The 72089-nt window shown below is 35.7% G+C and overlaps 2 protein-coding genes and 1 long non-coding RNA gene across 8 annotated transcripts in view; 1 reads left to right on the forward strand and 2 right to left on the reverse strand.

The window, feature by feature from the left end:
- Positions 1–19521: 19521 nt before the first annotated feature.
- On the forward strand, positions 19522–49792 carry LOC149805998 (B-cell scaffold protein with ankyrin repeats-like). Of its 2 annotated transcripts, XM_089950819.1 has the most exons (11): positions 19522–20163; positions 22240–22406; positions 24945–25438; positions 25855–25990; positions 27358–27630; positions 28032–28213; positions 29438–29456; positions 31654–31688; positions 32051–32105; positions 42713–42747; positions 43976–49792. In XM_089950819.1, exons 3-11 carry the CDS (start codon positions 24965–24967, stop codon positions 44099–44101), a joined length of 1335 nt encoding a protein of 444 aa, XP_089806945.1. In that variant the 5' UTR covers positions 19522–20163; positions 22240–22406; positions 24945–24964; the 3' UTR covers positions 44102–49792. The 2 variants fall into 2 exon arrangements, with proteins under 2 accessions (XP_089806945.1, XP_089806946.1); XM_089950820.1 differs by lacking the exon at positions 22240–22406.
- LOC149805999 (uncharacterized) lies at positions 32570–40295 on the reverse strand. Its single transcript, XR_016419836.1, has 3 exons — positions 39922–40295; positions 36685–36896; positions 32570–33659 (listed from the first exon to the last, which is right to left on the reverse strand). It is a non-coding gene; the product is annotated as an uncharacterized LOC149805999 (long non-coding RNA).
- Positions 49793–66350: 16558 nt separating the features above from the next.
- The window catches only part of LOC149806000 (phosphoinositide 3-kinase adapter protein 1-like), a 19379-nt gene continuing 13640 nt past the window's right edge, over positions 66351–72089 (reverse strand). For 4 of the 5 annotated variants that reach the window (XM_089950824.1, XM_089950822.1, XM_089950821.1 and 1 more), the window contains 5 exons: positions 71670–71754; positions 71424–71467; positions 70782–70808; positions 69862–69894; positions 66351–69127 (listed from right to left, as the gene is read on the reverse strand). In XM_089950824.1, coding sequence (XP_089806950.1) covers positions 68999–69127; positions 69862–69894; positions 70782–70808; positions 71424–71467; positions 71670–71754 — 318 coding nt within the window. In that variant the 3' untranslated portion in view covers positions 66351–68998. The remainder of the gene's footprint in view (positions 69128–69861; positions 69895–70781; positions 70809–71423; positions 71468–71669; positions 71755–72089) is intronic. The other variant, XM_089950823.1, reaches the window with a different exon arrangement.

Raw genomic sequence — 72089 nt, forward strand, 5'->3', positions numbered from 1 at the left:
TCGGCTATGGCCTCCATAGCCAGCTCATCCAACAGGCGCCTGGCGTATTCCAGATGCATCTGGACTTCAAGAAGTTTTGCAATTCTGGTACTCATTGTTTTGTTGTAAACGAATCAGCAGGGTAGCCACACCGACGGGTGTTTCCGTATTTATATTAAAAGCACGGACGTGAAGGAAAACATCCCCTAAGACCCAAATCTTAAATTACCTATATCATCACCAAAAAATGCACGGACCTAAAAGAAACACTCACTCACTTTTTTGTACTGACCATCACTATTTTAAATTTTGTACAAGCCACTTAAAGAAAATGCTTATGCACACACTTTCTAACCAAGATAAAGAATTCATGTGCTTATAGACGCACTTCTAATTTTTTTCTAACATATCATAGGCAATGGATTGTTATTTCTCTTCTAGAGTATGGGGTGGCCCTGAAAAGGACTGTTTTTTGTGTGAACTAGGAGCTATGGCAATCTTTTAGGTTCTAAGATTGCGGCCTCCTCTGACGACAGGCTTTTCACAGGATAAGATCTGCGTCTTCGGAAAGAGAAGGAGAACTCTTTGGTGTCGACACGACAGCTAATTTCCTCCCTGAAGAGCTCTGCGATCAGGTCTTCAGTGACTTGTAACATTCTACCATTCTATATCTGTTCAGGCTTCGGTATCAGACTTTGTCTGACACGATGCAAATTCACGTAGTCTTCGTTCAACTTGGATAATCTTGAGCACATCTTCGTAGGAGGATGAGTCAACAATGGATGGTCAGACTGGAGACTACCCCGTTTTTTATGGTAAAAGCGCGAACACGAAGGAAAACATCCCTACACGGTTTTCGAGTCGGAACGCTAAATTAGTGTCATGTCAGGGACAGAGAGAAGTCAAAGAGCATGAATCATGATACCCATAGGAAAACAAATGACAAAGGCATTTTTTTCAAAACACAACATTTTTATTCAAATAACTCATCACTAACAATTCACCATTTTTTTTCTTCAACAATAAGCATTCAATATAACATTAAACATTTTTTCAAATAACTATCTATTTTTGACATAGCTGACAACGTTGTGAATGAAATTGTGATTTCCACTCTTGGAAGTCATTGAGCCATTGATGTACACTTCGTTTCCTAGCTAAAGACAAAAGATAAGCATAATGGTCACAAAAATACCGATCTACTTTCTCATCGTTTCTAGAAGAATGACGATCAAAATAAGTCACTAAATGTTCGAAAGAATATCCCAGGCTGCGATGATGCAGAAAATGCACACAATATTGTCCACACACCAAGGAATCTGTGCCTTGTAATTTAACAGTATTGAATCGTGTGGTCTGAGCATTTCTTCTCATAAAGTCAGTGATATCGTCTTCCAAAAGTGGCAATCCATACGAATCGAAATATTCCACACATCCTTCTTGAGGAAAGTAGACGGCTACCAAGTGGGTTCCTGGGAGATGACTGTCGTCCGTGTTGATCACATAAGTTTGATGGTCTTGAGGTTTGCGATGAGGGAGTTCATCTTTAGCACAGACGACAGGATTCCAAGAAGCCGTATACGAACTGTGGTTCAAAAGGTAATAAAGTTCCCAGGTATCCATGTTTTGTGTTTTTTTTTTTTCACAGGTGATAATAAGTGATCAATTCGATCCTGACTTTCTCCTGGAAAATGTCTGACAAGTAAATGGGTATTAGCTCCGACTTTGTACCCTGGTCCAAGAGAGTTTCAATGCGACGGATCTCCAGAGGCGTAAATGGAGGACAAGAATATTTACGCAAGTCTTTATATTACTGATCAAACACGAATTCTTCCGAGATGAGACTCCAAGCTTTTTCCAGATACTCGTCCAATTTTTCTTCTTGACTCAGCATCAGACATTTATCGTGTTGATTTTGATGGGATGATCGTTTTGACATCCATAGCAATATTTCTTGATCAATTCCTTAATTTTATCTCCCAGGAATGTGGTAAAACAGGAGACTGAATGTGCTTCTTGTTCTGGCCATCGTGACTTCATCATTATGACTTCTTCGTCTTTGTCTTGGGATTCTTCTTTCATGGTCTCCACACATTCCATGTCCAAAGTTTCTCCACTAGGTAAAGAGGGATAACAGTCTTCCATGGCTTCTAATAGTCTAGAATGACTTCTCTCAAACTGTTGATTTATATCGTGTTACACTGGTCAACAGTGAAATCATTACTGACTTGAAAAGGCCCTAATCTGTAGTATTTTGGTGTGCCGAACACGAATATAACCGTGAAAAATTTGTATTGGCTCTCGTTTTGAAGATATTCATATACCTCATTTTCTATGTTTCACTGTGTAAATTTCTCCAGTAGGACTGCAGCAACATCCGGAATAATGATGTAACATTGCATAATACCATCATGCTCACATCATCCACAGTTGATTGCATCATTTTCTGATGCAATGCAATACTAATGCCATGCGGCTGCTGAAGTAAGTTGACGTCAGCAGTGTACTATACATGTGTAGGCCTATTATACTAATGCCAGGCGGCTGCTGAAGCTGACGTAAGCAGTGTACTATATAAAGCCCAATCAGATAGGTTCAGCATTTAAAATATTTTAGACGTTGTGCGAGACAGTTCAAGCTACTGTTACATAAAACTTATTATTTTATCCATTTACGTACAATAAAGAACAGTAATGCCTCGAAAGTGTGTTAATACCGCGGACAATTTTTCCTATATTTGTGGGGAAGTGACATTTGCCAACCAGAAGAAAAGTATCAATTCTCAAGTGAAGAAGGCATATCATCTTTACTTCGGATGCAAGGTTGGTGACCAAGACAAGCCTTGGGCTCCGCATATATGCTGTGCTACATGTACAACACAGCTTTCACAGTGGTTGAATTGCAAAAGGTCATCAATGCCGTTTGCAGTCCCAATGGTGTGGAGAGAGCCAAGCAACCACCTAAATGACTGTTACTTCTGCTTGGTTCCTCCTCTTTCCGGCGGAATAACGAAGCGAAAGAAGTCGAGAATAGTCTACCCAAACATTCCGTCTGCATTGAGACCAGTTCCACATGATGAGGGACTTCCTATTCCAGAACCTCCAGCAGAATATTCTCTTGATTCATCTGACGAAGACAAAGGTGAGTCGACCTGTTCTTCTCCTGGTCCATCAGCATGCAGTGATCCAGATTTTCACTGTGGTGCATCATCAACCCCACACAGAATAACACAGGAAGAACTAAATGACCTGATTCGTGATTTGGACTTATCAAAGAACAAGGCAGAATTGCTAGGATCAAGACTCCAACAATGGAATCTTCTAGAAGAAGATGTCACAATTACTGCATATCGAAAGCGCCACCAGCAATTGGAGCCTTTCTTCAGAAAGGAAAGTAATCTGATATTCTGTTCCGATATTGAGGGCCTCATGAATGCTTTAAAAATCACTCATGACCCACAAGAATGGAGACTATTTGTGGACTCTTCGAAACTGAGTCTCAAGGCTGTGCTTTTGCACAATGGAAACATTCTTCCATCTATTCCAGTAGCGTATGCTGTCCACATGAAAGAGACATACGATAACTTAAGGCAGCTACTGAATTCCATTGAGTATAACAAGTACAGCTGGCACCTCTGTGGTGATTTGAAGGTAGTTGCCCTTTTAATGGGACTGCAGCAAGGATATACAAAATACATGTGTTTCTTATGCGAGTGGGATAGCCGAGCAAGGGAAATGCACTACATGAGGAAGGAATGGACTCACAGGCAGAATGTAGCCATTGGAGAGAAGAATATCCAACACCCAGCTCTGGTTGAGGCTCAGAAAATCTTGCTACCACCCCTTCACATCAAACTAGGTTTGATGAAGAACTTCGTGAAAGCCATTGACCGGACTTTGCCAGCATTCCGATACCTGCATGAAAAATTCCCTCGACTCAGCGAAGCAAAGATTAAAGAGGGAGTTTTTGTGGGTCCTCAGATTCGAGAGCTTTTCAAAGATGACCGGTTCAACAACTTGCTGGAAGGTGACGCGAAACAAGCATGGAATGCTTTTCGCCTAGTTTCTACAAACTTCCTCGGAAATGTTAGGGCAGAAAACTATAAGGAACTAGTAGAAGACATGTTGATGAAGTATAAGAAACTTGGCTGCAATATGTCTCTAAAGATTCACTTCCTTCATTCCCATTTGGATTTCTTTCCTAGCAACTGTGGTATTGTTAGTGATGAACACGGCGAACGTTTTCATCAAGATATCGCAACAATGGAACAAAGATACCAGGGAAAATGGTCCACTACAATGCTGGCTGACTACTGCTGGACACTCCTCAGAGATGCTCCCGAAGAGCTGTACAAGAGACAGGCGAAGAAATCTAAGATGTAGTCAATGACTTGATTTTTTATAGGTAGGCTATTACAGCTGACCTTTTACTATTGGAATGCATTTCGTTATGTAAACATTAATTTCTTGCAGATTACAAAAAAACTAGAGCCAATTTTGCAATTTGACTGTCATATTCGTGTTCAGCACATAAAAATTGATAAGAATTGACTAATTTTATTTCAGTAACATGACTTTTGTAAAAATTTGTTGTCCAGTGTTATCGAATTCAGCATACAGGATGACGTTCATCGTGTGACCTGGGTCTAGTGGCCTTGAAAACTGAAGTTCCACATGAATCTGGCCGGATATTATAGGGTGGAAATGTCCCTCGTCGCTGCCTTGGTCTAAAGTGAAATCAATAGCCCACAAATCATAACCTCCTGAATAATCCTCGTACGTAATACCGTGACTGGTGATGGTTCTTAAGTGTCCCGTGGCTTCGTACAGGGACAAGTACGACCTCAAGTAATTCTTTTCGTCACCAAACTTAGGTGAAAGCTGAATTCTTGACGATGCCAATAATCAAACGTTTGGGTAGCTGTCCTTGGAACAGATGATCTTCAATCATGGATCGCTGTCCAGCGGGAATGGTGAAGGTTTTCACATCCATGCGGCGTATCGGATACTTGGCAGTCGTTCTGCTTAACGTGTGACTGATGTCGTTTCCCACTTTAGATAACACTTCCACACGACTCACGTAGAGTCTGGCTGTTTCGATTTTGTTTTTGTAAGTGGAATTTGCTGCAGTCATCAAAATGGAAAGCGGCACTACTACGATTTAGTCTTAGACGGATATCCACTCCGTTCAGCAAATCCTTTTATTGTAACCACATGTCCAAATGCAAGTTCTAAACTACGGCTTCTAGCAATTTTCTTTCATCGTTCTACAAATCCGGTTGGATTTTGATCATCTCCAGCAGTTGTAATGCCGTTGAACTTTGTCGCTTTGTCAGGTTTCCATACTACGCAAGCATCCAGATCAGGGTCCTTAGCGTCTATTCCGTACGTCAACAGATTTTCCAGGTACGCTCGATAAGGGTAAGCATCCGTGCTGCTACTGACCAGTTTGTTATTCAAGTACAAATCCACTTCACTGAACAATGAATGCATGAAATTATTGACGGGAGCTACTACATCATCATTGTCTAAGTCAGTGTTGGGCGGTTCGATCATTTTCACTTTCAAGTACAAGTAACTGCTATTCAGATCGATGTAATCTTCGAGTTGTCCTTTGATTTCAAACTCGATGGGTGCTGAATCCGTCAAAGAAGAGACGGGGTTAAATTCGACCCATTGGAATTCTTGCATCGTCATCATGGTGGGTGGCATGGCAAACAGATCCAGTTCCCACTTGGAACAGACGCAAGGCTCTCGGTGCATCATATTTCTGTTTCTCAATAATTTATATAATCAAAAACGTCTAAGTCTTGAACAGTTCTTCTTTTCTTTGTCTTTCTAGCTTTAGAAGTGTGAAGTCTTGTGAAAGGGTGTTTTCTTCGTCGTCTTTTTCTGCCTTGTCCTTGCTGCGGCTTCAGGGAAGCGGGAATGCCTGACTCGGTAGCGTTCAGGGCATTTATAGGTGTTTGCGGCAAGACATTTTTGCCTGCTCTCAAGAAGGCTTCTTTAGGGTTTTGTTTGTCGATGATGACATTTTGGAGAAATTCTTTACCGTGTGTCAGTGCGGCATCTTTCAAGGTGTGCAATCCGTGTGTCACCATCGGTTTCAACACCGGAGCCACCGAACGAAAGGCTGATTTTAGCATATCTCCTAAACCGTGTCCTCACTGTCGAGCGACACCTCGGTATACTGGATACATTACTTACGAATCGTTAGAGAACCGTTTTCGAAAATGGAGTTTCACCGTGATTTTCCCTTTGGTGAATGGAATATTTTGTCCCAGATCTCCTTTTATAGCAATGCTGACAGTGTCCAAATAAGACTTGCTGACGGGCAAATAGTGAGGATGTGCAAGTGTTTCCACCTTCCTCGTCAGCGTTCGTGGCAGAATCCACTTTGAAAGGAATGACACGCAGTAACGGCACGGAGGTGTGTCCCACCACGTTATACTCCACCATATCGGAGTACACAAAGATCAAATTCAGTCCTTGGTTCAGTTTTACTGGGGCACGAAAAAAACTTGGCAAAAGAATCGTTGTCGGAATCGACTGCTATTTCGCCATTTTGCTCTACGCTCTTTCTCATCTCCATGTCCCCGCCCAACATGGCAAACAATTCAGGTCAAAATAAAATAGACAACACTTTGTTCCCCTCAAGAAATTTCATCAGGAGGCGACGAGTTACTCAAGGGTGATACTTTTTTTTTTTGACACACTCCAAAGCTTTAAGAAACACGACATTAAACCTGGATGCAGTGGTGCTCACCAAATGTTTTCCGCTAAAATAATAGCCTGGAGGAATGAACAAGTGATAGGTGGTCGATTTTTGATTTTTTGTGCTAGGTGTTTCTTTATCATATTTTACATAGGTATCCAAGTACTGTTAAATTTGCTCGTCATGAACTACCACCGTAAAAAAAAAATTTGATTGGTAAGGACATTGAGGACATGGGTCGGGTGAATGATTTCCACCAAAGCCACTTCCCAATGGGCTTCGTGATATAATTGGATGGCCTGAGGTAATTTGGCCCTGTAACAGCACAAAGTGTTGTTGGGAAACACATCCTTGGAACTGTCACTGGGTAAGGTTAAGTAAAATTGGCTATGGTGGCTCATAATTCCAGAGTTCTGTGGCTGGCCGAGGGGTTACTGGAAGTCAGAGGAGTGTCTCCGCCCAAAATGGGGTTGTTGTTGTTGTTGGAGTGGTGATTGGCACTGGCACTGGACACAAGGTTCCCATTGTTCCCGATCGAGGAGAATTTCAGGGAGGGATTGGGAAGAACGAAACCAATGCAACTGCTCAATAAAATGGTCCACAATTGTTTGTCTTCTTGTTGCAAACTCAGATTGGCAATGGCTGCATCGATGACACAATACACCAGAAAGATTTGGCAGAAAAAGACGATTTGCGTTTTAGGCACACGTTCTCCACACCACACCCACAAGGGTTGTTTCTGTAAACCTTGCAGATAAGAACTGGGTGAAGGAGTGGTCGCTGCAGTGGTAGCGGTAACTGAGTCTGTGTGAAAGGGCATGATGGTCACTTCTTTATATAGTCGATGACTTAAGAAGCGTCGATCCAAGAATCAAAACTGGGTGGATATCCTTTCCAACGTACTTTGAATTCTTTGACACGTCGTTTGCCCACTTTACGGGTTCTGCGTTTGAAAATGCTTTCGATGTCGTACACGTCGTCTTCATTTTTGGTGACACGTTGTAACTCAGGCAAATAAAACGTTCCTTTTAACACTTCTCCGTTCACGTCTTCCAATTTATAGACGGTAGGATGACGGCCATGCACTCGTCCAGTGACACGAAACAATTCGGTGGTCCAGTTAGGTAAGTAACCTTTGTCGAAAGTGCATTTGGTTTTACCAATGGGCACCCAATCTCCTACGGTCAACACTTCACCTTTCTTGGGGACAGTCACCGTCGGGAACGTACCAAACAGGCGATCAGAAACCAGCACTTCGTTGTCGGGAGTCACCTCTTGCGGGGCACGTCCAATGCTTCGATGGTAAAATTGGTTGTACACTTGCACCAGATGCGGTAAAATGTCGATGTACTTGAGAGTGTGGTGATGCGTAAAATATTTCCACATGCGTTCTTTCAAGGTACGCTGAAAACGTTCCACGATGCTGGCTTTGGTTTCGGGATTCTCGGTGGTAAAAAATGTATGTCACGTTTCTTTAATTCTTTTTGGAAAGCTTGTTTCAGAAGTTCAGTACCTTTGTCCGTTTGCCATCGAAGAGGGTGACGACCGCTTTGTTTCAACACCCGTTGCAGGGCTCGCACTAACTCGTTGCTCGATTTGGAAGTCAATGACACGAGCCAGGCAAATTTGGAAAAGACGTCGATGACACAAAACAAATATTTGTAGCCACGATTGCAGGTGGCCAAATGAGAGACATCGGCTAAAGCGGCTTGCCTTTCATAATCGATGCCTTCCACTTGGGTGCGACGTCGGGAAAACTTGCGTCGAATGGGTTTGTGTAAAGTGTAGGTAGCTTGTTCTTGTAGCCATCGTTGCACCTGAGGTAAACGGAGACTTTTCTGTCGAGTTTTGGCAGCACGATACAATTTTTGAACTCCGTAACCTGCAGGGATGGGATGGATCGTAGTAAATGCTAGTTAACACCTTCTCCATTTTTGTTTGTTAATGAGTGACACACTCTTCGCTGATGCTACTTAGAATGGGCCGAAAGGGTGGCTTGGAAATGGATTTACGTGTCCGGTGGACCACGGGAGTAGAAGTCGAAGCTAGTGGTGCTGATGGTAATGTAATGGCTTTGGTCTTCTTTTAGTTTTTCACTTCTAGTTTCCCTTCTTTCTTTTTCACTTCTGTCGAAGGAGGAGTGGACATCATCATTTTAACCCAAGCTTTCATTTTTTCTCGTTGGGGTGTGGGGGACGGGGTCAACAAGGATGCTTTAATCTTGCTAGAAATGGGAGCTGCTGACGCTGTTTGAAAAACTTCTCGTATCTCTTCTTCCTCAGGCCTTCGTGGGGTAGCGTCTCTCGTGACCCCTGGGGATGGTAGTAGTGGTGTTGGTGGTGGTGTGGGGGGATGAACTTTTCATCAAGGTATTAAAATGTTTCAGAGTGGGTAGAGCTGTTTCGTCTCAAGCTTTCTGGTGAAGGAGTTGCAGTCGTTGCACGAGTTGACTGTACTTTTGCGATTTTTCTGTTTCGGACTAATCGTGGCGATCCATCAACGACTGCAATTCGTGTTGTAACTGGGACGTCTCGGTCAAATTGGGATTGGGAGGCAAATGCGGGGTTCGTTGTTCTTGCCAACGATGATATTCGATCCATCGTTTGTAAGGCACTAAAGCTAGTTTTCGTTCTTCCATTCGATGTCAAGGGTCACATCTGAGTTCTTGGGGCTTCAGAAAGCCTTTTTATCTTGCTCCCACGAGTCCTCCCAACATGGTTCGCAAGACTCCTTTCAGTAATGGGCCTAACAAGAGTGGCAAAATTCCTCCATGTTGGACCAACATCTTCTTTTGACGAATGAGGATTTTCTTTTGAACCATTCGGCGAAGAACGTGACGATATTTGCCTAAGCATTGTTTCTGGTGTTTGCACAAAGGGATCGTGCCTTTCAAAACGTTCAGACAACATTCGCACACGGTATCGATGACATCTTTGGAGGCCGTTTGAATGAGTTTGTTTCGCATAGGTGGAGAAGCTTTGGACAGGAAAGATAACATGTCCCATGTTTGACTAAACGAGAAGGCAGTCCTTTCCTTTTCTTTCCTTTGGGTTTAGAAGAGGGATGTTTTCTAGTGGGTGACATCTTTGCTTGTTGGTTCCGGGACATTCACCAAAAATACACTAACGTCGATGTCTAAGCACACGCCCTTTTATCTTTTTTTTGACTATCGCTTTGTCATAAACGTGACAACGTGTTTTCCAAAATCGCCAAGGAATCATCCCCTTTGGTGACTCTTCTTTTTCTTTGGACGAATGTATCTTTTCTTAGGGTAACGTCGATGTTTGTCTAAGCGCTTTGTCAGATGACGAGACTGTCTTTGTCTCTTTCCTTTTTGGACAGGAGAATGACGATAGTGACAGTGTGCACTTCTTTGAGGTGACATCTTTTGGGAGTTCACTGATACCCCTACTTTGTCGCAGGCCTTTTTTATACTGGAACGCGTCGCCACTGATTGTCTTTACGTCGTATCAACTTGAGAACAGGCATTACACGTCGTGCAGGGGTTCACAACGGACTAAATCGAGCCAGTAAATTCTGTAACATGCCCGATCTCTCGTGGAATTTGATTTTGTGAGCAGTTACTTTGTGAGCAGCTGTCACTGCAGTTAAAGAGGAGGAGGGTGTCACCACTGAAAGAGAAATTCTTGGAGACACAGGCTTCCATGGTGTCATCAACGGAGAAGTGGATGAAACTGAGGCTACCGGAGACGCGGTCACCGTCGTTACAGGTCGTGGTTTGCGAATGTAAGGTTGCGTCCTGGCTGAAGTGACTCTCTTGCGACTAGTTTTCTGTGGGCTTTTCTTTTTCTGAGGACTTCTCTGTTTCTTTTTCTGGGGACTTTTCTTTTCCGGGGTTGTGACCTGGTCTTGACACCGTGCTCTTTTTCTTCTTAGGGTTTCGTTTGGCTTTTTTTCTTCGGGTGAACTTTGGGAGCATTAGGATCCCATCCTAAGAGGGAGCGAATGATGACACCTCCTAAAGTACCTCTCCCTCCAGGTTTCAAAATGATTTGCTTTTTGGTTTGAGTGTCAATGCGGGGATCGGCCAGTTCGGTCAAAGCTACTTTGTTTCTATCAAAAAAGCGTTTGGTTTGACGAGGAATCTGAATGATGCCTTGCAGTAATTGACGTGCTGTCACCGTAAACCATCGTAAGACTTCTTTGAGACTGGTTTCTAAGACACGAGCACGTATTTGTGGATTTTTTTCCCGACTAATACCATACAAGGCACGAAGCAAATCTCCTAAATTTCAGAATATTTTACCAGCCTCTGGCATGATAGCGTGCTGTAGCCTTGCAATGATTCCACCGCATCAAAAGCCTCTCAGGTAGCCTTTGGATACTAGATACATGCATGCAAAGCCTGCATGAAAATTTCTTATCGTCGTACTTTCTATACCTGTATATTATTCGTTACAAGTGTTTGGTATAGCGACTCTGGAGTGTATAACAATAAAAAAAACAATTTTAGACTGCCTGCATATGTACATTGATTATCGAATAGACTACAGGTCATTATTCCACACAAAATCATTAACAGCAATGCCAGGATTAAGTCGCTCAAACTTACTGATTTCAGTAATTTACAGGGTAAATCCAATGTTTCTAGGCTTAAGATCTCCGCTAGTGGGATAAAAAGGCAGACAGCGCGAGTTCAAATCAATCGATTGTCATCATTTATTTACACAAATAATTCTTGCCGCGGAACACATGCTTGTGTTGGAATGTAACTCGAACCTCGATGAATAAGATTTCACGGAAAAACATGTAGCTGAAGTTTCTTGAAACTATGAATCAACATGCTTCTATTTTAAGCGCATAATTAAGTAGCATACCCAAATACAGAGACAGAATAATTTCCATCTCAACAATTGATGCGCATGTGCGCTGTAACTTCCATTTGATTCCTGGACGCATATGTGAAAGAAGTTTTACAGGATCTATACTGGCTCATTTCGACATAATAATTACCCAATTATCTTCTAAATCCTTACGACGTTTATGTAACTCAAATTCACATACTTTTGTAATTATCATTATTTACGGCAGACTTAGTAGCAATAGTACGAGTGATATGGCGACACCATACGTGTGTATCTCCAATTACCCGTGTATAAATAGTGATATAATATTACGCTAAGATTTCACGAAGTTGCTTTACAGTTAACTGTTGCTCCTCTGAATAAAGTCCTACAAGTACTTAGCTTTCTTATGACGCGTAGTATTTGTATCCCACGCTCTCGTGCAAGTCTGCCTTAGACGAATCACGGTTAGCATGCTTATGTATAAGGAAACCAACCGAGAAATTTTTAATTATTATTTTTAAACTACAATCACTTCAATCTTGGCTATTGTTTCATTGACTTCTATGTATATGTCCTCGACGACGTTGACGTCTTCAGCTGTTTCAACAATCATAGGTTCGGCGAATATTTGCCTGCGAGCGATAATACACGCAACTTTAATCCGATAACGTTTTTTTAAGACACTGTCAAGACCAACGAATAATTCCGGTAGATGTGAATTACAGAAATTATAATAGCTTACCTTTTCCATGTCATACACCTTTGCAATGCTCATGTCCTAACCCATCTATTTTTCTATATATGCGAGAACTTTATCGTACAGCGCCATGTCGTCACTTATGATAATCTGCAATACCATACGACGGTCTTGTAAATATATCGCAGAGCAGTCAGAATAATCAATAACACACATATTAGCAAACTCATGTAACATGTACTTTAAGTCGATGTTGGTCCAGCTGAGCCGAAATCATTCATCACTAAGCACTGATCCAACTCTCATTCTGCCGTTTACAGCGTTAAATCTAATCATGTAAACGTTTGGGATTTTTTGTATTTCTCATCTATGGTGTTTTCTTTTATTGACCTGGAAAGGGGTTTATACAATGTCTCTCACTGGGATGCCGTTATATTAGTACTGAAAGCATCGTCCTTTTGTGGTCTTTGATATCGTCACTAGTGACCTAACTATCTTCCTTCCTAAGTGCCAATGCTTTTTAGGTTTTCATGTACAATGTCATATAATGACGTTTCATGCTATGCTATTTGTTATTTTCCGCTCCAAGGTTTAGGTCGTTGCTGTTCCAAGATAATGCATAAATCGACTAATTTGTCAAGATGTTCAGGTACATATTTAAAAAAATCACACATCTAGCATCTATGACAAATCTGTATCACATACGTATACAAAATATCGATTTGATCTTTTCTGTAACTTTAGAAGCACTCCATTGTATTCGTAATATGATGCCAGCATTATATACCCTCATAAATCCATTCTAAAGAAAACACGTATCAGTCTGTGAACTTTTTTCCATTATATATACCAAAGTATTTGTTTAATATGAAAGGAAAATATCAGCTCGAGTTGTGCTTGTGAATATTTATACTTGAGATTATAGGCATGTGTGTATTGTAGGCTGTTATAGACACAGTTTTTGCTTTCAACTTATTTCCGTAGAGTCAATTACAGCCGTTTGAATGCAACCCCAAATGAGAGCCAAGCATGCTAAATGACAGATTAGAAGGCAAAGAGGTTCTCCAAATGAAAGCCCGTCTGAAAGAATTATGCGTGCCGTTGCATTTGTAATAGATACCGACCTTACATCGTAAGACGGACTTCCATGTTAATATGCAACCAACTCTATCTAAGACGTAATCTCAATTATTAAAAGAAAATGTTGTTTCTCATTAAGATGGCAACATTCTGATCGTCTGTATAAAACGGTAACTGACCAGGCCAATAAATAAAAGAACTCATACTTGAAGTTTAGTGACTGTTAGGAAAGTCCGAACTTGTCGTGGTCTTTGACAGTCGTCGTACTTTTGATACATATACGGGAAATTTTGGAGTCGTGTACTGAGCAGTACGATGGATGCAGTTTTGCTGGTTACTAATCTAGGTTGAAATTTTCTACCCCATATGACATTCCTCTTGCAGGGGCGCTTGTGAGCAACTTTCACGAATGGGTGTGCGGGCGTAATGTGCGGACATATCCATGAGGGTGGAAGGTTGTAACCTAGATCAGTACAAAAAAAAAACAATAGAAAACAAACCTCTATTATTAGATATATAAAGGATTCCGAAACTCATCAATCCAAAATCAAGCATCACTACAAACATTTTACTTTTAATGTAATACGCAGTCGTACGGTAACATGTATTTGAAGATCTAAAATAAATTCTATTCAGTGGAAGGTTCAGTACAGCATATGTACGATATGACACTAGTAATGTGCATTTGTTTAGTTTATATTACTTATCTATATTATTTTAGTTACTACCTAATAATTGTAAATATTTAGAGATATCTGAATTCTTCCTACTGCTGTTGTCACTAACATTAACTAATTGTGTTAACACCACATGATGTCCAAATACATTTCATAGTGTCTTGTCTGTGTCCTGCTTGAATTCATTTCTCAAAGAAACAAGAAACATTTCACTCCTAACTTGTGTCTTTCTAAAAACAATTAAAAACTCTAGTGATCTGAGCGATTTTTCCGAGAAGAGTCTTTTTCCTCGTTAGGTTTCGACCTATTCCATGATTCCCGGAGAGAGTCTATTTCTTCATAAGGGCGTACTTTTTTGCATAATATTTCTTTTCTGGTAGAAAACCTGTAAGATGCTGACATACTTCTGTATATGCAGTCTGGCTCATTTTCATGAGCCGTACCATCTTCAGATATCTGTTTGGGAATAAAGCACTGTCAAAATGAAAATCCTACACATTTTCCTCGCACATATTAAATCAACAGCTATACATATATATATATGTTTCGAAACAATTTGAAGGTAATCATAATATGATAGGTTGTGTATATCTGCATTATACATTAGTATCATTATGTTCATGACAGGTTCCCTATTAATATAATTTACATGACAGGCTAGCCGTTAGTTTTGTATTTGCTACCAGGCAGATTCCCCATTAGTTTTATTTCTACCAGATAGATTCCACATTAGTATTATTTGTACCAGACAGATACCCCATTAGTATATTATCTACAAAACAGATTCCCCATCAGTATGTTCTCTACCAAATAGATTCCACATTAGTATTATTTCTACCAGACAGATACCCCATTAGTATTATTATCAATATTATTATCTACAAAATAGATTCCCCATTAGTATTATTATCTTCCTGATAGTTGCCCTGTTATTATTATTATTATTATTATCTACCTGTAAGTTCCATACTGGTAAAATATAAATGACAGGTTCCCCATTAGTATTATTATCTACCTGACAGATTTAATATTAGTATTATCATGTACCCTCCAAGTTCCCCATTAGTATTATTATGTATCTGATGTCTATCTCAGTAATTTTATTTTAAAACAATTGTGTAAAGTAACCAAAAAGGAGCACATATATGCTACATTAGTATCTGACTTAGTTTCCGGTACATAAAGCGCACACAACTTCTAAATGTATTGGCAAGACTTGTATATTGTGTAGGCATGTCAGGGTCAATGCTGTGATTTGACATCATGGGTGGAACTAACAGTGTACATCATGATCCAATAGCGTATTGTGCAATAGTAAGTAAGTCTACGCTGTTCAAACTTGGATGCGTGTTATAGAGTAGAAATGAAAACACCTGTAGTAGTATGCGTAAACTTATAATGAACATATATCACAATTAGGAAAAACAAAATTGATTCCAATTTTTCTATTTTTAATGAGTAGGAACGAGGTTTCTTTGTGCTATATATTCAAGAAGAATTGAAACATTTAGGACATAATTGGTTCAAATATTAGCAAAACAAAACTATGCGTTCTAATATTTTTTTATATATTTATAAATCAACAATTATAAACAAATAATGGACAATTCTAAGCAGCCTTTGTTCGTTGGTAATGGTTGAAAAATATGACAAACTAAAGTTTGAAATCTAAACTTGTATAAGCTATTGAACTAAATTAGCATAATTAGATGTGAAGTATTCTATTATAACTGATGGATTGCATGAAGTTTATATTCCCGTACCTACCTCATCACTGATTCCACTGTCTTGAGCTGTCTGTCCTGTAAGAAACTAAACACCTCCCCCCAAAAAAAATAACCGCAGGTCACAAATCAACAAAACAGCAGCAATAGCAAATAATTTAATTATAAATTGTGAACAATATCACATCCTAGTACTATGTTGAGTCATTAATATTGTATTTGCATCATGCGCAAGTTACGAGTTCTGGTATACATTTTGTTTCCATCCCCAACGTACACGTCCTAATAAATACTGGTATATATTTTCTTTTGATCCCCAAAATGAACGTCCTAATAAATACTGGTGTGCAGATTGTTTTGATCCCCAAAGTGTACGTGCTAATAAATACTAGTGTACATATTGTTTTGATCCCCGAAGTTTGCGTCCTAATAAATTCCGGTAAGCTTACCATAATACAGCCTTCTTCCTTGTGGAATTTCACTGAATCTTTTCTTGGCATATGCCGATAAAAAAATCATTTCAAACCATACATATATAGCTAGTTTTAAGTTCTTTTGTTCGTTTGAAAACGTGCTATGAAATACTTTTCGTTTATCATTTATTTTTAATATATAGTTTGGGACATATTTCATTGCAAAATAACATATTGTGACTATCACTTTTTCACAAAATCAGAAGAAGAAAAAGCAGAAAACAACAAAATAAAAATAAGAAAGAAGGTCCTGTACACGAAAGAATGGGAATATATTGAAAACAAAATATATATTTGATATAAATAGGCAATACATACATACATACATGCATACATACATACATATATGTATATATTGTCCCAACGCAAAAGCCCTACCAAATTCTGAAATTAATAAATGGATGAGTCAGAGAAAAGGTGAAAAGCCATGGTTTAAAATCTATTTTATGCTATAACGTCACTTTTAGGACATTATTGCAGCATCATGGCGAGGAAAAGTATCATGGCGAGGAAATAGAACCCGACGTTCTACAAACTGAGTTCCCAAGGCTCCGATTTAAAATCTACATTTTTTGGGATTCTCCATTTTTGGAGAAGAAACAACTGATAAACTTATGAAAAAATAATGTCTATTTTAAGAAGAAATAATGTAAATATCCATGTTTTTTGTTTATATACATAATGAAATATTTCAAATAGAGAGGAAATGTTAAACTAACAAGCGGAGCAAGTTCGTCCTCTGACCTTTAATGAAAACCTCCAAATTATCACTCCGACGACCTTTTCAGGAAGGTGAAACACTACGTATTTTGTTTAGAATATTATATGTCCTTGTCACTTCTTGAAACAAAATTCAGAAATTTATAAACACTTATTGCTGTAATGGAAATATTGATCAGAGCTTTATAAAAATTAATGCTGTAATGGAAACAAAGATCAGTGGTTTATTAAAATAAATGAATGTGTAATTGTTCATCTGCTGACGATTTCCTTCATACATTGCATTCTTGTTATCATATGTACATTGCCTTGTACTGATATTCTATAAACTCAGGTTGTCTTCATCTGTACATTGCCTTATACTGATATACTATTATCTCGCCTTGGTATCATTTATGACTTGCCTTATATTGATATCATATTATCTCAGATTGGTATCATATGTGCCATGCCTTATATTGATATCATATTATCTCAGATTGGTATCATATGTGCCATGCCTTATACTGATATACTATTATCTCAGCTTGTTATCATATGTGCCTTGCCTTATACTGATATACTATTATCTCAGCTTGTTATCATATGTGCCATGCCTTATACTGATATTTTATTAACTCAGCTTGTCAAAATACATAACTATATAGCTTAAACATGATCTAAAAATCCGACAAAATTAAGATAGTACCCCCAACAGTAAAACTGTAGTTCACTGCGTTCAAGCGTTGTGTCTCTATTTTCACATTATCCCATGTCTGTATAACATTGACGTTTGCTTCCTCATCAACTGGGTCGTTAAAGATGAGCATCAATTGCTGATGTGACTTGACAATAGAAGTAAATTCAGTTATAAACTCCCATCAATAATAGGTAAATGATAAATCAACTGTACGGCAAATGATTTGATAAAGACAAACAGAGTTATAAACTCCCATCAATAATAGGTAAACCATAAATCAACTGTACGGCAAATGATTTGATAAAGACGGAGTTATAAACTCCCATCAATAATAGGTAAACCATAAATCAACTGTACGGCAAGTGATTTGATAAAGACAGAGTGCATGTCTCTGCAGGTTTGTATTTCTCGCAATGTCACTGTTTGAAATTATATAGATGTCAGAAAGCACACATCCAGACAAACTTGGTAAATATCGCTTACAGTTTCGTTTATTTCTGTATTACTTGGACAATTCAGGTTATCATGCCAAATACAAATTCATCTACATACATGTGACTCGCCGTCGACTGTACTTCAGAAATGTTTTGCTTTTAATACAAAATGTTTGATGAAAAACTAATTAAAACAAAACCGAAAGCACCAAAACATTAAAACCACACAAAAATATACAATAATTTTTCTAAATGTTAAATCAGCCAACCTTCACCCGTCGCGTGGCCAGACTCAAACGCTTTGAAGAGGGGGAGTCAGGAATGTTTGACCTTCTAGCGTGACTACTAGCGCCATTATATCTTTACAGAGGTTAATAAATTGGCTACGTGACCGGTATTCAAGAATTGTCCATCTTTTAAAATTCCTAGTTCGGGGTTCCAAGATCTGAGTCATTTCATGATGGCTCTTATCTATAAAATACAGCAGGGCAATGGAGAAGTCTGGATTTGGGAAAAGTTCTTCGAGATCGAAAGTATATCGCAGCGGATACATTCATATGACTCGGATGTGAGTAAAAGAATGGACACACCAAAACTGGAAACATTTTCTGAGTTGACATTCTCCAAACGGTTCAGCTCAAGTTGTAGATTAAATCTTTTCGTAAAGAAGTCTTCGATGTCAAAGGCGAAACTCTCTTAGTTAAACATGTGGTGGCACCCCTGGGCACAACGAGAAATGTAACAGTACAAATGTCCATACGTTAAACCTTTAGGCGGTACTCTGGTGCAACAATGACACCGTGGGCATAAGGGAAACTTAATTTAGAAACGACATTCTGATGGATAGGAATATATAGCACTGGAATTACAAATGGGGGAATTTAACATGGGAATGGCACTTTCTTGGGGAACGAATAGAAATTAATATTACGCCGTAAGTTCAAAATGTTGTGACGATTTGTCGGCAATGGGAATTTTCCATTAGGCCACTGTATTATGGATTTATAACGACTGGATGAAACGTAATTTAAAAAAATGTTCAAATGTTAACACGTGGAGAACACCCGGCAAACAATAGAAATTTAAAATGTGGCCTTAATAATGCGGGTTTATGGCGACGAGTGTACAATATAATTTAACGACAATATTCATAGGTTTGTCATATGCGGGCGGCTATAGGGAAGTAATGCAATTTACCATTTGACCTCGTTATCCCCTTATAAACAAAGTACAAGCTCCATCTTTATATAGACTACCCTAACATTCCCTTTTATCCTAAACTACCATTCATAATGCCCTTATACCCCAAAATGGGTAGAAATATACACAATAGACCCTCACGCACACTTTTACAAACTATCTTCTTGGATTACGAGCTCAGGTTCTTTACGTATGCAATAGATGGATTTAGTGTTTGACACAGTAATTTGAGAAGTGACACAAAGCTGTAATTTATGTCTTCCTTGTAGTAAAGTTACAAGCCAACACGTGTAAAGAAAAACACACAAAGGATGTCACAATTCGTTGCACATGTATCTTTTTTTATTTAAAAAGTGTCTAGTGTAATAATAACTTAACTACGTTTCTCATTGACTGGTGTCGTTCACAAATACAAGAAGTAATCTTCATCTTTGACTTTATTCTATGTACAATTCTTACAGTTTATCTTTTTAATATTTTAATTTGTTGCAGGTGATTAAATGACAGCGGGTTAAATCACGCCGGCGAAAGTTCTTAGAAATTAAAATAGACAGATCGTACGTTGGCGAATGTGAAGGAAAATGTAACCACCAGAAGTCATTCACATTTACTAATCTTAAAAAGTTCAGAAATATAACTTTTAGCCAATGTATGTTGCAAAGTCCAGTTGAAATTTAGCAACGAATTGTGACAGCCTTTGTGTGTTTTTGTTTACACGTGTTGCCTTGTGACTTTACTACAAGGAAGATATAAATTACAGCTTTGTGTCACTTCTCAAATTACTGTGTCAAACCTTAAATCTAACTATTGGATAAAAAAAAGAACATGAGCTCGTAATCCAGGAAGATACTTTGTATGATGCATTCAGACGAATATCATCAGCCTACTAAGGCAGACATTGAGTTGGAGTATACTAATTATGCCGTTCAGCAGCCGAGGGGCATCCTAGTAGCGAAAGCAAAACACGAAATCACGCAGGTAAATCTTATCATCCAATTTCATAATTCTTACATAGAATTCGATAGTTTAATATAGACAGATTCATTAGGCATATAAACCACAATAAACGAAAATTAAAGATCTAAAAACCAAAGGCTTACATTGCGGTATTGATAATCGTCAAATGCTCGTAAACAATGAATATTTAATATCTAAAGATCGATGTCGGTGATACGAAACACACAACATTTTATAAATATTTGTCAAAGACCTTATTTCACCATATCACGTAGCAACGTTTCTTTGCTATTTATAAATGTTTTGTTTTTTCATTCATCATAGGTCAATCTAAATTTTATTTGACATATATTTTGTTAAGAAAGAAAATCAACTTCTTTAAACTGAACTTTTACTGTAACTGAATTGTAATTGAAACATAACTAATTGAATTTTTTCCCCGAATATTGACTGTAATTGAAAATTAATGAATTATAATTGTAACTGAATTGTAATGGAATGTTTGATGTGGTTATAACTGTAATTGAATTGTAATTGAACTACTGTTATGGTTGTAACTTGTAAATGTAATTTAATTTTAATTGCAAACTAGATTGATAAAGTTTAATGATTTTAAAATTATAACCTTATTTTGTACAAGCTTTATCATCTAGAAGGTTATGGTAATGGCCGTGATGATAATGACGATGACTGTTGTTGTGGCAATGTTTGTAGTAGTTATCTTCATGATCATAATAATAGTCATCACTCTCATCAGGTCTACATTTTGCCTCAACAACGAGTGTATTGCTCATGTTAATGAACAGCAGTTTTACAGCCCTCTGTTTATCAAAGGCTGGGAAACACGAACGTGACCTTGCAAATAATTTTGTATACCTTATTCCGAATAAAATTCCATTTATCTTAGATTGACAAGGCTTTAGTGTTAGATTTATACCTAAGAGGAGGAAAGTAGGTTATACTCAAGATATCAGTTTGCTCACAAATCAGACGTGCACCAGATGAAATTGCTCCCAATAAAGTAGAGTAGGGTGACAGTTGGAATGTAATATTAGACCGCCAGGTTTTGGACTTATGGGGACAAAGGGAAATATAATTTTAAAAAGGGTCATAGTTTTACCTGATGAGTGGTTATAGGGACAATGGGAAATTAATATTAGGCATGTGGGACCTTATGTGTGTGTGTGTGTGTGTGTGTGTGTTGTGGTCTATTGAATTTGAAATTACCAAAAATTACACAATAGGAAATTAATATTAGACACAATGTTGAGCAGTTTATGGGGCATAAGGGAAGTTGCACCTAAGAATGACACTAGACTTCTAACGGAATCTAGCATTATGGCAAACAAATGTTAAAGAAACAATATATATGGTCTCATTTGGGATCATATAGCCTCTAATGGAAATTTAACATTGGCCTATTGAGTTCACAATTTGGACCCATATAAGATCATGAGGAATTTAATACGATGACCAAAAAATATCATTGTTAGGAAATACGGTCATAGGCAAATGAAATGTGAAAATTTCATTTAATATTCAAAAAGCAAGTTGCAGTCACATCCACCCAGTGATCTATGATCATACATGCTGTTTATATTATACAATCTCTAGATAAATTCATTGCTATCCCCTTATAAATAAAGTCAAAACCCTATCCCTCTAAAACTACCCCAAAATTCACTTTTAAACTAAACTACCACCCCATATACGCTTCTAATCCAAGAAAAGAACACTTAAATAGAGAAACTGCTCTGTTTTAAAAAATCAAGCAAGTGCAAAATAAACCCACTGCTGTGCATATTCTCTAAGAAGCAGAGTGGGGTTTAAAAGTTCTGCGACAACGTTGTTTCGCTTATTTCCGTCCCAGATTTAAGTCTTTCATTAAACCTTACCACCCGTTTTCGCTGATAAACATATCGCAGCAGATAATGTTTTGGTGGTTATGTCTTTGCACACATTGTTCATACATTCGTGAGAATGAGTATGCCAGTAGTTGGTGATCCAACAAGTCTTGAATACTGTCATAGACTTCTTTTTATAATATTTAGTGCAATAATGACAACATAAGTTGTGGTAACGTGTTGTGATTTGCAGAGTATATGACATGCCGTTGCCAGAGTCAAGTGGCGATTTGGTTATCTTATAAACGTACCAGTTTGCGAATATCGACCGCTTTGACACGGAAGGTCTGATCCTGAACGGATTTTAAAGCTTCTTTTAAGACCTCAAAGTTGACCTCTTGACTGGAACGATATTTAAAGGTCAGTCTTTTTACCTCACACTTATCATGAAGTTCTCCTTGTTTATGTCGGTACTTATATCCGTACGTTTTAGGTCCATAACTGCCGTAACTGAAAATATCCTCTTCAAACTGTATTTCGGTCCACCGTCCTAAATGTTCCTCATTGACATGTGCGTGATAGCTTGCACAGCTTGGTTCACCAGAGTATACAACGCAGAGCAAATATGTTTTAATTCATGACCGAATTGATGATTGACAATTTGTGACAATTAATTAGTAATGAGTGAGCAGATAACACTATCCTTGTGCGATAACACATGTTAACACTCTCGTTACGCAAGATATTGTACAAATGTTTATAGAGATGAAAATCCATTATACCATAACTTCATTTCTTTCAAACCGTTACAAATATTTGTTGACCACTTTCTAAAATTTTAAAAGTGATACCTCATAGGGATAAATATGTGCAGGTATTTGCGCCGTTTGTTTTTACTCCTACCAATTCGTATAGTGAATATATATATATATATATATATATATATATATATATATATATATATATATATATATACATATATACACACACACACACACACACACACATATATATATATATATATATATATATATATATATATATATATATATATATATATATATATCAGTGGTGAAACAGACAAACACAATCAAAGTAATACAAAAAAGTGTAAACCGGATGTGCCTTTTTAGAGGATATGCAATAATTGGGTTGTAAAATTAAACTTAATTTCTCCTATCCATTCTGTTATCTCCTCTTTGTTCCAAATGTGATAGCGTATATTTCTAACCATTTTTGGGTATAAGGGCATCATGAATGATAGTTTAGAATGAAAAGGAATGTCAGGGTAGTCCATATAAGGAGATGGTTTGAAGTTTGTTTATAAGGGGATAACGGGGATCTTAAAGGGGGATACAGAAGTTAATTTGTTTATAACTGATTTAAATTCTATTTTATACCTCTTCTTTTATATCCTGCCCTGTTTGGTCAATAGATGAGTACGTGCTGGTTACTTAAAACATTCGTGTTGGATTGTAAATGTGTGTTATTTTTGTCAATCCAAACGGCATGTTGGATAATAGATTATTGGGTGATAATCACTGTAATTGGTATCTTGGATAACAAATGTAGTTTTAATATTACATTTTTCTTTCGATCACATACTCATTACTAAAAATGGTAATATTGGATCATTATGTTTCAGTCTGATTGACCCCATACAATTACAAAGTGCTAATCATAGGAGCCAATGTTAAATTCCCGTTAGTCGTCATAGGGTCCGAAAGACTACAAAAGTACAGACTCAGTGTAATATATTTATTAGAGGCTATAGTATCTCATTCCAGATATCATTGTCTACTGAGGAAGCACAATATTATAGCCACAGTGTTAAATTCCCTTTGGATGCCAAAGGATCCCATCTGAAACCATATCGTCTATAACAAATTATAAATCAATAACCAATTCCCACTAGAGATCATACTGCTAATCCCATTTTGAATTTCCTTTATGCTCCTTAGGGTCAATTTCATCCAATGTTAAATACCCATGGACCCATATTGTCCATCCTATATTATGTTAATTTCCGATTGTCCCTAAAAGCACTTATTATGTTAAAACTATGGACATTTTTAAGTTATATTTCACCATGTTCCCATATGGTCTCACTCTGCATACTATTGATTTTGAAATGACGACGGCATAAACTTATAAAATCACATTCTCGACATATGATCTCACTAAGATAACATTAATTTCTCATTTTCACTAAAACAACCCCAATGTGTTAAACGTATAAACATTTTTAACTTTAGAGATCGCCTTGACGATATGAACCCCCCCCCCCCAAAATGGCGGTCAAATGCTAAATTGTTTTTCTTCCCTATAGCCGCCCACACATTTTCAACCTATGAACATTGTGGTTAATTACATTTTACACTTGTCGCTATGAACCAACCATATTACGGCCTCATTTTAAATTACTATTGTTTCCCCGGTGTTATCCACGTGTTAATCAACGGACATTTTTTAAATTACGTTTCATCAAGTCGTTATAAATCGATAATATGGCGGCTTAATGAAAAATTCCCATTGCCGACAAATCGTCAAAACATTTTGAAAATGCCATTCCCACGTTAAATCCCCTTTTTTTGTAATTTCAGTGTTATATATTCCTATCCCTCAGAATGTTGTTTCTAAGTTAAGTTCCCGTTATGCCCACTGTGTCATTGTTGCACCAGAGTACCCACCACATGTTTAACTTATGGACATTTGTACCGTTACATTTCCCGTTGTGCTCCGGGGTGCCACCACATTTTTAAATTGAAGTGTAATGTTAATACCCGTAAAGCCCCACAGTGTCCCAACCCCCATTCCTAGGCGTACTCTTTCAAAATATACATAATGATATTGATTTAGGGCTACAGCTTAGGAAAGTGTAGTAAGTCCATGGAGGGTGTTTAGAACTCGAAAAAGAAGATAACTTCAGCTTTTTGTTTTGTTTCTATTTTCTTACAGATTGTGAATAAACGACAAAAATGTCGAAAGGAATCGTGCACAGAATCATTTATCAGCCTGATGGAGAGAGTTTCGCCTTTGACATCGAAGACTTCTTTACGAAAAGATTCAATCTACAATTCGAGCTGAACCATTTAGAGAATGTCAACTCAAAAAGTGTTTCCAGTTTTGGTGTGTCCATTCTTTTACTCACATCCGAGTCATACGAATGTATTCGCTGTGGTAAACGTTCCGACCTCAAAGAACTGTTCCCAAATCCAGACTTCTCCATTGCCCTGCTATATTTTATAGATAAGAGCCACCATGAAATGACTCAAATCTTGGAACCCCGAACTAGGAATTTTAAAAGATGGACAATTCTTGAATACCGGTCACGTAGCCAATTTATTAGTCTCTGTAAAGATATAATGGCGCTAGTAGTCACGCTAGAAGGTCAAACATTCCTGACGCCCCCTCTTCAAAGCGTTCGAGTCTGGCCACGCGACGGGGTGAAGGTCGGTTTGTTTGACGTGTACAAAATAATTGTATATTCTTTTCTGTGTTTTTAATGCTTTTTTTGTGTTTTCGTTTTTCTTTAGTTAGTTTTTCATCAAATAGATGGATTAAAAGCATCAAATTTCTGAAGTACAGTCGACGGCGAGTCACATGTATGTAGATGTATTTGCATTTAGCATGATATCCTGAATAGTTCAAGCAATCAGAAATAAATGAAAGTAAGCGATATTTACCAAGTTTCTCTTGAAGTGTGCTTTCTACATCTATATAATTTCAAACGGTTACATTGCGAGAAATACAAACTGCAGAAGCATGCAATTTTTTTGTCTTTATAAAATCATTTGCCGTAGAGTTGATTTATGGTTTACCTATTATTGATGGATGTATATAACTAGATTTACTTTTTTTTGTCAAGTCCCATCAGCAGTTGATGCTCATATTTAACGACCCAGTTGATGAGGAAGCAAACGTCAGTGTTATACAGATGTGGGATAATGTGAAAATAGAGACACAACGCTTCAACGCAATGAACTACAGTTTTACTGTTGGAGGTACTATCTTAATTTTGTTGCATTTTTAGATCATGTTTAAGCTGTATTGTTTTGTATCTTAACAAGTTGAGTTAATAGAATATCAATATATTTCAAGGCACATATGATAACAAGCTGAGATAATAGAATATAAGGCAATGTACAGATGATAACAAGCTGAGATAATAGAATATCAGTATAAGGCAAGGCATATATGATAACAAACTGAGATAATAGAATATAAATCAATGTACAGATGATAACAAGCTGAGTTAATATAATATCATTATAAGGCAAGGCATATATGATAACAAGCTGAGATAATAGAATATAAGGCAATGTACAGATGATAACAAGCTGAGTTAATATAATATCAATATAAGGCAAGGCATATATGATAACAAGCTGAGATAATAGAATATAAGGCAATGTACAGATGATAACAAGCTGAGTTAATATAATATCAATATAAGGCAAGGCATATATGATAACAAGCTGAGATAATAGAATATAAGGCAATGTACAGATGATAACAAGCTGAGTTAATATAATATCAATATAAGGCAAGGCATATATGATAACAAGCTGAGATAATAGAATATCAGTATAAGGCAAGGCATATATGATAAAAAGCTGAGATAATATAATATCAGTATAAGGCAATGTACAGATGATAACAAGTTAATAAAATATCAGTACAAGGCAATGTACAGATGATAACAAGCGTGCAATGGATGAAGGAAATCGCCAGGAGATGAACAATTACACATTTATTTATTTTAATGAACCATTCATGATCATTGTTTCCATTACAGCAATATGTGTTTATAAATCTCTGATTTTTGTTTCAAGGAGTGACAAGGACGAATACTATTCTAAACAAAATACGCAATGGTTCACCTGCCTGAAAAGGTTGAAAAAACGATAATTTGGAAGCTTTCATTAAAGGTCACAGGGCGGATTTGCTTCGCTTGTAAATTTACAATTTCCCCTTAATTCGAAGTTCTACATTGATGCATGCAAGAAACTTCAAAGACATGCTCATAAATATACACTATCTATTCTTTAGAAGTCAGGATACATGTAATATTTTTCGTCGTTCTTTCAGCCTTGACTGTGAACTTGATTTTTGAGATAGGGGATGATTTCTATCCAAAGAATTTACAATTTCTTAGTTTGTAGATTTGGAAAACAGCGCTCGAAATAAAAAAAAATAAAAAAGGATGCAACAGACAGTCTTCAGTAAAGATGCTCATATTATATGTAAAACTATGGCTGACTCGTATCAATTGTACAGAGTCACTCTGTTTATTAAAGAAAAGTAAGCTTACAGTTTGGGTAATGAATTTAATCAAAATTACCCAAATAACAATAAAGCATATTTCCAGATGTCGAAGCAGGGCAGATAAAGCTTGCTGTATTTGTCAATGATGCCATTTATGGGAAAGCCATGCTGCACGTACCGCACGATGACTCGAAGATGGAGCAGATCTCGAAGCTGGTACATGACGTCATCAACCCGGTGGAGCTACTTTGCCAGGCACTCAGTCTTGACTCCAGCAGCAAAGAGGACCTGGACAGGGAGCTGATAGATATCATGCCAGACAATGTAAGCCCTTTAGACAAAGTCTTTAATAGACTTGAGCGGGACAAATTCGGAGGTGAGTTTCAATCTGTAATTAATAAATTTAAATAGATAGTATGAGGTATAATTTGTTTCTTGTTGTATCTTCACAAGGCAAGTGGTTTTAAATAAACAATCAGCTAAAATTTACAATTTCAAAATAGTCTAAAGGCAGAAGTTTGATATATCTCAATTTTCTCAAATATGTTTGATTGTAAAATGTTAAAAGACATGACACATTAAGAAGTATGACAATTATAAAAATAATGATGGTTCTTACTTTTTAAAATCTTTTTACTAGTATCTCATATATAAAAAGATTAACGGGACTAGAGACAGAGCATATATGATTCAATATCAGATTCATAAATAACAATATGTATTAAAGTTTACATTTATTCCTAAAAGTGCTGTATGCATTGGAACTTTTTCATTTAGAACCCAATTCAAAGCACGAGTTTCCGACTCTAGTACACTTTGGCGCCAAATTTGGACTACATCATCTCTGCATGCAACTTATGAAGTTTCCTGGTGGAAAGCAGGCCCTGCAAATTAAAAACAAAAATGGATTGCTTCCGCATGAGATTGCAAATGAGGAAAAATTTATAGATTTGGCTTTTGTAAGTTCACATAATTAAGAAGAATGTAGTGTAGTTCTACATATTCAATACAAACAGCATTTCCTTCTAACTACAGTTAAACATTCTTTGCACGATACAAGACTAGCATTCTGCAACGTTAAATCCTGTCGAATAGAACATATTCTCTGATATCCTCTGGAAACCTACTCGTAACGGAGTCCAAATAACATGAACATCGCTCGTATTTCTGAGTACTTTTACAACTTCAAACTATTCACTTACGACATTAATTTTTTACTTTACTTGTGTGAGTTAGGTGAAAATATCGTCATCTAGGATAATACCCAGCTGATGAGTAGTTAAAAGGTATATACATTTAAAACCAATTCTGGCAACAACCAGTTGACGTGCTGTATATAAACAATATATCTTAATAGATTTGTACTTTGCAAGATGTACATGATAGGTATGAAATTCTATTAATTCAATGTAGTGTAAAATTGGAGATTGCAATGTTGTCTAGTTCGACGCCTTGTTTCGGTAGGTCCGACCTTGAAACATATTGCTATCAGTTTCTTGTATTTCAAGTGAAAACCTCTAAGACCATCCATTTACTTTAACTCAATTCATCGTATCATCAGAATTTGCATCTGGCGACTAGCTGACGTTGCCATCACTCCGAGACAGCGCTCGATGAGTTTTACTTTGTCAAATATTGAGTGACCGGATCTGATGTGCCTAACTAAACTCTATTATGTTCTGAAATATTTCAAAATATGTACATTGACTCTTTATTAAATGGTAAATAAAACATAACATCAACGGTTAGCTTCCATTTTTAGACATTAGAGGGGATATAATTGATATCGAGCTGCAGGATAAAGTCACAAAGCATATTGATAAAATCGAGGAGATGTGGCTTTGCTACTCTACTGCATTGTTTTGTGGCATCATTTCTGTAGCATTGATGCGATATTCAGTCACTTAAGTGACTTTCGCTTCTTGCCACTGAAAGCTTTATTGCTCGAGTTTGTCGTAGGCATGTTGACGCTTTGTTGCGTATTTTGTTGCTTTGACTGTTTCTGTTCATGTTGCTTTGTCGTGGAGAGAGTTATTTAATCTTCATTAGATGATACATAAGGACAGTAAATCTCGATGACTCGTTACGAAAAAGAAGTGGTTATATTTTATTCGAATCCATGCATACCGTTATTTTTCACCAAAACACGAATATTTAGAAATATGTCAATTTTATTCCTGCAGGCTCTCCAGACCGCGGATGGTAAGTATATCACATCCAATCATTCTTTATCATTTTTGTTTCACAAATCATTCATGAAGCAAATTTATTGGGTGCAAACATTGGGAGGGAGTTGGTGGTTGAGAACAAATGATTTAGCCTTCGTTAATGTCAATCTTAAAGGACTGAACATTACATTAGGACCAGTCAAGCGAAGCGTGGTATGATATCCATTGAATCGTGCAAAACCTGACTATTGAATATTTCTGTAGGATTAATATTATATTGCACTAGAATAGAATCTAGTGATGATACCTTAATAAATTAGTCTCTTAGACCAATACTATTTGAAAGAAAAATTACATGGAGGCATACAATAAAAAATGCATTTTAGACATATTTCTGTTTCCCCGCAATATTTCGACAACAACGCACAAAGAGCAAAACACGAATGGCATGTAAGACACTAAATAGCCCACTAATAGCTTCAATAACATAAATATATAATGCAGTAAATATCATACATACTAATCATAAGTAAACAAGCACAATCATAGTAAACGTAATACAGATGCCAATTAACAAAGATAATTACATCAATATTGATTGATTAAATTAGAATATGCTCGGGCCGAGAAGTATTGAGGGATAATTATGTTAACTGCAATTTTATCTCATCGTTCTTCGTATTTAGCTTTTCTATCTTAATCCATAGCTGTTATGCTGGTTGTTATTTTTTGTGTAATATTTTTATCATGTTTCATTTTGCAACACTTCAAACACAGAATTGAGCAAAATGTCCTTCTTTCCTTTGATTATACTTTGTATTACCTAATGAACATGAATACGAAAGTATAAACTAATAAATAACAATTTTATTATATATTTCGCTGAAATATATAAGTATAAGAAAGATAATGTAGCCACAGTGGTGATATCAATTTTATTGTAAGAGTGGCGAAATCACTTTTGGAGTTACTTTAACTTCCCATCGAAGAAATATATCTGCCCATAATTATGCTATTCAAATCTGTATTTCCATACTTTGACTTATTTCTTCTTCTATCCTCCCCTTCTCTCCATCTATGTCAAGAGTGTAGACCCTTTAGCATACATTTTTTTAATCAATAAATAGGCCCAATAAAAAACGCCTAAAATGAATTCCAAATAACAAACCGTAGGCTTCAAGCATTAAGTTTAAAAATTATTTTTCAAAATGAATTCTTAAAATTATTATTGACTGAACATGACTGATCTGTTGCTATTATATTTTCTATCACCGATACAGTTTGCTTTTGGCACTATACGACATACACATTTTTAGGAAAAGCTGTTATTTAAATATAGTAATATAATTGTTCAAGGGGCGATTCTAACTCTCAACGAACTCATAATCCTGTCTGAAGACGATGAATGAATCTAACATTTTGAGTGTTGATTGCAAATTAAATGATAGGCGAAATTTGGGTGTAGTGTGTCTTGCCGAACGTCTCTGTCATGTTAACATCGCCAACAATATACGTTTAAAAGCAAAGATATTGGAAATAATCAAAATAAATACATACAAATTGTTGAACGTGACGGATCCAGACTATTTCTGCATGATTCCAACCACCCCAAAAGTGCTTGCTATTATTAATCGGCGCAAGATATGTGTCAAGGAAAATAAAAATCACTTTTGTGTGGTTGAAAACTGTCATTAACGTGACAAATGCACACTTTGAATCATAATTTAATACCAGTCAAATTTGTGAAAGGTCGCTGTCCAAACGTATTGTACATTTCGGAAATTTTCTTTAATGACGAAGTAATACAGCCGTTAATCGCATTGGCACAAAATAGTGAAAAGAGCCATGTAGATCGAAGGTTTTTGCCTTCAGATATAAGAAAACGCATCACTTGTGTCAATATAGTGTTTCCTCACTTCGCTTCCGAAATATTTCTTTATATAGATATACAAAATATGGATATTTACATTATTTGTTCCTAAAATAGATATTATTTTTCTATAAGTTGATTAGTTGTTTCTTCTCCAGAAAAGGAGAACCCCTAAAAGGTAGATTTTAAATCGGAGCCTCGCGAGCTCAGTTTGTAGAACGTTGGGTTCCATTTCCTCGCCGTGATACTTTTCCTCGGCATGATACTGCAATAATGTACTAAAAGTGACATTATAGCATAAAATAGATTTTAAACCATGGCACTTCACCTTTCCTTTGAGTCATTTATTTCTTTCTTTCAGAATCTGGTAAACCTGTTCCGAAGGGAGAATATCCAGTAAGCATATATATATATATATATATATATATATATATATATATATATATATATATATATATATATATATATATATATATATATATATATAACCTATTCGTATCATATATTTTATTTTGAATATATTCACATACTTTCGCGTACATGACTATTTCTTATTTATTTTGTTGTTTTCTGCTTTTTCTTCTTATGTTTTTGTGAAAAAGTGACAGTCACAATATGTTTTTTTGTAATGAAATATGTCCGAAACTACATATTAAAAATAAATGATAAACGAAAAGTTTTTCATAGCACGTTTTCAAAAGAACAAACGGACTTAAAACTAGCTATATATGTATGGTTTGAAATGATTTCTTTTATAGACATATGCCAAGAAAAGATTCAGTGAAATTCCACAAGGAAGAAGGCTGTATCATGGTAAGCTTACCAGAATTTATTAGGACTTAAACTTTGGGGATCAAACCAATATGTACACCAGTATTTATTAGGACGTAAACTTAGGGGATCAAAACAATATGCACACCAGTATTTGGACATAGTACACAATTAATTTTACTATATGTTCTCTACATTTGTTTCTCAGTACTGACCTTTCCACTGTGTGACAATCAATGCAAATCATATGTTAATCTAAAATACCTTCAAAGATGACTTCACGGTTAAGTTCTTGTCAAAGGTTGACCTGCTCTTTTTTTAGATCATTGACTGTCAACATAACAGCATGTAACCAGAACACGTATTTCACTTCCGGATCATCACCAAGGCCTTATTACTCACTGTGCACTGTCGCCAAAATACATACAGACAACAACACCCTGAGCTCATATTATCAAGAATAAACAGTTACCTTTAAATCCCTACCAAAACTGCATAAATAAAACTCTTCTATCACCATCAAAATGAGAGAGGAAAAAATGTTCTAAAAATAGACTAGAACTACATTCGTGGGTACTGAACTGGAAGTATTAATTGTGATGTAATTCCTGACAGGCTCCATGTTTTACGCCAATTTTAGTCAAACTTTTATATTTGCATGCTATACCTATTTCAACTTTATACATGAAGTCTTTTCGAATTTCCTTGCAAGGAAAACATGTGACACCTGTCAGAAAGTATGTAGTGCTGGTGTTCCACAGGGTGCAAGTTCTGGTCCAAGTGCTCTTGAGAAACCAAAACTAAATTTGCTATATCTTCCTTAATTATAGGAATTTTTCAATGCAGTAAAAACCTAATTGTGATACAAGATAAGCCCTGTCTGAAAATGTGTTTGAAAATTACAAATGTTGATAAATTCAGTTTTAATGGCAAATTAAATAAACATTTAAATTTTAAAAACTAAATTTTATTGAAAACTTAAATTTTCATACAAGTTTTAAAACACAGTTTGACAAATTTTAGACAGAAAAGTTGACTAATGAATGATATTTAAAACAAATGGTAGTTTGGGTCTGTATAACTGATAACATTTTCCCCAGGGGTAGTGAAGCATCATAGCTCATAGTGATTTTGGCAGCAAACCGCAATATGCCTGTCCAGATGCATATAGGTGTACACACTAAAGAAACACTGACAGGTGCTATGTTCCACATTTATTGTGTCAGGTACTTAGGCAGTTGTTTCCATAACTAATAGCACATTCAGATTTAAAGTTCTAATGGGACCACTACCATGTTTTATAGCAAAAATGCATTCCATTTCAATGTCGATAACAACAAAAGGTGGCAATGGGATAGGAAAATAGCTTCTAGGGAGGTTCTACCTTACTGAAAAATGGTGCTGATCTCTCTCATGAAAACCTAAGCCATGTCTTTGAGGTGCCATGTATCAGTGTGGTGATATGAACTAATCTTGGTCACTTATGGTAGTACACTGCACATGCCCTTATGAAACCATGCTATTACCACCAGACTACTCAGGAGAGCTTCCAAGCTAATCCAACTCTAACACTTTGTTCCAGATACCAGGCTAGACCTGAAAAGATGCAATATGTTTCACTTAATTCTAGAAAACAGTAAGATCTATGTAAATGAAGTTAAAATGTGTTAGATATGGTGATTTCAAATTAACATTAAGGTTGCAAGCATGGGGGAAAATATTAAACTTGACAGAGTGACACTCAGAAATGTGAAGCAATGGCCATGTATTAAAGTGTTAAATTCATCCTAAAAGTATATGAGGTTTCTAGAAGCACATTTAGCCATTTACAAGTTAAATAACTAATCAGGTAGACTATGTATCATAAAGTTTAAGGCAATGTTGGGGCGGTGAGGTTTGATCATTGGTGTAAACATTATTACATACCAGTATACAGGAAAGTCAAGTGACAATATACTAAATTAGAATGTGTTACTATAAGCATTCTTATTCATGAGGGAAATAACAATTTTGGATATTGCAAGTGAATACAGCCAAATGTGGTCATAAAAATCAACTATAAGTACCAATAAATCCTATATCATCAGCTAAATGTGAAATTCTCATCCCCAAAACTTGTAAACAAGGATGGAAATTTGCATATGTGGGACATATACAATGTACTTGTTAAGATCAAATATGCAAACATAAATCAAATTATCTATTTGAACATTTATATGGTATTTTGAAGAGTGTTGGTTACCAATTATTAAGCTCATTGATTGAATGGAATCAGATATCAGCTGATGTTTCAATACCGCACTCTGTCAAAGTACTAAATTGAAATATGTTACCATACATAGGCATATTCATGATGAAAATAACATTTTGGGATATTTTCAGTGCACATAGCCATAAATGTGCTTTACAGGTTCACTATAGGTAAAATGTCAGCCTATATGATGTACTGAATGTGAACTTTTGATCCCAAACATTCTAAAATGGATGGATATTTGTACATGTGGGATATGTAACCATGTACAAAGTTAAATTCAAATAATTTGTTTGAATGCTTCTTATGTAATCTTTAGAGTGTCAATTAACAAATAGTATTAGTAATTAATAATGCATAAAGCAAGATGGATCATTAGAATTCCCATAACATCATATAGGCCACAATGCCGCACTACACCAATCAATATCTTAACCTAACTGAACAATAAAATGGAATGCATTTTGTATTCAACTTACATCATTTTGCTTTTTTCTTACATCCAAGGGTAAATATACCTGGGGGAAGCATATTTTATCCCTTTGACCTGTATTTCATTCTCAGACAGTTTAAAATGATTTAGTAGAGAACTTGAGTAGGTTCTAGTATAAAGTTTTCATCGCTGTCCTCTCACTAAATACCTTATAACTATGTTTATAAACAATTACTGAAGGCTATACAAGCAGATATTTGTTACTCAGGAAGTGACCCCATCATAAACACATAAATTAACTGATTGGACCCCTAATAAATAGTCTGAATGGCCAATACAAATTATAATTTTGTCTTCATGTATTTTTAATGAAGGTCTCATTTTGACTACAAAGATATTTTCTCTGACAAAATGTGACAAAAATCCACCATTGGAGCTTTTATATGGTGTAGGAATACATACATGCTGATAACATTTAATATGATTCCCAAAAATATTATATATGTGCATTTTAGGGGTTTTTTAATTTTTTTTTTTAATTTTTTTTAAATTTTATTAAAATTTTTAAAATAAAAATTAATTTTTTACTTTTAATTTCATTCTTATATTTTAAAAGTCAATATACATGACATATTAAAATTTCATGTGTCTATCTTTAATAATAAAGATTTTATACCAATTTAAACTTTGCTCAAATACTGCCCTTACAGGACATAGTACACAATTAATTTTACTATATGTTCTCTACATTTGTTTCTCAGTACTGACCTTTCCACTGTGTGACAATCAATGCAAATCATATGTTAATCTAAAATACCTTCAAAGATGACTTCACGGTTAAGTTCTTGTCAAAGGTTGACCTGCTCTTTTTTTAGATCATTGACTGTCAACATAACAGCATGTAACCAGAACACGTATTTCACTTCCGGATCATCACCAAGGCCTTATTACTCACTGTGCACTGTCGCCAAAATACATACAGACAACAACACCCTGAGCTCATATTATCAAGAATAAACAGTTACCTTTAAATCCCTACCAAAACTGCATAAATAAAACTCTTCTATCACCATCAAAATGAGAGAGGAAAAAATGTTCTAAAAATAGACTAGAACTACATTCGTGGGTACTGAACTGGAAGTATTAATTGTGATGTAATTCCTGACAGGCTCCATGTTTTACGCCAATTTTAGTCAAACTTTTATATTTGCATGCTATACCTATTTCAACTTTATACATGAAGTCTTTTCGAATTTCCTTGCAAGGAAAACATGTGACACCTGTCAGAAAGTATGTAGTGCTGGTGTTCCACAGGGTGCAAGTTCTGGTCCAAGTGCTCTTGAGAAACCAAAACTAAATTTGCTATATCTTCCTTAATTATAGGAATTTTTCAATGCAGTAAAAACCTAATTGTGATACAAGATAAGCCCTGTCTGAAAATGTGTTTGAAAATTACAAATGTTGATAAATTCAGTTTTAATGGCAAATTAAATAAACATTTAAATTTTAAAAACTAAATTTTATTGAAAACTTAAATTTTCATACAAGTTTTAAAACACAGTTTGACAAATTTTAGACAGAAAAGTTGACTAATGAATGATATTTAAAACAAATGGTAGTTTGGGTCTGTATAACTGATAACATTTTCCCCAGGGGTAGTGAAGCATCATAGCTCATAGTGATTTTGGCAGCAAACCGCAATATGCCTGTCCAGATGCATATAGGTGTACACACTAAAGAAACACTGACAGGTGCTATGTTCCACATTTATTGTGTCAGGTACTTAGGCAGTTGTTTCCATAACTAATAGCACATTCAGATTTAAAGTTCTAATGGGACCACTACCATGTTTTATAGCAAAAATGCATTCCATTTCAATGTCGATAACAACAAAAGGTGGCAATGGGATAGGAAAATAGCTTCTAGGGAGGTTCTACCTTACTGAAAAATGGTGCTGATCTCTCTCATGAAAACCTAAGCCATGTCTTTGAGGTGCCATGTATCAGTGTGGTGATATGAACTAATCTTGGTCACTTATGGTAGTACACTGCACATGCCCTTATGAAACCATGCTATTACCACCAGACTACTCAGGAGAGCTTCCAAGCTAATCCAACTCTAACACTTTGTTCCAGATACCAGGCTAGACCTGAAAAGATGCAATATGTTTCACTTAATTCTAGAAAACAGTAAGATCTATGTAAATGAAGTTAAAATGTGTTAGATATGGTGATTTCAAATTAACATTAAGGTTGCAAGCATGGGGGAAAATATTAAACTTGACAGAGTGACACTCAGAAATGTGAAGCAATGGCCATGTATTAAAGTGTTAAATTCATCCTAAAAGTATATGAGGTTTCTAGAAGCACATTTAGCCATTTACAAGTTAAATAACTAATCAGGTAGACTATGTATCATAAAGTTTAAGGCAATGTTGGGGCGGTGAGGTTTGATCATTGGTGTAAACATTATTACATACCAGTATACAGGAAAGTCAAGTGACAATATACTAAATTAGAATGTGTTACTATAAGCATTCTTATTCATGAGGGAAATAACAATTTTGGATATTGCAAGTGAATACAGCCAAATGTGGTCATAAAAATCAACTATAAGTACCAATAAATCCTATATCATCAGCTAAATGTGAAATTCTCATCCCCAAAACTTGTAAACAAGGATGGAAATTTGCATATGTGGGACATATACAATGTACTTGTTAAGATCAAATATGCAAACATAAATCAAATTATCTATTTGAACATTTATATGGTATTTTGAAGAGTGTTGGTTACCAATTATTAAGCTCATTGATTGAATGGAATCAGATATCAGCTGATGTTTCAATACCGCACTCTGTCAAAGTACTAAATTGAAATATGTTACCATACATAGGCATATTCATGATGAAAATAACATTTTGGGATATTTTCAGTGCACATAGCCATAAATGTGCTTTACAGGTTCACTATAGGTAAAATGTCAGCCTATATGATGTACTGAATGTGAACTTTTGATCCCAAACATTCTAAAATGGATGGATATTTGTACATGTGGGATATGTAACCATGTACAAAGTTAAATTCAAATAATTTGTTTGAATGCTTCTTATGTAATCTTTAGAGTGTCAATTAACAAATAGTATTAGTAATTAATAATGCATAAAGCAAGATGGATCATTAGAATTCCCATAACATCATATAGGCCACAATGCCGCACTACACCAATCAATATCTTAACCTAACTGAACAATAAAATGGAATGCATTTTGTATTCAACTTACATCATTTTGCTTTTTTCTTACATCCAAGGGTAAATATACCTGGGGGAAGCATATTTTATCCCTTTGACCTGTATTTCATTCTCAGACAGTTTAAAATGATTTAGTAGAGAACTTGAGTAGGTTCTAGTATAAAGTTTTCATCGCTGTCCTCTCACTAAATACCTTATAACTATGTTTATAAACAATTACTGAAGGCTATACAAGCAGATATTTGTTACTCAGGAAGTGACCCCATCATAAACACATAAATTAACTGATTGGACCCCTAATAAATAGTCTGAATGGCCAATACAAATTATAATTTTGTCTTCATGTATTTTTAATGAAGGTCTCATTTTGACTACAAAGATATTTTCTCTGACAAAATGTGACAAAAATCCACCATTGGAGCTTTTATATGGTGTAGGAATACATACATGCTGATAACATTTAATATGATTCCCAAAAATATTATATATGTGCATTTTAGGGGTTTTTTAATTTTTTTTTTTAATTTTTTTTAAATTTTATTAAAATTTTTAAAATAAAAATTAATTTTTTACTTTTAATTTCATTCTTATATTTTAAAAGTCAATATACATGACATATTAAAATTTCATGTGTCTATCTTTAATAATAAAGATTTTATACCAATTTAAACTTTGCTCAAATACTGCCCTTACAGGACATAGTACACAATTAATTTTACTATATGTTCTCTACATTTGTTTCTCAGTACTGACCTTTCCACTGTGTGACAATCAATGCAAATCATATGTTAATCTAAAATACCTTCAAAGATGACTTCACGGTTAAGTTCTTGTCAAAGGTTGACCTGCTCTTTTTTTAGATCATTGACTGTCAACATAACAGCATGTAACCAGAACACGTATTTCACTTCCGGATCATCACCAAGGCCTTATTACTCACTGTGCACTGTCGCCAAAATACATACAGACAACAACACCCTGAGCTCATATTATCAAGAATAAACAGTTACCTTTAAATCCCTACCAAAACTGCATAAATAAAACTCTTCTATCACCATCAAAATGAGAGAGGAAAAAATGTTCTAAAAATAGACTAGAACTACATTCGTGGGTACTGAACTGGAAGTATTAATTGTGATGTAATTCCTGACAGGCTCCATGTTTTACGCCAATTTTAGTCAAACTTTTATATTTGCATGCTATACCTATTTCAACTTTATACATGAAGTCTTTTCGAATTTCCTTGCAAGGAAAACATGTGACACCTGTCAGAAAGTATGTAGTGCTGGTGTTCCACAGGGTGCAAGTTCTGGTCCAAGTGCTCTTGAGAAACCAAAACTAAATTTGCTATATCTTCCTTAATTATAGGAATTTTTCAATGCAGTAAAAACCTAATTGTGATACAAGATAAGCCCTGTCTGAAAATGTGTTTGAAAATTACAAATGTTGATAAATTCAGTTTTAATGGCAAATTAAATAAACATTTAAATTTTAAAAACTAAATTTTATTGAAAACTTAAATTTTCATACAAGTTTTAAAACACAGTTTGACAAATTTTAGACAGAAAAGTTGACTAATGAATGATATTTAAAACAAATGGTAGTTTGGGTCTGTATAACTGATAACATTTTCCCCAGGGGTAGTGAAGCATCATAGCTCATAGTGATTTTGGCAGCAAACCGCAATATGCCTGTCCAGATGCATATAGGTGTACACACTAAAGAAACACTGACAGGTGCTATGTTCCACATTTATTGTGTCAGGTACTTAGGCAGTTGTTTCCATAACTAATAGCACATTCAGATTTAAAGTTCTAATGGGACCACTACCATGTTTTATAGCAAAAATGCATTCCATTTCAATGTCGATAACAACAAAAGGTGGCAATGGGATAGGAAAATAGCTTCTAGGGAGGTTCTACCTTACTGAAAAATGGTGCTGATCTCTCTCATGAAAACCTAAGCCATGTCTTTGAGGTGCCATGTATCAGTGTGGTGATATGAACTAATCTTGGTCACTTATGGTAGTACACTGCACATGCCCTTATGAAACCATGCTATTACCACCAGACTACTCAGGAGAGCTTCCAAGCTAATCCAACTCTAACACTTTGTTCCAGATACCAGGCTAGACCTGAAAAGATGCAATATGTTTCACTTAATTCTAGAAAACAGTAAGATCTATGTAAATGAAGTTAAAATGTGTTAGATATGGTGATTTCAAATTAACATTAAGGTTGCAAGCATGGGGGAAAATATTAAACTTGACAGAGTGACACTCAGAAATGTGAAGCAATGGCCATGTATTAAAGTGTTAAATTCATCCTAAAAGTATATGAGGTTTCTAGAAGCACATTTAGCCATTTACAAGTTAAATAACTAATCAGGTAGACTATGTATCATAAAGTTTAAGGCAATGTTGGGGCGGTGAGGTTTGATCATTGGTGTAAACATTATTACATACCAGTATACAGGAAAGTCAAGTGACAATATACTAAATTAGAATGTGTTACTATAAGCATTCTTATTCATGAGGGAAATAACAATTTTGGATATTGCAAGTGAATACAGCCAAATGTGGTCATAAAAATCAACTATAAGTACCAATAAATCCTATATCATCAGCTAAATGTGAAATTCTCATCCCCAAAACTTGTAAACAAGGATGGAAATTTGCATATGTGGGACATATACAATGTACTTGTTAAGATCAAATATGCAAACATAAATCAAATTATCTATTTGAACATTTATATGGTATTTTGAAGAGTGTTGGTTACCAATTATTAAGCTCATTGATTGAATGGAATCAGATATCAGCTGATGTTTCAATACCGCACTCTGTCAAAGTACTAAATTGAAATATGTTACCATACATAGGCATATTCATGATGAAAATAACATTTTGGGATATTTTCAGTGCACATAGCCATAAATGTGCTTTACAGGTTCACTATAGGTAAAATGTCAGCCTATATGATGTACTGAATGTGAACTTTTGATCCCAAACATTCTAAAATGGATGGATATTTGTACATGTGGGATATGTAACCATGTACAAAGTTAAATTCAAATAATTTGTTTGAATGCTTCTTATGTAATCTTTAGAGTGTCAATTAACAAATAGTATTAGTAATTAATAATGCATAAAGCAAGATGGATCATTAGAATTCCCATAACATCATATAGGCCACAATGCCGCACTACACCAATCAATATCTTAACCTAACTGAACAATAAAATGGAATGCATTTTGTATTCAACTTACATCATTTTGCTTTTTTCTTACATCCAAGGGTAAATATACCTGGGGGAAGCATATTTTATCCCTTTGACCTGTATTTCATTCTCAGACAGTTTAAAATGATTTAGTAGAGAACTTGAGTAGGTTCTAGTATAAAGTTTTCATCGCTGTCCTCTCACTAAATACCTTATAACTATGTTTATAAACAATTACTGAAGGCTATACAAGCAGATATTTGTTACTCAGGAAGTGACCCCATCATAAACACATAAATTAACTGATTGGACCCCTAATAAATAGTCTGAATGGCCAATACAAATTATAATTTTGTCTTCATGTATTTTTAATGAAGGTCTCATTTTGACTACAAAGATATTTTCTCTGACAAAATGTGACAAAAATCCACCATTGGAGCTTTTATATGGTGTAGGAATACATACATGCTGATAACATTTAATATGATTCCCAAAAATATTATATATGTGCATTTTAGGGGTTTTTTAATTTTTTTTTTTAATTTTTTTTAAATTTTATTAAAATTTTTAAAATAAAAATTAATTTTTTACTTTTAATTTCATTCTTATATTTTAAAAGTCAATATACATGACATATTAAAATTTCATGTGTCTATCTTTAATAATAAAGATTTTATACCAATTTAAACTTTGCTCAAATACTGCCCTTACAGGACATAGTACACAATTAATTTTACTATATGTTCTCTACATTTGTTTCTCAGTACTGACCTTTCCACTGTGTGACAATCAATGCAAATCATATGTTAATCTAAAATACCTTCAAAGATGACTTCACGGTTAAGTTCTTGTCAAAGGTTGACCTGCTCTTTTTTTAGATCATTGACTGTCAACATAACAGCATGTAACCAGAACACGTATTTCACTTCCGGATCATCACCAAGGCCTTATTACTCACTGTGCACTGTCGCCAAAATACATACAGACAACAACACCCTGAGCTCATATTATCAAGAATAAACAGTTACCTTTAAATCCCTACCAAAACTGCATAAATAAAACTCTTCTATCACCATCAAAATGAGAGAGGAAAAAATGTTCTAAAAATAGACTAGAACTACATTCGTGGGTACTGAACTGGAAGTATTAATTGTGATGTAATTCCATTTATTAGGACGTTCTTTTTGGGGATCAAAAGAAAATGTACACCAGTATTTGTTAGGACGTACACTTTGAGGATCAAAACAATATGTATACCAGTATATATTATGATGTACATTTGTGCGTAAAAACAAAATGTACACCAGTATTTGTTAGTATGTACACTTGAGGGATCACAACAAAATGTATACCTGAACTCGTAACTTGCGGATGATGCAGAATACAGTATTAATGACTCAGCATAGTACTAGGATGGGATATTGTGCAAAAATTACAATTATTTGCTATTGCTGCTGTTTTGTTGATTTGTGACATGCATTTTTTTTGTTACAGGACAGACGACTCGAGACAGTGGAATCAGTGATGAGGTAAGTACGGGAATATAAACTTCACGCAATCCATCAGTTATAATAGAATACTTCACATCTAATTATGCTAATTTAGTTCAATAGCTTATACAAGTTTAGATTTCAAACTTTAGTTTGTCATATCTATCAACCATTACCAGCGAACAAAGGCTGCTTAAAATTGTCCAATATTTTTTTAATTGTTGATTTATAATTTGTTTTGCTAGAAATCATAGCTTTGTTTTACGAATATTGGAACGTATCATTTCCTAAATGTTTAAATTCTTATTGAACATATAGTACAAGGACACCTCGTTCCTACTCATAAAAAAAGGAATAATTTTTGTTTTTCCTAAGGAATTGTGATGTATTTTCATTGTAAGTTTACGCATGCTACTACATGTGTTTTCATTTCTACTCTATAACACGAATCCAAGTTTGAACAGCGTAGACTTACTTGCTATTTGTACAATACGCTATTGGATTATGATGTACACTATTAGTTCCACCCATGATGTCAAATCACAACATTGACCCTGACATGCCTACACAATATACAAGTCTTGCCTACACATTTAGAAGTTGTGTGGGCTTTGTGTACTGGAAACTAAGTCATCTACTAATATAGCATATATGTACTTCTTTTTGGTTCCTTTATACAATTGTTTTAAAGTAGAATTACTGAGGTAGATATCAAATACATACTAATACTAACGGGGAACTTGGAGGGTACATGATAATACTAATATGAAAGCTGTCAGGTAGATAATAATAATAATGGGGAACCTGTCATGTAAATTTTACCAATAGGGAACTTGCAAGATAATAATAATAATAATAATAGTAATAGTAATAATGTGGCATCTGTCTGGTAGAAATAATACTAATGTGGAATCTATCTGGTAGAGAAAATACTGATGGGGAATCTGTTTTGTAGATAATATACTAATGGGGTATCTGTCTGGTAGAAATAATACTAATGTGGAATCTATCTGGTAGAAATTAAACTAATGGTGAATCTGTCTGGTAGAAAATACAAAACTAATGGCGAGCCTGTCATGTAAATTATATTAATAGGGAACCTGTCATGAACATAATGATACTAATGTATAATGCAGATATACACAACCTATCATATTATGATTACCTTCAAATTGTTTCTAAACATACATATATGTATAGCTGTTGACAATATGTGCGAGGAAAGTGCGTAGCATTTTGATTTTGATAGTGCTTTATTCCCAAACAGATATCTGAAGATAGTACGGCTCATGAAAATGAACCAGACTGGAGATACAGAAGTATGCCACCATCGTACAAGTTTTCTTCCAGAAAAGAAAAATTATGCAAAAAGTACGCCCTTATGAAGAAATAGACTCTCTCCAGACATCATGGAATAGATCAAAACCTAATGAGGAAAAACTCTTCTTTGAAAAATAGCTCAGAGCACTAGAGTTTTTAATTGTTTTCAGAAAGACACAAGTTAGGGGTGAACTGAATATGCATTCTTGTTTCTTTGAGAAATGAATTCAAGCAGGACACAGACAAGACACGATGAAATGTATTTGGATATCATGTGGTGTTAACACAATTAGTTAACGCTTGTGACAACATCAGTAGGAAGAATCCAGATATCTCTAAATATTTACAGATATTAGAAAGTAACTAAAATAATATAGATAAGTAATATAAACTTAACCAATGCACATTACTAGTGACATATCGTACGTATGCTGTACTGAGCTTCCCATTGAATAGAATTTATTTTAGCTTTTTAAATACATGTTACCATACAACTGCGTATTGCATTACAAGCAAAATGTTTGTAGTGATGCTTGATTTTGGGTTGATGCTTTGGAATCTTTTATATATCTAATATATGTTTTCTATTGACTTTTTTTGGTACTGATCTAGGTTACATCATTCCACAGGAGTCGGACGTTTTATCAATAAAGTACGGCGAAATCTCTGACAACATGAAATCACCGTATCGGTAATATAAATGAACACATAGAGTGCAAGCGTGACCACAACCATCCGCTCGATTCGATTTTGCTCACGCGTCTTTTATCGCTTCAGAATCGCAAGAAGACAGAACTACACATATACTGTCTTGTAACTCCTGTGCAACTTTCTACCCTCATGACTATTTCCGCACATTACATCACCAGTGACGACAGCAAAGACCATAATAAGACAATAATACAGATACTTTCAGTATTAATATAACGGCATCCCAGTGAGAGAAATTTTGATAAACCCTTTCCAGGTCTATAGAAACAAAAACCCTAGATGAGAAATACAAACAATCCAAAACATTTACATGATTAGATTTAACGCTGTACACGGCAGAATGAGGGTTGGATCAGTGCATAGTGATGGATGATTTCGGCTCAGCTGGACCAACATCGACTTAAAGTACACGTTACATGAGTTTACTAATATGTGTGTTATTGATTATTCTGACTGCTCTGCGATATATTTGCAAGACCATCGTATGGTATTGCAGATTATCATAAGTGAAGACATGGCGCTGTACGATAAAGTTCTCGCATATATAGAAAAATAGATGGGTTAGGACATGAGCACTGCAAAGGTGTATGACATGGAAAAGGTAAGCTATTATAATTTCTGTAATTCACATCTACCGGAATTATTCGCTGATCTTGACTGTGTTTTAAATCTGGTATCGGAGTAAAGTTGCGTTATCAGCTTTGCTCGCAATGCGGATCTGTTCGCGAGTATTATCGCTCACAGGCAAATATTCGCCGAACCTATGATTGTTGAAAGAGCTGAAGACGTCAACGCCGTCGAGGAAACATACACAGAAGTCAATGAAGCGATAGCCAAGATTGAAGTGATCCTAGTTTTCAATCCTTATAAAGTAAAAATAATAATTAAAAGATTTCTCAGTTAGACAGTGATGTCCTTATATATAATCATGATATCGTAATATTATATCACTATTTCTACACGGACCAAGCGGGCTGAAATAGCACGGGAAAGTGGAGATGCATGCGTACGTTATCGCCATATCACTCGTACTATTGCTACTGAGTCTATCATAAAACATGATAATTACAAAAGTATATGGATTTGAGTTACATAAATTTCGTAGTGATTTAGAAGATAATTGAGCAATTATTACGTCGAAATGAGCCAGTAAAGATCCTGTAAAACTTCTTTCACATCTGCGTCAAGGAATCAAATGGACATTACAGCACACATATCTGTTGATTCATAGCGGTGCAAGTGTAAAACGTTGAGATCCTTTATGATAAAATTGACAAAGGTTTTGCAAGAATTCTAGAGAAATCGTAAATATTGACCAGTGCAAGATCAGGATGAAATTAGATGCACGAAACTTCAGCTACATATTTTTATATTAAGTCTTTTTCGCGGTAAGCGCGATGAATTCTGATATTGTCATATTAAGAGCTTACATATCAGGGCATCATATTTCTTTGATTCAGCAATAACTAATTAAACGCTTGATTAGCAATTGCTAAAAAGTCATCAAACAGGGCTGACTCAAACCAGTGGCAAACAGGACAGTTGAAGTATATAATCACCGGCAACAGTACTGAATTGATATAGGTTTCTGTTTCTCTCTCTCTCTCTCTCTCTCTCTCTCTATATATATATATATATATATATATATATATATATATATATATATATATATATATACACTTGTTGGTATCTTTCATGTTTACTAGTCAAAATCGGTACAAAGTCTGATGGCAGTTAACGATGCGGACAGGAGATGGGATCATCTATCTTAATTGTCCCGTTTCGCATCGGTTTGGGTCACCATTGCCTGATGTCCGAATGCAATGGTATGAAAATAATAACGCAGTGAATTTTACCCGGGTTCGAAAAAGTCAATTTTCTGATATTGTTTGAAAACCGTAATTCACAGTTTCCAAATAAAGTCATCCATCATTTTATTCCTCTTTACAACTATATATCAATTACTCCATCTCGTCCTCTCCAGACCGCTCCGGTGGCCTAGTGGTTAGAGCGTCCGCCTCGGATGCGGGAGGTCGTGGGTTCGATCCCCGGCCGAGTCATACCAGAGACTTAAAAAATGGTACTAACAGCTGCCTCGCCTGGCGTTCAGCATTAAGAGGTTAGTGTTAGGACTGGTCGGCCTGGTGCCAGGATAATGTGACTGGGTGGGACATCATGCTACATGTCTGCGGCATGATGCCCTAGTGCTAGACATCACTATAAACTGCCACATTGCAGACATCGTAGCGATATGACTGAAAAATTGTTAAAGCTACGTTAAAAATAAAAATCACATCACATCCCATTCCTCTTCAGCTCCTGCTGCGATCTCTCCAGCTCATGTTACACTCTCCCCAGATCGTCCTACAGTCTGTCCAGCTTGCTTTCTTCAGCTCACCCAACGATTTCTCCAGCTCACCCTGGGGTCTCTCCAGCTCGTCCATTTTGAACAATTTGGCGTGCCACAATTCTTTCGTAGCATGCGATTCGGAACTTCTCAGATGTTCTCAAGCCACTTACGGTTTGACTCGGAAATCACGCAACTCGAGTGCACTTTTAAACTCCCAATTTTGATTCTTCAAATCACGCTTCACTTGTCTTTATTCTTGAGATTACTATTTATTAAACTACATTCTTGAACTCAATAAACTAAAAGAAAAATAATCTCTTTCATTTTAAGCAATTAAAGGAATAACTATTGACTATCAAAACCAACATTAGAGTCGGCATTCAAGTTGATAAAGTTCATGATTAAGTGGCTTGATCATGAAATAAATAAAGAAAATAGGGAACGATTCAAAGAGGGTTTTGCTTTTGAACACACACACACACACACACACACACACACACACATTCATCCATTCATACGTGAATCCAGTTATATAAAAATCCATTTCCCGGAAGCCTGGAACTACTTATAGTTGAAGGTGGACAACAATATGACATCCCAGCCAGATAACCAGTTTTTGCCAGCAATGGTTTTAAAGCAGTTTCCTTGGTATGATTCAAACTTACTAAACCATGAAAGGCACTTGTAAATAGTTCAAATTGTTCCAATTTGTTGCAGGTTTTTAGCATGTGTTTAGCATATTTCGTGATCGTTGTCCTTTTAAAGTTTCCTTTCCGGTGAGTTATCACGCTCATGTGACTATATATACATGTTTTCCTCAAAATAGTCCATGTCAAGAATATTTATGTACGTTTTACCAATTTATTTTCTTATTTTCATAAATACTTCCATGTACACATATAAATACCCACGGGAAGCTACTGACAAGCTTTTTCACATACTCACATTGGCCGAGTCCGATACTGGAATCCATGCGGACAGAGGTGAGATGGCAGTAATTGGTAAACTCAAGCGCTTTAGACCACTCGGCACACCATGGTCCCCGAATATTTTACACTGCATTTATTAATTATATAATGTACTTGTGCATAAATCATTGGATGCCCCCCCCCCCCCCAACAAAAAGCCTTATCGGTAAGATAAGATATATTTTTACATTGCCATGTTTTCCATATTTAATATGATATTTTTGAAGTAGAAAATATAATCTTAAAGATGACATATATATATATATATATATATATATATATATATATATATATATATATATATATATATACATATACAAGCATTATACTTTTGGAAATATATTTATATGTTTGGTGTGCTGTATGTTCTAATTTCAATTAATATAATGTAATGATGAAAATAATTGAATGAAATCTCTTTTGAAGGGCATACATACATACATACATACATACATACATACATACATACATATGAATTATAAATTTTAGCATAAGTAAATATGAAATTGTTTATTGAAAAGTTATATCCCCACACCCAGCAGTATATGTAAGTAAATTAAGTAAACGAATGACAGTTTTAAATAGAACTGCATGACGATGACGATGCTATTACATTCCAACATAAAACAAATGCTGTTTTCAATCAATTAACCACATCAGCAGGCAGGATTAGTTATAAAATTAACGCGATATAAATCAACAGTTTCGTATTTTGCATAGGGTTAGAATTTTAAAGTAAAACATTTTCCTGGGTTTCCTCGCTGGCGTTACTGGCTATTTAAAAAAGACATTGTATATATTAGGTGTTGTTTAAAGAACCTTTAATTCCCTTTTTTATGTTGCATGATTGGTGGGTGTAATATGGGTTATAGAGTATACAGCTTGGTCTTACTTAAGATGTTCACTTCTCAAACATAGCGATATATCAACATTCTCTCCAATGTACGATTAGCAAATGTAAAAACTTTACCTTACTCCCGCCACTCTCGCAGAAGTTCATAGTATCTGTAGAGTGCCCCCATAAAGAACATACAGGCGTTATTATTGTTCGACTTCATTTTGGCTGTATAGTTGAAACAGTTAAATCGCAATCATCAAAACAGTCCTTCTGAATAATTCTCCTGTATTTCTCCCCACAGAACAACGTTCATTAGTGTCAAAGCCCCTCCTCTCCCCTTATGATGAAAAGGAGCTATTTTAAAAAAAGCAGACTACATTTTGACAACATAGCATCCAATGTTAAGTTGAAGGACAGGAACATGAAATTTACCATAATGCTTCTTGTGGTGTCAATGTAAACCTTACAGTTTGAAAATAGATGGAACAGATGAGCTTCATGGAAGTCATAGGTTAAAATATTTGCTTATTGTTTAATATGGAAGAACGCGAATTTACTTAGTCATCACTTATTTTTAACTTCATTGCAAATAAATGAAAAGAAATACTTTCAATTTATATTTCTTTCACTTAATGCAACAATTTGAAATTTAAGTTGACTTCACTCTTGTATTCTAAGACTTCTAATTTCCCCACAATTAATGTCATTACACACACACACACACACACACACACACACACACACACACACGATTCTGCCTCAAGCCCTATCATGTAAGCAAGAGCAAAATAAGCAAAATTAGCTTATTTTCATCGATAACATCAATTTTAATGTACCATTTTGTTCAAAACTTCATACATAATTAGATGCAAATAAGAAAAATAATTGCAAAAGTTTCATACTTGTTTTGAATATTATATATCGTAAACGGGTATGTACGGTATGTCGTAAACAGTATTGTACGGTATGTCGTAAACAGTATTGTACGGTATTATCACGAGGATTTCACAGTCTACAGAAATCTGTACCATACTGAAATAGAAATAAACAATTCGCTTAAAACAATCTTACTGTTTTATAGTTTGTAAAGAAACATACAAAATATACACTTGTGAGTAAAGTATGTCATACAAAGTAGGATTGGAAAAAGAGGATCTATGGATTTGAAGTCGGTCATAAGACTTCCACTATTTGATATTAATGAAGTTAGTGAATCTAGCCATTTGTCAATGCCTGTCAAATATCATAATTATTCTCCATAATTCCATTACTAACTAATGCAGCGATTATATCATTTTAAAAAATATAAATAAGTCAAATTACAAATAACATATGTTTGGATTCTTTAAGACTACAGCAAGGATCTAAAACCTGATAGTGGAGGCAAGTGTTATTCATTCGTGTCTTTATTATGTAAATTAGTTGGGTTATATGATTTATATCAGAGTTTTGACATGTGTTATGCATGTACTGTTTCGTGTATATATGGGAAGTTAAAAGCCGAGAGAAAAAGCTTTCACTAGAGTTATTGAAGTGCGTCAAGCAAAACTGAAGTTGTTATTTGGGTTTAAAGCCATTTTCAGCACACAGTAAGCTATATATGGTAACCAGTATATTTGGTAGAAGAAGAACTCAGAAACCCCCCCCCCAAAAGAATTAACGACCCACGCGACGCTACTAGGAAGCTAACACACCCAAGTTAGCCAAGTCAATACTAGAACCTACGCGGACAGACGTGAAATGTGAGTGTTTTAGAAAGGCTGATGCCATGGACCACTAGGCCACACCAAAATAGTCACACATTTGATAATATATTCAGTGGTTTTCAACGCCCATGTTGCGACCCAAATTAGACTCGCTAGGTCGTTCTGTAGGGTCGCAGACGTTCTGAATGATTTGGTTCTGTGGGTTATCAAATTTGGAAAGGCGGTCGTTAGTCTCAGAAAAATATTTTGAAGGTAGCGGCCAAACATATTTGGCAACCACTGTAATATATAGCGTTAATTGTTGAACTCACATTAAACACACATATATGTTTTGAAATGTTTCTGGCACTACATTTGTTTCGTTATTTTCAGGCCCGGCCCTAGGATGTGCGGGACCCAAATTAGCATCCGGGGCCCAATGCAGCAAGAGATAATAATAATAATAATTATAATCATGAGGACTTTGTATAGCACCTAATCTTTAGAAGCTCTAAGCGCTTTACAACATTAGACAACAACTATAGCATAAAAAACATAATAATATTATTACAAAAACAACATGAAATTAGAAAAACATTAAAAAATAAAAACCATGCTGAGAATATTTCAGGTAGGAAACATTATTAGGTCTTTAAGTTTTGTTCTTGCAGTCGAAATTAGTGAGTTTTAAGAGCACTCTTGAATGGGAGCACTGTGTCTTTGTGTCTAAGTTCAGTGGGCAATTCATTCCACGTTGCTGGGCCTGGTATGCAAAAGAACATATCACTCCGTTTTCTTAGTGGGAATAATGAGTATACGATTGTCAGAAGAGGAGCGTAAGTATCTTACTGGTGTGTACACATGGGTGAGGTTGGATAGGTATGTTGGACTAGAGTCCGACAGTGAAACGTAGTACAGAGAACAAATTTTGTGTTTGATTCTGGATCAAATGGATAGCCAGTGTAGGGTACAGAGCAGCGAGGAGGTTTGCTCTCATCGTGGTACTATAAGTATGATCCGAGCAGCTGTGTTTTGAACTTTTTGAAGTTTCTGGAGTTGATATTGAGATGAACCAGACAGAATTGAGTTACAATAGTCCAGTCTTGAAAGTACCAATGAGCACACAAGTGTTTTACTGGCATCAACTGGAAGATATTTGCGAATTGAGCTGATGCGTCTCAGCTCAAGATATGCAACCTTGCATATGTTCATGACGTGCTGGTGCAATGTGAGAGTACTGTCCAGAGTAACATCTAGGTTTTGTACTGATTGTGTGAATTTAATGTTGGAGTTGCTGATATTTATTGTTTGAGGTAAAGGATGTGAATGAGAAAGTCTGTTGTGTTGTGATCAGAATGGCCTCCATTTTATCATCATTCATCTGCAGCTTGTTACATGTCACCCATGATTTCACATCAGAAATGCACCTCTCTACTCCTTGGATGGTAGCATCAACTTCAGTTGGGTGGCTAGATTTGTATATTTGGGTGTCATCAGCATACAATTGGTGAGACACTGGATGATGATCTATGCCACTTGAGAGCGGCTGAGTGTATAGAATGAAGAGAACAGATCCAAGAACAGACCCCTGTGGATCACCACAAGATAGATCAACTGGGCTGGAGTGTATTCCATTTGCAGATGCAATTTGTGTCCTGTTGACCAAGTAGGACTTGAACCACAGTAAAGCTGTATCATGAATGTCAAATACATGCTGGAGACGGTGAAGTAATATATCATGGTCTATTGTGTCAAATGCTGCAGACAAATCAAGGAGGGTGAGGTGCCCCAAGCAAAAACATTGCTTTGCCTGAAAGCGCGGGACCGAAGACGACTGCCTCGTTCGCCTTGCCCTAGGGCCGGGCCTGATCATTTTTAAATCAGCACGGGCGTATGCTATAAATTTAATCTAAGATTAGTAAGATAACTTGCATGCAGGTCTATTTAAAATGCAAAGGAGATGACGCAAAAGTAAAGAATTAATAAACAAAAAATGTATACTATTGAAGTTACCATGAAATAATATTGGAGACGGAGATTCATGATGGGGAAGTAAAATTACTTTTTCATGTAACCATGGAGATGTCAACATAGTTATGATGTTAACGTGTTTAGCATGACAATCTGTTCACTGATAATTTCGATCAGATACGTTGTTGACACGCATAAATTACAAGAACAACAATCCTTTCATTGACCGGCTAACATGCAAAGAAAACAAAATGCTTCTTAAAAACGAAATGTAGAAATTACAAACAATATCAATATATCTAATAATAAAATTATGTATGAATTTAGATAAAATTATTATATTTTCCAGTATTTCCTTGTTAAAAGCATAATTTAAGCAAGCAAAACAAAAACAGCCACCCCAACAAACAATAACAAAAGGACCCCAACCCCTTAACCCCCCACAATAAACAAAACAACAACAACAATAACAGCAAAACCCCGTATAAAATAAATAAATAACGTTTGCAATTTTAAATTCTTTTAATACGCGTAATTTGTAATTATCAGAAATATGTCTCACGCTGGCTTTCTGCCTGATTTTGTAAGAAACCAGGTTTCTCAGAATACGTCAATTTTAAATTTCAATAAAGTCTATGCTGTGTCAGCCTTTAGTGGCTTCCAAAGCAAACCGGAAGAGCAACAGTCATTATAGACTTGTAAATGAGTTCAATCAGAAGTTGACCTTAATCGCAATGAATCCATCTCTTGTTTGCATATTAATTATGAACCTGCAGGACTCACAGTACAACATTAAACTCCAAATGTAAAGCAATCAAAACATATTTTTAAAATCAACTTTTAATTTTTAAATGGTCAAACTTATATTTCTCGGCATAGACCCTACTTCGATGCACCCAATTTAGAGAAAAATATGTGACGGCGTTTTCGTTGCTTTACCTTAATGTCTAAAACAATTCCGCACCCATAGAATCGGGTAAATTTTCAGTATTGATAATCCATCAACAGACTATTGTCTGTACTTTTTCAGTTGCAAATACGATAAACTCTCAATAGAATTTTTAATAAAATTTTACCTTTCTTTGATCATAGTATAATACAACCTCTGTTGAGGAATCATCTACATGCATGGTCTGCTACTTGACAGATCGAGATATTTATCTACCATTCTACAAGGAAATGTAATTCATTGATGATACATTATACCAATATATTTTCTTGCATTTTAATACCATCTCCCACACCGTACACTGTTTTCGCAGATAGATACATCAGTAGATAGATAGATGGCTGGATGGTTGCATGGACGAATGTAGGAAACACGGATGAGCGCATGTACAAAAAACAATTAACTGTTCTTGATCGAATTATCAACAGATGAATAGGGTGGCACGTAAATGCAGAACAGAAGTGTACAAAATAAATAGCACTATTATTAACACAGTATCGATCAGGATCATGTTCATGCAAGAAATCTGATTAGATCAATTATTTTTCTTTTTATTTCTTTAAACTGATAAAATATTTGTTGTCGGGGTATTAGTTCGTTTCGTGATAATCCTCAATTTTAATTTCCTTTTTATATTGCCTTTACGTTAACACAGTTACAGCCATTGAATTTACGTTGTTGTGTACGGCATACACCTGATAAAAAGACACTGACTTACGATGTCAGATATTGACGCAGACTATTTAAAGTATTTCAGTAATGGGAAGATGTGACCCGGAAGATTTGTTTGATTGGCTAGAATGTAGACATTACCCCTGAAATCTGATATTTTAATTCAAGGTTTTCAGTGCCAGAGGCACAGGTGAAAAATATAAGCTATTTTTGAACTATAAGTATATTACATCAAAGTGAAGATACCTCGGGTATCTGTTATTTATATTTTAATACCTGAATTTGGTATCGCTTTACACACACACACAGAAATAAAGTTTGTTACATCATGGATTTATGTCGCACAATTGCCGTGAAAAAGGGATCATTTATGGTTTCATATTGAAAAATATTCTACGTTTCTTTGTTATGGTTCATCGATTTGTTATCTCTCAGGAATACACGCATGACCTGACTTTGAGAAATTATTATTATTGCAAACCAAAATTCATCAAGTGCAATTGTCAAATTTCAGACTTAATTCCTACAAACTTATAAATGATTGGTGTGCACAGCCTTATTAATTTGTCGGATACTGAATGCTTGAGAAACTGTAACGGAAGGTATAGGAATGTGATTTTGTAAAATACAGATAAAGGCTATTATAGGTTGTGATACCTGAGATAAGTTCGTCCTGGATGCAATCAAAACTTTGTTGCTGTGTTATCAACAATCGAACTGGTCCTCTTGCTTATTTCATTATAATCGTATGCATCGCACGAGGTTCATAAGCCAGAAAAGGGTACTCTCGAGCGATTTCTTCTGTCCATTACATGGAAATTTATTGTTTAAGTAGGACTATTAACTTGCCTTGGGACATATTAAAGAAACAGATTATTTATAATTTGTGTTTCATATTTATAACAAATATTGGTCAAAGTAAAATAAATTATGGGGTACTCAAAATTAATTCATAACAGAAACAAGTTCTCATTTATTTTTTTGTTGTCTTTGATACAAGTTATTGAAAAATGTATAATATCCTGTCAAGCAACCCGATCTGCCCTTCAGATATCATGCTTGTTGATATCCATGCCGATGATGAAGTAGCTGTGATTCTAAAAAAAAACATTTCATGAATAGACACTATGTCGTCGACATGTGATATTGGCAGACCATTATGCGTCTTGTCATTTCTAGCAAAGTCATTGTGCCCCAGGTCCGGTCAAGATAAGCAAGTATGTTCTAGATTTGCATGCCTTTAAGATGTGAGGTTTAGGGGCATCAAAAACAACCCTTGACAATCAAATTGACCATTTACAACACCTTTCGATATTTTCCATGAAGTTAATCTGCTTATTGGTGAGAAAATGGTTGGCAGCATATTGGCAGCGTCCACATCTACAAATATATCACTGCCATCATTGATGTGGTCTATGATAAGCGTACTCGATTTACTACAGACTTGGATTCCCATGAATTAATTGATTTCAGCTAGCTTCTTCGTAACAACACCAAACATCTCGTAACAACAACTTTAATGTCCACGTTAGTTTTAAGTTTCACGGTTTGTCCTTTAAACATCGCACACTTGTCTAGGTCTACGTAAACAAAAACTGGTAAACACTCTGAAATCCGCTTGGATGGAAAACCTTGTCAGATCAAAATCGGCGCGACGTCGGGCAGATGAGATTCAGTAAAGGTTAATTAGCGTTTAATATAATATTAACTGAACTTTATAAGTGATAATGTTAATCGTAAACACGTTTATCTCTCATCATTGTTGCGTCCACGTCAAACATGGGATCTGATATATCTTTGAACTGAGTCATCGCTTTCCATTTACGGTTTCGGCTAATACCTTTTACGAGACAACCATCATTCACTCCCCACTACCATACTAACCATTATCAAATTGGTTAACGGTCTTTGGATTGTTGCCTGGAAAAGACACGGTTATGGGACTAAACATTCTCTTCTTGGATCACTCGGAGCGCAAGCAGCTATTCAATGCTTTGGGCTGTCTTAGCAATTGGACCATCGCAGGGTTGGTTTCCACGACTTACTTCACTTGTTTCACGATTTCGTGGGTGCTTTTGACTAATGGCACGAACGTTTTCAGAGCGCGTTCAAGAACATATGTGTGACAAGAAAGAAATTATAGTTTCTCCTGTGCAGTTCTGTCGCGTCGGTGAGAATTCTTGGATATGGCATCACAGTCGGTGATCATTAAATACATCAATGAATTTGTTTTAACAAGCGTGATACTTGGTCCAGACGTCAAGTCGATCATGAGGAAACTACACGGCTCATTGGTGACATCCGCTATCCGCTAACATATTCTAAAACTCATCCCACGGGTGGTTGGCGGCAAAACTAGGCCCGTTGTGCGTTTGCCATAAATTTACGCGTCAGTGTCATGGAATATCATTAACATTTTTAATTTGTCACATTAGTCAAGTGTGCGTATCAATGACAAATGCTTTGTTTATTTTATCATTAAGGATCTTAGCGTTTTTAAACGAGGACAGCAACGTCGCCAAGTATTTCAGATGCATCATTAAGTGGCATAATCAAATACACATGGTTAATAATTTGCATCTCAACAGTGGAGGTACATGTGAGTGGTAATGTTGATACGATTCCTGAAAGATGTTTTACCGCTTCTTTACTAAGCTTGTTTTAGGCCGGGCTACACGCTCAATAATTTGTAAATAAACACGGTTTTTAGGTAATACAATGGAAAAAACGCCGTCTAATTGATACATTTATTGGTATTGGTTTTACTTTTGCAGGATCAGTCGTTTTCATCCTGGCTAGAATGTCATTGACGTCTGTGTTTGTTCCTCAACGGGGCCAGGTCTGTTTACAATCAGTGCTTCGGCGAGTCTTTGACTGCGCGCTCGATAATAATCGCGAACAGATCCGGCAAGGCTGGCAAAGCTCGTTTTGCCACTTTTATCTGCTAGCACATTTAAGACATGATGGAGCACCAAGACCAACACGCAGCGCTTACCTATGTGATCTACTGTATTCATTGTAGCTTGTTTTGTTGCATAGTTAACATTTACTATGGCATACGCCTTTATAGTGATTGCCTCAAAATGCCATTGTACTTTTAATATATGTTGTTTATCTAACAGATCATGTTTTCATTTATATTAATTTGTAATACGGTACGAGGGTCTTGCAAATATACAGGTGCTCATTTTGAATAGTCAGTAACATACAAATCAATAAACTTGAGCAAAATGTGCCTCAAATCGATGTCGTACCAAATAAACTCAAATGATCAAGTGCAAAGGACTGCATCAACCCTTATACTGCCACTAGCAGCTTCAAACTCCAATAATTATAAACGTTTCGGATTGTTTTGTATACCTCAACTATATTTTTTGCATCTCTCTACAAGAGTAGCAGTTCATAAAATATCGCACAATAGGATACCATTCTATTTACAGTGTAAGTATATTTTAAATTGTATTACACCTCGTCATATTCATATTTACTGGTGACGTACTAAGTGTTTTGGTTTCTAGGTTCACTCACCGGTGACTCGGCTTATGCCAACGGTTTTATTATTATTAATATTATCATCATTACTTGCGGGGAGATATAAGTATTAACTCTAACTTAGCGCAATATCAATAGCGAGGTGCAAAAGGTGCGGTCGCAGCTGTCCAGGAAGCTAGGGGACCCGAAAAGTTTAGTTTAATAACAGATTATAATTAAAGCAGATTATTTAAAGCATAATTTGATTTTGAAAACAAACCTGTAAAATCCTATGAATATTTCACAAAAGTTCTTTACTGATAGGAATTAGACTTTCAAGGTTCATTTGCTTCGTTTCGCACCGGGCCGCACAGCCCTAAAACCGCCACTGGTACATTCAGTACAAAAAACATTTAACATACATTAGGGAGAGAACAAACATGTATATGCTTTCTGATCCCAACTAAATCCACATTTAAAGGAAAGTCTTTAGATTCCATTGGTTTGCTAAAAGCAGTCTTCGATATTTGTATCGTCTGTATATATTTCTACACCTCTCGGTATTTGGGCGTTTAGATAGGTGTTTTCGATTTGATGCGGGTAATATAAATGTGGAATTTTCACTAAACTCGTGGAAATTAAGTACACACACCAACATTTCGAATTCTTTCCGTAGATTACCGATTTTTTAAACTTTTTAACGCATCGCATCTTTTTTAGATTTATCATACTGTTTCTAGAAAATGATTTCAATTTTTTTTACAGAGCTTATATTTGAGATATGATTGGAGTAGCTTATTAAGTAATCGATCTTACCTTTGCTGCTGGTTTATCAAGCCCCTTACATCAGTCCACGACTAAGTTTGCAATGCTTGGGGAACTCTTTCGTCTGCATTTTGGATACTTCTTCAAGTATTCTTGTGGGGTGGTCCCAGGTTCTCCCTAACCAGCCCCCATCCCGGCGGGAATGTACTTCCCATCATTATCGTTCCCAACGTGCCTTCGCTTTCGGGCATGAAACTTCCCACTTCCCACTTCTCAGTCTGACCACCCCATTCTGTCTCTAGATTATTGGCAGGGAGAAAATAGTGCTACATACTTGTATGAATATGTCATATTACGCTTTTAAAGTACAAAAATACAATGTAAGTAGAGTAGCCTGATGTAAATGTACTTGAAAGTTAGAATATGCACGTTTCATACAGCAACCCGTACATGGGCTCGAGTTTTACGTCGCCACTGGGATTTAAGAAATATCTTTTATTTAGACAATCATATTTAGCACATTTAAGAGGGCATGAAGAAAAAAAAAACAAATTCATTGCAGCGATTTTAGAACAGACAAGTCACATTCAAATTCGGGTTGCCTTTCAAGCGAAGCAACCATCTTCGACTATACAAAAGTTATTTAGGGTGGAACGTGGCGCAGGAAAAGGTCGTGGGGTCTTCTAATATAATTTCAGTAGATTTTTATATATAACTATTTTAAGTTGCTAATGGTGTATATTTTCTTTGCATAGTCGTTTCCTTAATTCTTTCGTATGCAATTGATGATGTTTTTACTTTTGCACGTGTGGTTGAGAAAGTGCGTGCCTCATGTTGTTTATCTTGTTTATATGAGACCATCTGGCTTATTCAATCATTCAAATGTAATGTAATATCAGTTCTTTGGCAAGTATTAGCTGTGTGTTAGGTAAATCTCATGATGGAATTTGCATAATTATCTTTGCATCAGATTTAATGGGTACATGTAAAGTTGCGGCACAAACTATTATCACTGTCTGGCTATTGCACACCTAACAATTAACCAACATATTTTAAATTTGCTTCAAGCTGTGGAATTAAATGGCAGTCGTCTCAGCTAAAATAGTTCTCCACAAATTTGTATATATATATATATATATATATATATATATATATATATATATATATATATATATATATATCACTGAATTGTATATACAGCTATATACTAATTTTATATTATGAATAAACTGAATATTTTCAGACTGTATTATTGAATTCATCCTTCAGCAAGATGATACATAAATAGGTAAACCTAAGATTTAAGTACAGTCATGTGTAGAAATGAAAGCTATTCCCACTTTCTATGCAATACATGGTGTTTCTGGACTGAAAGGCAGTCACAGCACAACAAACCTCTTTTGAGTGATTATCCTCAGGCATGGTATGCTACATGACAAAATGAGACCAGTTGCCGAACTGAAGGTTCCTTATCTGCCATTCTACAGGAAATGTAATTTAATGTTTATATTTTATAGCATTGTATTTCCTTGCATATGAACCTCCTGTTCCTATAGTTTAGACGTTTTTCGTAGATAGAACTATCAATAGATGCATGATTGCATGGACGAATGTAGGAAAAAGGGATAAGCGGATGTACCAAAGACAATTAACTGTTCAAGATTGAATTCTCAATAGATGAGCAGCGGAGCTTTCAAATACAGAGCACAAAGCCAATAAAAATACCACTATTATTAGTATTAATTCGATCAGGATCATGTTCATGCAAAAAATGTCTTTTGTTTCTTCTTATTTCATGAAATTGATCAATAAAACATTCGTTGTGGGAGTGTTAACTTCTCTTGCAATTGTAACGTAAATTGAATTTAATTGTTTGTCTGTTTGTTTTAAATTTTATAGTATTTCATTACATGTGATTGTAATGTAACATTGTTTGCTGGACTTGACCTTGTTCACAGTTGAGTTCATTTCTGCTTGACCTGATTTCCTTTTTTTTTAATTTTTATTTCATTTATGTAAACAACTAAAAATAGCTTCATTATACTCTGTTTTTGTGAGCTTATTAACCAAATTATTTTTCAGATAAACAAGAAGTGGTAAATATGTTGATCAGGGTTAGGGTTTTGGAGATTCCCACGTGAATTTTATACATCATTGTGTCATGGCCTTCAATTTTGGATCTCTTCGGGACTAAACTTAGTTTCATTCAGGACTTTTTATTACTAGGATTTGTGTCTTTAATTCTTGGATTACAATTTGGATTTAATTCGCAACACCGAAAGTTCTTTTTTCTCTTTTTTTACTTTGTATTCTAGAGAAATAAATTATTTGTTAAATTTTACAAAGCTTGTTGTCGTCACTCTTTTCTGTTACACATTTTAAGAGCATAGACTCGTAACACAATAATCCTGGATGGATCATGAATTGTTATTTCCTTATTGCATTGCCTTAACGTTTACATAATTACAACGCTTGAAATTATACTGTTATGTATGGCATACACCTTATGAAAAGACACTGATTTATAAGGTCAAATATTGAGGCAAACGAATTCCAATATATATAGTAATGTGGAGACCTAAGAAGATATGTTTAGCTGGCTAGACTAGACATTTCCCCTGAAAACTGATATTTTGCGTCAAGGTTGGTAACATAAACAAGGGTGAAAAATATGTGGTTGAATTCGGAACAATTATTATTTCTTCCTTGCTGCATACGGCTAACATCATTTAAACACATAAAACAAAAGAACTGAACTTATTTTGGGGTTACATGTTTAGGCCCATTTCACAAGTATAGTATTGACGCAAACACATTAAAACATTCGAGTAATGTTGAGAACTGACCCAGAAGAGTTTCTTCGCTAGACAGATATTTCTCCTTAAAACTATTAATTGACTTCAAGGTTTTCAGCAGTAACACTGGAGAAAAATATAAGACATTAGAGAGTCTTTTTAAAAATTAAATCATGTAGCATACATTATTTGTTTTGGTCCCTAACAAGAATCACCCGGTTTACACACACACACACACACACACACACACACACACACACACACACACACACAGAGTTTATATTTTACTACTTTATATACCTGATATTACTTGCAATTAAGCATTGACTAACATTTCAAAGGGAAAAATATTTTACTTTTGCGATTAATATGAAAATTATGTTACAGGGCTTAGCTTTTCGCATAAGGCACGTTTACTTGACAAAAACGACGTTGGAATGTATTCTAAATTACTTCGCTATGATTAGTCCATTTGTTATTTTTCAGAAATACACGTATTACTCGATTTGAACATTGATTTTACTGCAAATCATATTTCATAATTAGTATTTGAAATTGAAACCTAAATTCTAGCAAAGTTGACAAACCCCAAAAATTGATAAAGGATGAGTGTGCTCTTCAACATACAGACGGTCATTATATACGTAAATTCCTTCCACCTAACACTTTAAAACTGTAAGAAAATTGTCAGCTTATGAATTTGTTACATAAGACAAATACTTATATAAGTAGTCAAATCTGAGATAAGTCTCTGTCTTAATATTATAGTCCAGACATCGGCAACATTTTAGATCTGCATTGCCAATTAGTATTCGTCCCGATCATTTAATTAACGTTTTTGGTGCATAAAATACAAAACTACAGCTTGTAATGCGTGCCTTTCCAAAGAGTCTTTCGTGCCTCCGTTGGCACGCGTGTGATAGGTTACCGAGACAAGCGTGCGATAGGATTCTGACACCTGATACTGTCAAAAGCTTCTTTCTATGTAGTTGTTGCGTGTGTGTGTGTGTGATTTGTAAGTCCTTGGTATGACTCGACCGGGGATCGATCCCACGACCTTACGCATCAGAGGCGGACGCTCTAACCGCTAGGCCACGAGAGCGGTATGTAGTTGTTGCATTATCTGCAATTTAAATGACCGTAAACCGATTAAACTGATGTTATTGATTTTAGTGACCTACTTTTATATCGCTTTTTGCAACAGTGTATGTGTAATATCTGCATTGAAATCATAGAATCTCAACTCTGTGTTCGCGACAATAAATAAAAATATGGGTCGCGCCAAGGGGGTTGGGAACCATCGATTTAAATAGATCCTTACTGATTAAACCGGGTGTTGTCAATGAAGTCAGTCTGTTCGTCGTCAGCCTAACGTCATACAGAAACTTATCACGTACTGCTATAAATGTATTCAAATTTTCATTACGACTGAGCTAAACAAATTCTTGTTTCGCGAGCGTCATACATTGTACAAGAAACGTTGTTTTTGTTTTCTGTTTATGTCTGAAATGATTTTCCATGATTATATGACACAAAAATGCTTATATACATTGTCTTATTACGTGGTAAGCATTAATAGATACTTCTTGTAGTATATTACTAGATAATCTTCTACAGCATCTAAATCCCATAAGACCAATCAGAAAGGCTACGATAACATGCTGTATATTGGAAATATTTGTTATTCGTTTTTGAATAATCGTAATTAAGTATGACTGCATTGAATTGAATGAACTACCAAAAAGAGACAGACTTATAAGAGTGCACGATTTTAAATACATGAAAATAATTAATAGGCATTGAAAGTCAATATTATCTTTGGATTAGTCCACACTTGATATTGTACAAGAAGATATGATTGGTCATCACCCCCCCAACTTATATCTCACTAAACGAAACGAGCATTCCTTGTCGCGATTTTGGAATGTGAGTATAAGACTATAGTAGAGGCGAGCTCTGGATAACTTTCTATCGTTCTGAATTATTTTTAAAACTATTTTTCAGTTTTTAAGTAATGTAACTGAGTCGTAAACATTTTGATTTGATGCTTGTGTAGTATCGGAGTGAATACAAAGCGGTTACAATATCTTTACAGCTCCCGCAGGGTCCTCTAGTGGGATGGAAATTTCCGGGGACAATGTATGCTTACGGGGCCCGTTCTTTGTTGCGGTGAACAGACTGAAAGTCAGTTAGGTGGGCGTACTTGTCAACCCACAATTTCTAAAATACAGGTTTTGTGAAGAATTACCCCCATTACTGTGAGGTGAAGGTGAAATAGTAAGAAAGTTTCGACTGCAAAAATGTTCAGACAGCGCACCCACCCTCTTGCGCCGCCACTAAACTTCCCAACCCCTAATCGCGCCGCAACTAAAATTGTATTTGATTTCTTTCTCTAGACCATTTTTTAATTTGGAAAACCAGTCAAAAACAGTACGATATCGATTGTATTGGGTAATACTTGTATTAGACGCCAAATTCACCCCAACTATTTCCTAGTGAAGATATAGCGATGAAATTGTTATTATGACCAATGTGCACCTTAGGATAATGTGACAAATCAGCACTTTAGAATCATGAGTGGTGAATTACATACCTGTCAATTGGTCTTTATTACCTTTTCATGCATTGGATAGTTAACGTGTTTGGCCAGTCACCCCTGCCGGGGTATAGGCCGCCCACAAAAGATTGCCAGAGACTTCCGCCTGTGCTATCCTCTCGAGCTGACTCCAGGTGTGACCCAGCTTAGTAATGTCCGTCTCAAGGTCGCGTTTCCAGGTTTTCTTGGTCGGCCCCTTCTCCGTTTGCCTTGAGGGTTCCACCTCAATGCCTGTCTGGTAATGTTGGTTGGCGGTTTACGTAGGATGTGTCTTATCCAACCCCACCTTCTCGTCATGATCTCGTCCTCTACCGGAAGCTGGGAGGTTCTCTGCCACATGTTGGTGTTGCTGAAGATGTTTTGGCAGCAGATCTGGAGAGTTCTTCTTAGTTCTCTTGGTTCTCCAGGTCTCTGCTCCATACAGTAGGACTGACTTCACGTTGGAGTCAAACAGTCTGATCTTGTTAGTGTAGGAAATTTCTTTGGAGCTCCAGATGTTCTTGAGCTGTATGAAAGCTGCTCTCGCCTTTCCGGTCCTTGCCTTGACGTCTGCGCCTGTGCCACCCTGCTGATTGATGCAGGGGGCGTTCATGCAGTGTGACTAGGTCGTTGCTGATATAATTGATCTTGAGGATCTTTGTCTTGTCTTCGTGGATTTGAAGCCAACATGTGATGATGTGGCTGCCAGTACGTCGGTCTTGTCCGGCATTTGCTGTTGACTATGGGACATGAGCGCTAGGTCATCGGCAAAGTCCAGGTCCTCAAGTTGACTCCACAATGTGCACTGGATCCCATTTCTCCATCCATTGGTGGACATCTTCATAATCCAGTCGATGGCGAGAAAGAATAGAAAAGGCGACAGCACGCAGCCTTGCCTCACTCTTGTCCGCATTAGGAAGCTGTCTTTGTGCAGTCCTACATGAATGAATATGCATGACATTCCTTTACAAGCGTTCTTGATCATGTCCACCAGCTTGGTTGGGATGCCGTAGTGGCAAAGAGGTTTCCAGAGTGTCTCTCGGTCCACGCTGTCGTATGCCAAATGCCTTCTCATAGTCGACAAGGTTGATGTAGAGCAAAGAATTCCACTTCATCGATTGCTCGACTATGATGCGAAGAGTAACTATTTGGTCCGTACACGATCTGTTCTGCCGGAAGCCCGCTTGCTCTTGTTGTATATGTGGGTCGACGGACTCCTTCATCCTGTTGAATTGGACCCGGTTGAAGGCTTTCCATAGTACTGACAAGTGTGTGATTCGTCTGTAGTTGGAGCAATTGCTGAGGTCGCATTTTTGGGATCTTGCTGAGGTATCCCTCCTTACAATCAGTCGGTATTTGTTCGTCCTTTCAGAACTTCTCAAAGAGGGAGTATATCACTTAAACTGAAGCATATAGGTCTGCTCTGAGGTCTTCAGCTGGGATGTCATCAGGTTCAGCTGCCTTGCCGTTCTTCATCTTTGTGATGGCTTTCCTGATCTCGTCGCTGGTGGGATTGTCACATCGTATGGGGAGATCTGCGTTGGCTGGGTGGATTTCTGGGGGATTTAGTGGTGATGGCCTGTTTAATAGTTCCTCAAAATGTTCTGCCCATCTATTCGTTTGGTGTTCTGTACATGCTATGGTCTTTCCCTGCTTGTCCATTACGGGTCTCTCTGTTTTGCTGTACTTGCCGGACAGCTTTTTGGTGATGTCGTACAGCTTCGTCATGTTTCCACTTCCGGCCGCTTCTTCTGCCTCTGCTGCCAGCCCTTCAACATAATTTCTTTTGTCTATCTTGATCCTTCTTTTCACTTCTCTATGGACGTGTTTGTACTCTTTTTGTACTTTCAATTCTTCTTCAGCTTAAGTTTCAGCCTTGCGACAACTAAATGGATTTCAGATGTCACATCTGCTTCCCTCTTCAACCTCACACCTTGCAGGGATCTTCTGAACTTCATTTCTGGTTTTGTTCTGTTTTCGTTTTTGTAGCAAGTTGGGTTTTACAGGGTCGGGTTGCTAGCCCCACGTCCAACCCACCCCCCATAGGACAGTTACTAAGGGACAATTCTACAGAGTTCGTGCATAGCAATGCAATAGCTATATGATAAAAAATGAAAAGTTTTATTTGTCCGTTTTGAAGTATAAGCTGTTTGTTAATCGGACATGATATAAAGAAATAAAATCCACAATTATTCATAAAAATATCTTTCCAGCTTTTTAGGTCTATGTGTCTCTTTTTAATTTTCCTTAAAATATGGCCAATGTATAAAAACATGTAATTATGCACAAAACTAAAATATTGTTGATGCCAACATGTAGTATTTATTCCAATCCAAAGGCCATGTACGGCAAAAGTTTCAGGACAATGACGATAGGCGCAAGCAAAATGAAAGCAACATTGTATCCGAAGAAGTCACCGGACCTATAAAATCAAACTGGGTAGATGAAATAAAAAAAAGATACTGCTAATTTGCAAGTATGTTATTCTAATATAGGTTTACCTTTCTGGGGGAAAATATCGACAAACAAAATAGGGTATATACTGGATAAAAAAAGAAGTAAGTTGCAGGACTTTACATTGAATAAATTTAATCACGAAAGTGCAAACACGGCTTCTTATGTAAATTCTTTCACAGGTTTCGAATGATATTTTGAGTCTAAATAATGGTCATAGTACTAAAAGATTAAAAGCCTGGTATTTAATCAAGCATGTTATTTGAAACGGATACTTTCTTTATAATTGAAAAGAAATCTCCGTTATATCGTTTGAATATTTCTCGAGTACTGTAACACGCACTACAGAGCTAATCAATCAACACTTGGTAGAGTCTGACTTGAAGTCCATGTCTCCTCTATTTTAAATGACCTCAGAACAATGGTCAACAGAAGGGTTCTCAAAAATGCAAATACCACAACGAATTTTCCTCTAATAAACAAGCAGTCATACATTTAAGAGACCCTTATTTCAAAATCGCATGGTTTTGATTGATTCATACGCGTATGCCTCTTGTTAGCACGAATTCCAAGCCGCATACTGGTATTTAATGCCACAATGAAGTATTCCTATCCCAAATGACTAAATACTCAGACGTCATTATATACCGAGCATTCCTTATATTAAGAAGTTAGGTAGGTCCATATCATGAAATTAATCCGTGCTTCCTTAACGTCTCGAGAATACTGTGCATTATGAAGACTGTAACTGGCTAATTAGTCAGCTTCAGAAATATATTTCCAGCGCCATCTCCCTTTAATCAAATAAATAGTCACAACAAATCTAACAAATCTACAAAATGTGATGTAAATAAAAAAACACACTCATTAGGGTTTTTAAAATACATTTGTTTTGCCTCTAAGTTAGTCGTTATAATTATTTCTAAAGAAAAAGGGAACGTATGTTATATGGGAACGGCGGAATGGTTAACATATTTCTGAAATACATTTGATTTTGCCCCTTTTTTACAAAGCGATCAATTTTTATAGGGGAGAATCGTCTCAACTGTTTTAAGTGCCCAATGCCATCTTGAGTTTGTTTTATAAATGGAAACACTATCTTGGGGCCCCCGTTGCACATTTGGTGCAAGCTTTTATCAGCTGAGGTCGCGGGATCGTTACCCGTTTATGCCAGCTCCAGTTAGTGTGTCCTTGTTAGAGCGCAACGAACCATCTGTCCTTCTAACAAAAAGGCCTATACCTTTGTACGATTATAAAGAATTCATTATATATAGAGGATGCAAATATCCAGTTTGCAAACACGATTTAAACTTAGCAATCGTCAAAATGTTATCATACTTGCTCTACACAAGGTTATAGACAAAAAACGGACGTAATAATGCCTGGCATACTTTATATCCGATGTAAATCTTTTAGGTCTTACAGAAAGGTTTCCATTGTAATTTGTAAGAGAAATGACTTGTTTTTTGTCGTATGTGATAACGCGTGCAGCAGAATGTTGGTGTCTTTAGTTACCAAAGTCTATTAATTTAATGAAAATAATGCTAACAATTATAAGTTATAATACGATGTATATTGAGTACATAATAACAAAATAATGCCGGTATGTGGTTCCTTAATTATAAAATGGAAGAGCGAACATATATGACAAATTATAATTGCACACATTTTACACAAATGTCGATGACTGTCCGGTACAAGAGAGCAATATAAGCGATTCAAAATATATAATACATTTGTTAAGAAAAATCAAAGCATGCATTTGATGTCTACATCTGGATTTTTCTGTGATATGGAGCCTAAATTTGAAAAATTAGAGTTCATATAAATTATAGATGATACTATGTTTATAGATGATACTATGCTTATACCTATGTTTATACCTAGTATACTCATCACATATTCATCCCATAGTTATCACTGTGATTAATCCATCAATAACTTGCACTTCAACATACACTTTATACAATAATTATTTGATTTGCAACGCTAAAGAAGTACGTTTGAAAGGAATCCTAATTTCAAACGAGCTGAAACCTAAGTTATATACTACTTAAGTGCTATGCTGTTTGGCAAATGCAACTTATATACTATGTTATTTTATATGTGTAAAGTAAGTGCTATGCTATTTGGTAGAAAAAGTAAATGCCCTGCTATTTGGTAGATGTAACGTAAGTGTTCTGCTATTTGGTAGCTGTAATGTAAATGCTATACTTATGGTAGATGTAATGTAAATGATATTCTATTTGGCAGATGTAACATAAGTGCTATGCTGTTTGGTAGATGTAACATAAGTGCTATGCTGTTTGGTAGATGTGAAGTAAGTGCTATGCTATTTGGTAGATGTAAAGTCAGGGCTATGCTGTTTGGTACGTGCAACCTAAGTACTATAATGCTATATAGCAAAATATGGATTGCCACTTATCAAATAATTCGTATCAAGTATTGTATGTTACCTCTGGACAAGAAGAGTTTTATAAACGTCCTTCAGAATTTGCCTTACGTAGTAATGCATACAACTTCTTTAAATTGGTATTAATCAGAAGTAAATACTGCTGGCTTCAAATGATTAAGTTGGTTGATTAAGTATTGTTCTGTGTATGCTAATTCCCCTCTGACCAGTTTTTCATTGTGCGCGTGGGTGTTATATATTCCATGTATGCATATTTCATTTTGACCAGTCTTTAATATGTGCATACGTGTAACAGAGTAGTTCCAAAATTGTACAGAGAGTGATATATTGGAGTTCAAAAACTTAATTCTCTACTAATCAATTTCTTCATATGGGCGTTCTTTTCTCGTCAATCTTCCGAATTCAGGTAATTCAGGTAGAGAATTATTGCGCTTCCTTGTTTTCAGTTCTTCATCTCCTCGGGCAGCCGTCACTTTCGTCATCTGGTGAGTGAATACAAATATAATGGAAAACGTTAGGAATACTAGTCATTAATGGAATTTGAAAGAGAATTTCCTGGCAGATTTCGTCCTTCTGATTGGCTTGAATGATGAGGAAACTCAGAAGGCTTTTTCTTATGCAATCTAAACCTTTCAATATGTTTTTCATACCCAGTGTGTGTGTGTGTGTATGTGTGTATGTGTGTGTGTGTGTGTGCGTGCAAGTTTTAAGGTGACATTTTTGACTAAATGCGTTCTAAGTGGGTGAAGTCAAATAATAAGTAATGTTACATCTGATGGAGTAAGAGTATCTTGATTTCCGAAGCAATCATGTTTTCATTCAATATTTTGTTCGATCAATACAAACTCAGACAATTAATATGCTGTTTAATTTAGATGAAAGATACTAAATATATATGGCAGCATAAATATACTAAATAAAGACGGCAACATAAAGATACTAAATAAAGATGACAACATGAACATCACCTGTGTCAAATTGGTTCACGTTCTTTGGAATAGTTGATTTTTAACGATTATATATTCAACTGATTATATATCAACTTTTCATTGAGTCTTTGGAGTCAATGCCATTTAAACTCTTTCATGCGACCTGAAGGATGCAGTTTATTGCGCTATCAAACAGTTGTATGAGTTTAGAATGTTAAGACGATGAATGAAATTACAAGGAAATCGTACAAAATAACGACGTATGGATATATGTACAAACTTCTTACTTTTCGAATTAGGCGCAGCACTTCTGGCGTTCTCTAAAAATGAAAGGAAATAATTTTTCGGTTAAAACAGTAATTGACTGAGTATCGGAACCTGTTAAACGCATTTAATATTTACATACATACTGCTATCACTTCAATTTCACTTTTTAATTTTCACATACATATTGCTATCAACTGAAGGTCACTTTTTAATATCCACATACATGTTGCTATCACTTAAATACCCCTTTTAAATATCCACATACGTATTGCTATCACTTAAATACCCCTTTTAAATATTCACATACGTATTGCTATCACTTAAATACCACTTTTAAATATTCACATACGTATTGCTATCACTTAAATACCACTTTTAAATATTCACATACGTATTGCTATCACTTAAATACCACTTTTAAATATTCACATACGTATTGCTATCACTTAAATACCCCTTTTAAATATTCACATACGTATTGCTATCACTTTCAAGTCACCTTTCATATTGACATACGTACTGCTATAACTTCAATATCACTTGTTATTATTCACGTACATATTGTTATCACTTAAATACCACTTTTTAATATTCACATACGTATAGTGTTCACTTCAATGTCACCTTTAATATTGGCATACATATTGCTATCACTTCAATATCACCCATTTCCTTCAAAACACGTATATTCTGGGTTATTGTTCCCGTGTTTTGTTGGTCATAAGAAAGTATATCCTGCAACACAACATACATGGTGGCATGCTGCATATAAAATATTGACGTTCGTAAACCAAACGTACATATATCACTTGTTGAATGCATTAATATAACACACCTGACCATTGTTTGTTCACAATTTATGTGTTCTATGCGGAAAACAAGAAGGTTTAGTTTTGAATGTTTGCTAAATTAAAATGCATTATTGTTACAAACGACCTACCTCAGGATCATCAAACCTGGTTGGCGACTGGAAAAGCAAATTATACTTGATGTAGATTAAAACGAATACTTACAAAACATGAAAAGATTGTTAGTATATTGGATATGTGACGTAACAGATCCAAACGGCTAAAATATTTTATTACATTGCAATAAAATAAAGTTAGTGAATGTTTTATATTTGGTTATTGATTGCAATTAAGTAAATAAATAGTTCAGATTATCTGAAATTTCTGACGTTTTACTTGCTGTTTTCAGGTATAACTTAACAAGTAAATCGATTTCTTTACAATAACCACATCTATTAAGCACAAACATAAGTTCTCTATAGAAAATTAAATCATTGTTAAATCTGTATCAAAACTGACATAAAGTCTAGCTTAACTGCATAAAATATTTTTATTGCAATACATAGTGTTTATTCAAAAGCTTAGCGCTATGGCTGGTCTTAGTTACTGTGTTAAACACTATACTTCCTAATGTTAATTCTTTATATATGTTTATCTTGTTTGCCAAGATCTAACCATCAACGAAGCATGTGTTGTTTCTAACTTTAAAAAAAACCCAACTAATTGGATATACTTCACGTTAGCTGTTAGTGAAACCTTGCATGTACCTCACGTTATCTTTTAGTAATACATACCTCTTCTTCGATTGCGTTGCCTGAGTAAAATCTGGGTCGGACCACTGGAGAAAAAAAAATCATTATACAGCATTCTACAAAAGGTATTCATAGACAGTATTATTCACAATTGTTGCTAGTAGACGTGTAATGCCATTTCTTCTAAAGGAAAGTACTGTAATGTTTCGTGCCGTGCTAAAAAGCATTTTCTTTAAAACGTTTCTTATCTTTTATAATAATAGATGGTAAATAAAACTATGAACTTACCTGTAGTCTTTGAAAGTGTTGAAGGAGGTTGTTTCGTAATCGATGGTGGCCTTATTTCACTCATTGAATTACTCAATGCAAGTGTCTGAAATAAATAAATTTCGCGTTCAATCATTCCACGGCTCATTAAGTAGGTATCCCAATCTAGTCAAAAAATAGCATATATTATAATAGCTGGTAGCTAAATCGATGAAATACTGGCGATTGTTTTGGCACAATATACTTATCAGTTAGGATGACTTGTTTTACTTTTAGACAATTGTGGTTAAATAAATTAGTTCGAAACAACGATGCATAAAATAGTAACGTTAACAAGAAAGCTCAGTTCATGGTAAATTTGCAATTATTGTTGATCTTACTTAAATCATTGGAGGTTATGCTACCCAGCATTATCACGTGCTTTGTAATTCTATTCGTTTC

This window comes from Sinohyriopsis cumingii, chromosome 2 (assembly GCF_028554795.1).
Source record: "Sinohyriopsis cumingii isolate HCF-2022 chromosome 2, ASM2855479v2, whole genome shotgun sequence".
Taxonomy (NCBI): domain Eukaryota; kingdom Metazoa; phylum Mollusca; class Bivalvia; order Unionida; family Unionidae; genus Sinohyriopsis; species Sinohyriopsis cumingii.

Coding starts and splice junctions, on each gene's coding strand:
- LOC149805998 (XM_089950819.1), top strand. CDS start 24,965: ATGTCGAAAGGAATCGTGCACAGAATCATTTATCAGCCTGATGGAGAG. Junction 27,631..28,031: donor TGAGCGGGACAAATTCGGAG/GTGAGTTTCAAT, acceptor TTTTTCATTTAG/AACCCAATTCAAAGCACGAG. Junction 32,106..42,712: donor AGGAAGAAGGCTGTATCATG/GTAAGCTTACCA, acceptor TTTTTGTTACAG/GACAGACGACTCGAGACAGT.